Here is a 62,016-nt window from a genome sequence, read left to right as displayed (position 1 = left end):
GAAAAGGGCTTCAAATTGAGCATTATTTTAAAATAACGTCAAGCGGAGTAATACGTTTTTGACGTAACTAGTTGTGACGTAGGCAGGTTATGTTATACGAAATGGATAAAACCGTTTAACCAATCAAATGACGTGTTACAACTTAACTTAAATTATATATAAATATATCTATTTGCATAAAACATAGATTATAATATAATAAATATTAGCTGTGGTTGAGTGAAATATTAGCCCAAGGTGCAGCAGAGGTTGAAATTTTTTTTTGTTTTTGAAATTATCTCCTAAAGATTGAAAAGATATGAATATAATAAATATGAAAAAATAACATTGTGGTAATTTATATATTTTTCAAAAGAAAAAAGTAACTTGAGAACAAAGATCATTAACTCTTACAACTGATATAACTCCCTCATTACTTGGAAAGTTATGTCCCCCTTAGTAAAACATCTTATACTAGTGTATGAATTTAAAGGATAAATGATAGGTTTGAGATTCTTTTTCAGACACTTATCCTACCTACCTAACTTCTGTTAAAGAATCGGATCAATATCAAACAAAATATGATTGATTGATTGTATGCTGTTTTACATCCAAATCAAGAATTTTTCACCCATGCATGTAGAGACGTCACCATACTCTTATAATGCTGAAGGGCTTTAATTTAGACCTATGCTTGGCACTCAGGGCCATTAAGCAGTGAGGGATCTTTATCATGCCAATGCCTACCATGACAGGAGACACCAGTCTTTAAGGTCTCATCAGAAGGACCTGCATACTTCAAGTGCCGATCGCAAAGGATCAAACAGTTGCTACCCATTTTTTATGTACTTAGGTCAATTGCAGCTGAGATTCCAACTCAAGACCTCCAGGCCTGGGGCCATAAAACTTGGACAAGCTCACTATTGATCTCAGTCTTACTTTTACTAAAGGAATATATAGTGGATTAGTGAGACTGAGATTAAAAGTGAGCTCGTCTAAGTTTTATGTCCCCCTGGGCCTGATCATTAAGCAAAGGCTCTACCAACTTGTCAAACAAAATATGAAGGTATTAATGTGTAACTCTATCTAAAATAATGAGCATGTTTGGTCTTTATGAGTTCTTCCTTTGCTGCAAATCTCAAGAACTGTTTTGGTAGTATCCACATATGGTACACACAGTACTCACTACAATGTTACATAGTACTCACCAATGATACACTGTACAATGTTAGGTCCTGCATATCTCTTTACATCTTCAATCCACCGCGGCACACTCTCAAATGAAGCCTTCTTTGTGATGTCATAAGCTATAATTACACCATTGGCACTGCGGTAGTAACTCTGAGTGATGGTTCGAAACCTCTCCTGTCCTGCTGTATCCCAAATTTGGAGCTAAAATTATGGAATTGTATATTCAGACCCTGTCTGTTATACACTACACCACATGTTTACATTTACTCTCCCATCGTGTTCCCTTTAGCTATTGATCACATTTAGGCTTCCGTAACCTCCCCATCCATCCTACACTGAATTGAATATGCTCAACATGTTCGAGGTATTGGCAGTTCAGTGAGAAAAATATAACAGTCAGATAAGTCTGACTTCTTCTATTTCAGATCTAGAGGAGGGGCCCCTGGAATTGAAGTTTTATAATGGACTTTAGATGGAACACCCCCCCCCCCCCTCCCAAACCCCTTGAGATATAGGTTTTGCACATTTGGAAGATAAGTTTCCATTTTTTTCCCCAGAAATTTCTGGGTTGAATTTTTTTTAATGGGGTTGACCCACCCCCTAAAAAACCCCTCAGATCTCCTTTGAATGATAATTGGGGTACGTGTTCCAAGTATCAACATGGCAGAATAGTTTTAAGCAGTCAAAAAACTCTCGTATAGTGAGTTCATCTTTGTCTTGTATGGATACATTCTTAAGGTGGAAGGTATTATTCAATCCAAAACAATTTGTTCTTATTAACTAGTGGTCATTTTCAGTGCTACTTTGAGCACTTTCCCTATTTTTTTTATATTACTTGAAGTGTTTTAAAACTTTTCTGCTAAGTATAAGATATATCTATATGGTAGCCATTGAGGATCTTTCCAAAGAAAGGTAATTTGCTATAATAGCTAAGTTATATTAAATGTAACTATATGCTTTTACATGTAATCACAAATTTCTGTGTGGGTTCAATTTTCGAGGTATGAAGAGACCCATGAATTTATGTCCACCACAAAATGTAAAATGTTAAATACAGAATGAACTACTTAACGATTCTTCATCCACAAAATAAAACCTTCAAAAACCATGAGTCTTTCATTAAGCTATGAAAATTTCACCCACGAAAATATGTGATTTTACAGTATCAAGGGACTACACATGTACTAGTGTGTACATATATTCATGTAGGTCCATGCCTGTACTCATGTCCAGCACAATACCCTGATAAAGGTATATAGCTTTATCAAGGTATTACAAATACATGTACCTTATTTTATGTAACGAAAATACAAAAAAAAATGTTAAAAAATTAAATTTAAAAGTCGAATTATGAGTTGTCGTCAGTGTGTTCACTCGTGCATGAAAAGTACTCAGGTATCAAAACGACAGCATAAAGGAATGTCTCCTCACACGACATGCTTTTACAGATTTCTTTGTCTTTGAGTACTTTATTTGCATGAGTGAATTTACTGAAAACAACCCAGACCTCAACTTTCAGTCTTTGTTTTGTTTTTTTTTTTTTTTTTTTTTTTTTTGCATATTCATTACAAAAAATACCTTGATCAAGGTATTTGTTATACCTTGATCAAGCTATATAGCTTTATCAAACCATATACCTTTATCAGGGTATTGTCCTGGACCTGGTACTAGAATATTCTGGGGATTTTCGACCAGGGTACAAACTTTATTTTCCAATCACCCTGTATGTTATGAAAAAACAACTCCCTCAAAGACAAACTTGTATGAACATTCAGTTTAGTCAGCAGGTAGATGAGGAAGACGTAAGTGATACTGTAGACATTACAGCCAGCTGACAGATAAAGGACCCAAAATAATGCTACTGATGATGTCTGATTTTTTTTTCTGTGACCATTATGTTCAACACAGATTCTTAAAGAAAACAAGTAAAAAGCAGATATATACAATATGTATGTTGTTTCATGTTTGTTCCGATACCTTTATCAGCTTTCCGTCTATCTGTAAAGTTTTCATGGTGAAGTCGACCCCAATCGTCGAGCCATGTTTCTCCACGTATGTCCCTGATTTGAACCTCTGGACCACGCACGTCTTCCCGACCCCCGCATCCCCTATCAACACAATCTTGAATAAATAGTCAAACGTGTCGTCTGAATCTGCTCCTGGATACGGTCCCATTTGGTCAGCTGACGGCACTCAATGAGATCATCTGTGTCGTGTTTTTGTTGTGAAAAGAAAAGCGGAAGTGCACACTCACAGTGCCCCCGATCGGATTGCCTCTACACATTCCTGCACAAGCAACGGCAATATGCGAGGCAATCCGATAGCGAGTGTCATTTGATATCCTGCAGACAAACTTTCGAATTTTATTTGTCGTGTCTTGCATTATAAGTTTAACATTCATATATAAATTTAATAGCTAGATAATTTATGACAGAATAATATTGGATTCAATAAATAAAAATTATCGCTCAGTTTCGTAAATGGTTTAAGCAATTATGTGGCGGATCCAACCGCTGACAGATAAGTCGGACCATAACAGAGTCGGACTATAACAAACTCGGACTATAACAAACTCGGACTATCGTATATATATATATATATATATATATATATATATATATATATATATATATATATATATATATATATATATATATGTGTGTGTGTAGTAATAACAGATCCCTGTGTTGAATATGAAATTAATTTGTATTTTGTTAGATATATTAAGTTGAAGACTATAGATATGTATGTTTTACCAATTAAAACAATTTTAAAAGACTTTTTTTCTTATTTTTTATCCATTTTACAATTTAAAGTATAAGTTGTAGACTACGCCTGCTGAGAAAATGTATGTACCTGTCATGTTATTTTCCTAATTTTTTTTATTAAATATATTAGTAGATAAATTACTTTAAAAGAATATTTGGATGCAAAAAAGTAACTTAATTTACCCCCCCCCCCCTTCCCCCCAACCAACCAACAATCAATCTTACGTCTCGGTAAATATTAAATTATTTATCATCATTGTATTTTTCTTTACATTTACTTACTGGTTTAGTAAATTTAAAATCGAAAATGAAATCAATTATTCATTATATTTTTTAACTTAAAAACATTAACTACATCATCTATGAAAATAATAGTCCAAATCTTCTTACAGAGGAAAGGTATAGTCTAGTAAGAGTAATGATCTCTTTTAATATTACTGCAGACTTATAAGATAAGATTAATAGATGCGTTAAATAATATTTTTTCTCATTTTTTATTATTTATTTGTCTACTAAATACTATATAAAAATAAATATATTAAATAAAATCAATATAATTTAAAAAAAATAACCAGGCGTTTAAATTTTCTCGACAGGCATTCTCAACGACATAGGAAATCTGTAAAAGCAATACACACTAAAAATTGTGCTCTCAAAATTGCTTTCGTCTGGTTATACGTATCTAAATGGCCTATATAAAACTCATGTATCTCTGTAACGAAAGAAATTTATTTGGTGTTTAAAAATAGTAAATAGCAAGGCGGGCGTGTAGATTTTCTCTGCAGGTGTTTATAACTGTTAACCATAGAAAGTGCAAAATATTTTTTTTGGTTCAAATATTTGAAAAATATATAACTTAATTAATTAGTAAACATAATTATATTAAATATAGTAAATTTAATCTATGGTCCGAGTTTGTTATGGTCCGGCTTTGTGTAGTCCGAGTTTGTTATAGTCCGAGTTTGTTATAGTCCGACATTGTTTTGGTCCGACCTATCAGTAAATCGATCCAACGAGTATCTTTTGGGCAGAAGGATAAAACGTACGCTCAACTAGGACCTCAGGTCCCCCGCAAATAGTTCGCCATTTTGCGTAGTAATAAAACATTTAAGGAACTCTTCAGGCATTAAAGGCACAAAAGTAAAATCATCGATATCAATACGGAGACCTCAGGTCACCTTATATATTAATTGAATTTTATATGGTAGACAGTTTTCTTTGTCTTACTCCAAAATAATAATATTATTTTATAACTTCATACAGATCTTCTTCTAATATATTAGCAGAAACGTTTAGTAATTAGGGGGACCAGAGGTAACTTTATATTATACTGTCCATCAGAAGGGAGACCAGTGGTCACCTTACCCTATTGTTATATTGTACATCATTAGAGGGATCATAGGTCATCTTTCATTTTAATTTAATAGGGGGCCAAAGGTAACCTATAATTTCACTTCATAAGGGGGACCTGAGGTGACCTTATATTGTACATCAGTAGGGGGACCAGAGGTCACCTTATATTGTACATAAGTAGGGGGACCAGAGGACACCTTATATTGTACATCAGTAGGGGGGCCAGAGGTCACCTTATATTGAACATCAATAAGGAGACCAGAGGTCACCTTATACATGCATTGTACATCAGTACGGGGACTAGAAGACACCTTATATTGAACATCAAATAGGAGACCAGAAGTCACCTTATACATGTATTTTACATCAGTAGGGGGACCAGAGGACACCTTATATTGTACATCAGTAAGGGGACCAGGGGTCACCTTTTACTGTACATCAGTAAGGGAACCAGAGGAAACCTTATATTGTTCATCATTAGGGTAACCAGAGGAAACCTTATATTGTACATCAATAAAGAGAACAGAGATCACTTTATATTGTACATCGGTAGGGGGACTAGAGGTCACCTTATATTTTACATCAGTAGGGGGACCACAGGACACCTTATATTGTGCATCAGTACGGGGACCAGTGGTCACCTTATATTTTAAAGTACATCAATAAGGAGACCAGAAGTCACCTTATATTGTACATCAGTAGGTGGACCAGATGTCATCTTATATTGTAAATCAATAGGGGGACCAGGGGACATCTTATATTGAACATCAATAAGGAGACCAGAAGTCACCTATATTGTACATCAGTAGGGGGACCAGAGGACACCTTACATTGAACATCAGTAGGGGGACTAGAGGTCACCATATATTGTACATCAGTAGGGGACTAGAGGTTACCTTATATTGTATATCATTTTGGGGACGAGAGGACACCTTATATTGTACATCAGTAGGGGGACCAGAGGTCACCTTGCATTGTACATCAGTAGGGGGACCAGAGGAAACCTTATATTATACATCAATAAAGAGAACAGAGATCACTTTATATTGTACATCGGTAGGGGGACGAGAGGTCACCTTATATTTTACATCAGTAGGGGGACCAGAGGACACCTTATATTGAACATCAGTAGGGGACTAGAGGTCACCTTATATTGAACATCAATAAGGAGACCACAGGTTACCTTATACATGTATTGTGCATCAGTAGGGGGACCAGAGGTAACCTTATATTGTACATCAGAAGGGACATTAGAGGACACCTTATATTGAACATCAATAAGAAGACCAGAGAACAACTTACATTGTACATTAGAAGGGGGTCAAAGATAACCTTTAATTGCACATCATAAGGGGGACCTGACTGCACCTTATATTGTACATCAGTAGGGGGACCAGAGGTCACCTTATATTGAACATCAATTAGGAGACCAGAGGTCACCTTATACGAGGGCTGTTCAATAAATAATGTCCTCGGGTCTTGGAAAAAAACAAAAGACGCTTTTCAATAATTTAGTCATAATGATTTAACCTAATATTATCTTTTAATTAAAACACATGTCCGTTACATTTTTTATCCAATTAATTTCTGATTGTTTTTAGAACTCATTTTGGGTATGACCTTTTGTATCTGTATTATGGCAGATCCTATGACTTCCTGGACTTGTTCATTTTTTTCTGAAAGGTTTTTTCAAGTTTGGAAAACGAAACAAGTCAAAGGTGAAAGATCTAGAGAATATTGTTAATGTGAAAGAACATTAACTTTCTGTTTATCCCCAAGCCTATTTTTACTCCTCAGGGCGTGCGGTTTTGGACGCTGTCATGAAAAAATCTAATATACCGGTAGTGGATTTTTGATTCTCATCAACCTTTTCATTTTTTTTTGCAAAAAATTACTTTCTAGATTCCTCCAGCATTTAAACTGCCTCCTCGAATACGAATATAAACAACAAGACAACTAATATTTAAGAAAATTGCATATACATCTGTCTTTGTGCTCTTGCAATTCTCTGCTCTTCTCAGACCTTTGCTGTTTTTGTCAAGTACATTTACGTCTTATTGTAAATTTTGTTTTGAGGGTTTTAAGCAATAGATTCAAGGTTTTATCATCTGTTTGAAATTCAAACAAAAGTGAATAACTACAGTTACTCATATTTTAAATAATTGTTTAGATATTCTTACACGCATTCGTTTTCACTCATTTTAAAAAAAAAAATTAGGTGACTTTTGAGTACTAAGCTTTTTTTAACTGTCAAACTTTTCTTTAAAACAGTGTGAACTACTCCCGAAATGATGTCTATCAAATTTGCTTTGTGTCGTATAGTCAATCATACACCATCAGTGATTATTTGTTGAAACTTGGCAAACAGTACATTAGTTGTTAAATTTTTTGTTTGCAAGGACGGTTTCCATTTTTTGATGCCATTATATAATTTTTATCATTGAAATCCACCTGCTCAATTGTCTATAAACTATAAAACAGACATTGATTGCTGTAAATTTTACATATTTCAGTGAGTATTTCTTTGGGATTCTTAACAAGTTTTACAGCAGCTATAATGAACGGTTTAATTTCACTCTAGTTTACTGATTCTTTACCATTCATTTTTAATGCAGTGTCTCGAATACCCTTGTTTTCCAGCTTCTCACAATGAAACTATGTGATGAAAAGTGGTCACATAAACTGTTTTAAATTCATTAAAGTTCAATAATAAGAGAAAGTCAAGCTTAATGCCATATGATATCAATATTGTATGTCATAGAGTTCAGGACATTATTTATTGTTATATATTTATTATTAACAGTAGGGGGACAAGAGGTCACTTTATATTGTACATCAATAAAACTAATGATCACACTATTTTGAACAACAATGAAGAAACCGGAAGACACGTTATATTTTACATCAATAAGAAGACCTGAGGTCACCTTATATTGTAAGTCAACAGGGAGACCAGAAGGCACCTTATATTTTACATAAATATTGAGTCCATTGGACTCCTTATTTGGTCACCTGAATCAACTCTTGTGACTTATTGCTCTCTGTTTTTTTTTTCTTGCGTTGTGCGCTGTGCATTGTGCGTTAGCATTCGAACATTTTCAGCTTTTCTCTGCAATCCCTCAACCATTTACTACCAATTTTGGCATAAAGCATCTATGGATGAAGGGAATTTTTTTTAAATCATGGTGCCTGTCCTCCACTTCCTAAGGCAAGAAACTGCTACAATTGATGAAATCTTTAAAAAATCTTCTTTACTCATTGACATCAAGCCGTCTAACTGTTGGCATAATTATTATAAGCATTGACTCCTCTACCAAAATTGTGATATTCATTGTCCCAGGGTCAGGGGCCCTGGGAATAGGACAGGGCTATAAAAATTTATATCGTGAAATGCATTTATTCTTTGAAAATCTTTTCCTTTGCCCCTGGATATTAAACAAACTAACTACATGCATAGATATGATGAGGAAATATATTCTCTCCAAAGTTTTGAAATTCGTGACCCAAAGGTCAGAGGTTCTGGTGTTACGGTGGGGCTATGTATATTGTAATGTTAAAATCCAGTAATTCTTTAAAAAATCTTCCTCTCTGCACCTGGATATCAATTAAACAACTACATATAGTTATGATAAGCAAGCGCGCCTCTTCCAGAATTATAAATTTCAAGGCCCCTTGCTCAAGGGTACCATTGAGGGTGGGGGCTCTAATTAAATACTGTAATTGAATTACTGCTTTGAAATTTGTTCTTTGGTATAAACCAATTTTTTATGAACAAGTGTGCCTCTTCAAAAATTGTGAAATGTATGACCGCAGGATGTTTTTGTGATCAATGGCACTCATTATTGCTGATTATTAGTCATTATTTGAAATGCTCTTTTTGTTCCCCAACGCTCTATTTAGGTATTAAGTAGCCAAACTAAGCATGCTAAATATATTATTATGATGAGCAATGGTGCTTTTTTTTTCAAAATTGCGAATGTCATGGCTTCTGGTTCAAAGCGCGAACCACATTCAATTGTTTTAAAGTTTTTACATGATGTTCAGATGACCTATAAGAGAACCTCTAGTATCCCGTTAATATGCATTTTATCTGTAACCTCTGGTCAACCCTTATTTTCTTTTTAGATGTCTCTTGGTTAATACGGGTCTAGAATCGTTGATGCCTTATCTCTGCATTCATATAAATTTTATTTTATGTCTGGTTTCCTTGAAAATGTACAACAAAGGGAACCACTAGTCTCATATTTATGTACAATACAAGGTGACTTCTGCTCCCCTTTGTGCTGTAAAATGTAAGGTGACCTTAGGTCCCCATAATGATCTACAACATAGGGTGACCTCTACGCCCTAATTGATGTATAAGGTGACCTCTGTTCCCCTTTTGATGTACAATACAATCTGACGTCTGGTCTTATACAATATAAGGTGACCTCTGGTCCCCTTTCTTTTGTACAGTATAAAGTTGCCCTTAATTCTCATTTATGAAATAAAATATAACGTGATCTTTGATCAACATATGGATGTACAATATTAGTTTACCTCTGGTCCATCTAGTGACGAACGTAAAACTGACCTGAAGGCTATGTCCCCCTACTGATGTACAATATAAGTGACCTCTGGTCCTCCTAATGATGTACAATATAAGATAACCTCTAGCCCCCTACTTATGTAAAGCTCAATATAGGTGTCCTCTGGTCCCCCTCTGGTCTCCCTACGGATGTAAAAAAATAAGGTGCCCCTGGTCCCCCTACTGATGTACAATATAAGGTTCCTCTGGTCCCCCCACTGATTTGAAGTGCAATATAAGGTTTCCTCTGGTCCCCCCTACTGATGTTCAACATAAAATGACCTCTGGTCCCCCTAATTATGTACAATATAAGGTGACCTCTGGTCCCCCTACTGATGTCCCCTACTGATGTACGATATAAGGTGACCCCCGGGCCCCCTATTAATGTACAATATTAGGTGACTACTGGTCCCCCTACTGATGTACAATATAAGGTGTACTCTGGTTCCCCTACTGATGTACAATATAAGGTGACCACTGGTCCCCCTATGTACAATATAAGGGACCCCTGGTCCCCTTACTGATGTACAATACAAGGTGACATCTGGTCCCCCTACTGCTATCCCATAAAATATGGCCTCAGGTACCCCTACTGATGTACAATATAAGGTTACCTCTGGTCCCCCTATTGATTTACAATATAAGGTGACCTCTAGTCCCCCTACTGATGTACAATGCAAGGTGACCTCTGGTCCCCCTACTGATGTACAATATAAGGTGACCTCTGGTCCCCCAACTGATGTACGATGTGATCCCTGGTCCCCCTACTGATGTACAATATAAGGTATCCTCTGGTCCCCCTACTGATGTACAATACAATGGGACCCCTGGTACCCCTACTGATGTACAATATAAGGTGACAATAGAAGGTGATCTCTGGTCCCCCTACTGATATACAATATAAGGTGTCCTCTGACTCCTACTGAAGTACAATATAAGATGACCTCTGGTCCCCCTACTGATGTACAATATAAGGTGTCCTCTGGTCTCCCTACTGATGTACATTATAAGGTGACCCCTGGTCCCCCTACTGATGTACAATATAAGGTGTCCTCTGGTCTCCCTACTGATGTCCCTTACTGATGTACAAAATAAGATGACCCCTGGTCTCCCTACTGATGTACGATAGAAGGTGTGCTCTGGTCCCACTACTGATGTACAATACAAGATGACCACTGGTCCCCCTACTGATGTATAATACTAGTATAAAATAACCTCTTGTTCACCTTCTGATGTAAAGTGCAATATAAGGTGTCCTTTGGTCCCCCTACTGATGTACAATATAAGGTGACACACTGGTTCCCCTACTAATGTACAATATAAGATAATCTCTAGTTCGCCTACTGATGAAATGTGCAATATAAGGTGCCCTGGTTCCTCTACTGATGTGCAATATAAGATGACCTCTGGTCCTCCTAATTATGTACAATATAAGGTGACCTCTGCTCCCCCTACAAGTGTACAACATAGGGTGAACTCTGGTCCCCCTACTGATGTTCAATGTAAGGTGACCTCTGGTAAACTTATGGTCTATAATATAAGGTGACCTCTGGTAAACCTATGATGTATAATATAAGGTGACATCTGGACCCTCTATTGATTTAAATATAAGATGAACTCTGGTCCCCCTATTGATGCACAATATAAGGTGTCCTTTGGTGCTCCTACTAAAGTACAATTTAAAATGACTTCTGGTCCCCCTACAGATGTACAATATAAGGTGTCCTCTGGTCCTCCTACTGAAGTACAATATAAGATGACCTCTGGTCCCCCTACTGATACAATGTAAGATGACCTCTGGACCCCCTACTGATTTAAATATAAGATGAACTCTGGTCCCCCTATTGATGTACAATAAAAGGTGTCCTCTGGTGCTCCTACTAAAGTACAATTTAAAATGACCTCTGGTCCCCCTACTGATGTACAATATAGGTGTCCTCTGATCCTCCTACTGAAGTACAATATAAGATGACCTCTGGTCGCCCTACTGATGTCCCCTACTGATGTACAATACAATGTGACCTCTGGTCCCGCTACTGATGTACAATTTAAGGTTACCTCTGGTCCCCCTACTGATGTACAATATAAGGTGACCTCTGGTCCCCCTACTTATGTATATTATAAGATGACCCCTGGTTCCCCTACTGATGTACAATTTAAGGTGACCTCTGGTCCCCCTGCTGATGTACAATATAAGGTGACCCCTGGTCCCCTTACTGATGTACAATTTAATATGACTACTTATGTACAATATAAGATGACCACTGGTTCCCCTACTGATGTTCAATTTAAGGTGACCTCTTGTCCCCCTACTGATGTACAATATAAGGTGACCCCTGGTCCACTTACTGATGTACAATTTAAGGTACCCTCTGGTCCCCCTACTGATATACAATATAAGGTGACCTCTGGTCTCCCTACTGAAAACCTCTGGTCCTCCTACTGATGTTCAATTTATGGTGACCTATGGTCAACTTATGATGTATAATATAAGGTTACCTCTCGTTCCCCTACATGTGCAATATAAGATGACATCTGGTCCCCCTATTGATGTACATTATAATGTGACACACTGGTCCACCTGCTGATGTACAATATAAGATAATATCTGGTTTGCCTACTGATGAAAAGTGCAATATACGGTGTCCCCTGGTCCCTCTACTGATGTACCTCTGGTCCCCCTACTGATATGAATTGTTGTTCTCCTTCAGATTGTTCCAAAGTCAAGTAATCTATACATTCAAGCTCTAATGGGTGAAGACGTTAGGATGTTTATTAGTAGTACTCTCTAATTTGGAAGTTTTGTTTCGTACCCATCTTCCATAGTGTGAATATCATTCTTCTTAATCTTTTCCATTCCAGTCCAGTAAAATCTGTCTCTAAGCAATGATAAGGTTTTATCTTTCCCTTGATGTCCTATGCCATTGTTGTTAAGCTTGTAGAATAGTTGGAATCAAAGTGCTTGGAAAAACTATTTGCCATTTAACGTCTTCTTTATTTTTTTTAACTCTGCACTGTATATCAAGTATCATCTGTAAATGGTGAAATTATCTGTTCAAAAGTGTGTCTCCTTTTTCAGGCTTCTACTGTTTAGGACCATAGGTATATCCATCCAGTAACATAAGGGCTCATCTTGAAGTTGTGCTTTCTTCTAGCCTATCAAGTCTGTTTTCATTTTAAAAGATCGGTTTCGTCCACATCCTGGGTAATATATAGTGCAATAGTTACGGATTCAGAATATGGCACTGCAGTGGTGCTGCAAATGGCAAGAACTATATCACTATTGACTGAGGATTTCTTAGACTGTGAGGGTAATCTAGTTTGTTTAAAGCGGAAAATTCATCTTAATTGGTGCGTAAATTTCTCGCCTTTCGTCAATCCACTACTAGCTTAGCTGATAACTCTCTTTACCCCTTGCTGATGTTGACCAGACCAAATCCTGAAACATCCGTAAGGAGTTCATAGCTAATATGGGTGATTGAAAAGTCCTGTATACTTTTTTTAATCGTCAAAATCTTATTTATTTTTCTAAGCCTACATGCAGCTGCGTTGTCATGCAAAAGAAAAATACTTTGGTCACCGAATTTTGGACTTCCTTTGCAGGAAATCTGTTCAACTCTCCTTTGTGCAATTTGAAGATAAAACTTATTATTGCTAGTCCAGATAAGGTGTCCTTCTGTCCCCCTAATGATGTACAATATAGGGTGACCTCTGGTTAACCTAATGATGTATATTATAAAGTTGCCTTTGGTCCCCCTACTGATGTAAAATATGAGATGACCTCTGGCCCCCTTACTTATGTACAATATAAGATGACCTCTGCTACCCCTACTGATGTCCCCTACTGATGTACAATATAAGGTGACCTCTGGTCCCCCTACTATAGCTAATGTACAATATAAGGTTGCCTCTGCTCCCCCAACTGATGTACAATATAAGGTGACTCCTGGTCCCCCTATTGATGTACAGTATAAGGTGACCTCTGGTCCCCCTACTGATGTACAATATTAGGTGTTCTCTGGTCCCCTTACTGTTGTCCCTACTGATGTACAATATAAGGTGTCTTCTGGCCCCCCTACATATGTAGAATTAAAGGTGCCCTCTGGTCCCCCTACTGATGTAGAGTATAAGGTGACCTCTGGTCCCCCTACTGATGTCCCCTACTAATGTACAATATAAAGTGACCTCAGGTCCCCCTACTGATGTACAGTATAAGGTGACCCCTGGTCTTCCTACTAATGTACAATATAAGGTGTCCTCTGGTCCCCTACTGATATACAATTTAGGTGTCCTCTGGTCCCCCTACTGATGTACAATATAAGGTGACCTCTGGTCCCCCTATTTATGTACAAAATAAGGTGACCTCTGCTCCCCCTTCTGATGTCCCTTACTGATGTACAATATAAGGTGACCTCTGGTCCCCCTACTGATGTACAATATCAGGTGACCTCGGGTCCCCTTACTGTTGTCCACTACTGATGTACAATATAAGGTGTCTTCTGGTCACCCTACATATGTAGAATTCAAGGTGCTCTCTGGTCCCCCTACTGATGTACAGTACAAGGTGCCCTCTGGTCCCCCTACTGATGTAGAGTATAAGGGGACCTCTGGTCCCCCTACTGATGTCCCCTTCTAATGTACAGTATAAGGTGATATCGGGTCAACCTAATGATGTATTATATAATGTGACACACTGGTCCCCTACTGATGTGCAATATTAGGTTTCCTCTGGTCCTCCTACTGATGTACAATATAAGGTGTCCTCTGGTCCCCCTACTGATGTACAAATTAAGGTGTCCTCTGGTCCCCCTACTTATGTACAATATAAGGTGGCCTCTGTATCCCCATTTGATGTAGAACAGAAGATGACACCTGGCCTTATTAACTTTTTGTTACCTCTGGTATCAGCATAAAGATTATGGGAACAAGCGGAAGTCTTATATTGTACATCAATAAGGATTTCATACTTCACAAGTTATAGTATATGAATGAGACAAAGGTAATCTTATGTTGTACATTGTTACGATGTGGCTGAAAGTTGTAAGTAGGTAATAATTTAAAATTATGGTATGTGTAGAATTATTTTTTAAATCCTCTCCAAAAAACAGTTGCGACACTAATTTTTTGAAAATTGGAGAAAAAAAGTGCACAATTTCTCCGAGTTCTCTGAATGTATGTAATTGGAATTTGGAGGATTGGTCAACTTCCTTGTCTTTAAATACAGTATATGTATCCCAAAAAGAAATAACAATTGGTGTATTTTTAAATTTTTATTTCTTTTTTTTTAATGTAGTTCATGAATTTTAATTTGATGTGTTAATTCCAGGGAAAGGGGATGAGAACTCGATGCAGCCCAAAACTTCGAAATACAGGGGGTACATCTTCTTTGTAAAATAAATAAAATCAGAGGTTTACTAAAAATGTTAAAGTGATGAGGTCGCCCATTTAATCATAAGGAAGAAGAAGGAGACATTAAATAATTTAACAAATAATTATTCCATTATGTTAAAGGATCGGTGAAAAGTCCGAGTGAAATTAAAAGGTAAGGGTGGTAAGGGAAAACATCTTCCCCCTCCCCATACTTGTTAGAGATCAGAGGTTGGGCACTGTGTTATATAGATACTATAACCTTACATGGAATAAAATCATAGGGGAGACTACAGGTCACCTAACGTAATCCATAAATGTTAAACGCTTATATATCATATATCGTACAAAATTGCAGTTAATGTTGCTCAGCACCCACCCTCCATGCTCAGCACCCACCCTCCACCCCCTCTGTCTTTCTAATACCCATCAGATGGTTATTCCTTTTAAAAAGTTGTTTGTTTTACACTGTAAAGGCTTCACAGTATTACTATTTATTCTAATTTCACTTTACGTATGCAACGCACTACATTTTGTAGCGGAGTAAACAGGCCCGATAGTCGTGAACTGAGCAGGGGACCTAAGGTCCTAGTTCAGCGTACATTTTATCCTTCTGCATCTTTTGGTCCATAAAAGACATACCTTTGCATGCTTATTTTCATGATTATAACATGTTTTAGAGTACATACCGTTAAAAATTCAACAACCAATATTTAACATAGATACGTACAATCTTATATTTTATTTAGTTGTGCACAAAAAAAAAAAAAAAAAAAAAAAAAACGTCAGATTTAGATTAAAATTCGTAACGAAAATAAAAAAAATATTAAAGTTTTATAAGATTATTTTTGACAATTTTCTCGGGAAAATCATAAACAAAATGATGTAAAATATGCCTACGTCTTTCAGAAAAAAATCACAAAATACCGTAAAGTCTTAATATCAATTCTCAAAATCTAAAGATTGGAATTTTATCTATAAGGTTAACAAAAACACATACTTTATTATGGCTGACGAAATAAATTTTACATAACAGCCTTTTAATTGAACATGTATTCCCCCATTTTGGGGATATCATTTTTTAACTTTCATGATTTGCAAAATTTAGCCACATAATTTATATAATCCTTTAAAAGCTTACCCAAGGCTTTGGCTAAAAGTTCAAGTCCATATGAATACTGGGATTGCTTTAAATATAGATGCTTTAAAAATAAAAATGGAACTCGTAAATTAACTTACCTTGTTCGTGGTCATTTGCAAAATTATCTTGTTGAAAACATTTAGATTTAACACACAAGTACTCTGAAGATGTCATAAAAATGATTGACAGTATCTATGTGGTTCTTGCAGAACAGATCTTCCAACAGTCTACTGGAATTCCCATGGGTACCAATTGTGCACCTTAATTAGCAGACATATTTTTGTATTCATATGAAGCAGAATTTGTCCAAAATCTTATGCGTGATAAGAAGAAAACATTAGCTGAAGAACTATAGCTCTCCGAAAAAATATATTGACAGACCGGAGAGCTACAGTGCCACCCATTGTTAAAAACAGTATATATTTTGCGCACAAATATTTGCGCTTGGTTCTGGATTAATTCTTCCAAATTCTGAAATCAATTAATTGCAAAAAAGCTAAATTTAAAAAATACTTACTTTTATATCAAGTACTCTCGGAGTTGACATCTGCAGAAAGCGCGTAAGACCGAATTATCTTGCAAACAAAAATGGCAGGAGAAATGGACTAAACTTTTTATTATCTCAATTTAAGGGCCAGGAGGGCTATTACCAAAAATATAAGGAATGTTTTGTTGTGGAAACAGTGAAAGAATATGTTAAGATCACACGGTTAGTAATATCACAGGAGTCTGAAGTTTTTATTGTAAAAAAAAAAATAATAAAAAAAAAAATAAAAAAAATAACAATCCTTAAAAAAATTCCTACCTTTAACTAATTTTTTTTTTTACAATAAAAACTTCAGACTCCTGTGGTAATATATTGAGATAACAATTTGAAAACCAGGGAGAAATAAATAGAGAAACAGCGCACTTATTGTGCACAATAAATATACAGTTTTTTTTTCAATGGGTGGCACTGTAGCTACAAAATATTATGAAAAGAAAAATAAAACTTAATTTGGCCTTCAACTCGACATTTAGATATATCGACGACGTATTGTCAAGAAACAATGGTTATTCCCATTCTTATGTCGATACGACTTATCCCGGTGAGCTTGAGATAAAAGATACCACAGAATCTGACACATCTGTTTTTATATTAGGATATTTTACTTAAAAAGACGTTAATGGAAATCTAACAACCAAACTATGATAAACGTGGTTACTTGACCTTTTCAATCGTCAACTCCGCTTACTTATGCAGCAATATACCTTCATCACCTGCATACGTGGTACTAGTATATATCTCTCAGTTGATTCGATACACAAGGGAATGCTCTACATATGTACAAACAAGGTAAAGTATTGACAAATAAGTTGATGAAACTAGAACTGTCCAATAGGGACAAATACCTGGTATCAACGCTGTGTTTTTCAGAGAAGGTGCCAATTCACAAATATTTTATGGATGAAAGAGGTGTTAACAACTTTATCAAAATAAAAAAAATTAGAGTGGAAATATAATTGCTCATTATATTTTTTAATGAATGAATCTAATTAAGATGAAACTATATCAAATCTATAGCTAATACACTGTAATTCCAATGTAACAGTTTTATTATTTCAATGAATAAAATGAATTGCAACTAATTGTCATGACACTCTGCAAATTCATTGCTGAAAAAAAATCATATTACACAAAATCTAATTAATCTTTATATCTTAATTTATATAACAATTTTTTAAAATAAAAAGCTGGACATCCAGTAATGAAGTGCTTTGACAGACAATAAATTACAGTGAAAAGAATTAGAGAAAAGAGATCTCTATTATAATTCTTTTTTTCTCAAATTCCCAGGAGATATACTAGTAGGTAACACATGCACATGCTTGATCAGAGATGCCTTCACAACTTCCCACATCAACCTCATTAATTTATTTTTAACTGGATGCATGTCCACTTATTACTCCTAAAGGACAAATGGATTCATACTATATCTTCTGTGTAATGTTGAAAACTGTTTTTAACACTTGATGGTGTTTCTTTTTCTTTTTAGTTTTAATGATTAGTTTTAAGCCGTAGTTCACATTTTTGTACATATGTACAAATTCACAAAAATGAACTAAACCTAGTTTCACAATTGATAAACTAGGTTTATCGACTGTAAACTATAGTTTACAAACCGTAAATTATAGTTAACGATTCGTTAAGTATAGTTTTCATCTGTAAAACTATATTTAACGCTTGTTAACTATAGTTTACGAATGCTAATCTAAGTTTATCTGTCTGTAATAAAACGTTAACAATAGATTTTGTTGATAAACATAGATTCACGTCTGTAAACTATAATTTACGATCGTTAACTATAGTTAAGAGTTGTAAACCATAGTTTACAAATCGTGAAACTATATTTATCAGATAATCTATGTTTTGCGATCGCAAATGATTGTTTTTGGTGTTAAGTATAGTTTACAGTTGTGAAACATAGATTATCGCGTTAACTATGGTTTACAAATAGTCTGGTCCTGATTTTTAAAAAGAAGGCTGGAAATAAGTTCTAACGGCAAATAATTATTATTTGGTCCAGCATAGTTTTTTAACCTAATTCGAGTATGCTAAATCCGAAAAAATATGCTGGCCTTCATGAAATTGGCGTTAAAGAGGTCAAAATGGCGATTCAAAATGGCGGACATCAAATTTTTCTAATTTTCTCTAATTGTCGTTAAAAATGGAGAAGTAATGAGTGAATATCTTACTGAGTGTAATAAAACTATAAAAAATATAGTAAAATGCTAACATTATTAGTTTAACTCAGAAAAAATTAGCCGTTTTTAACTTAATTCGAATTTTCTCTGATTTATTTGTCTATTGTTTTTTATTCTTCTTTGTTCCGGATTTTACATTTGCAAACATCCATACACTGCAGATTTGTATTTTTTCCTCTACATCTCACAGTTCTACAATTGAATAATGGTGCAGCTGTAAGTTTAAAGTCAAAATGGCGATTCAAAATGGCGGATATTCCTTTTTTTCAAATTATTTCTTAATGTCTTTTACATAGGAGAAATGATTTGTGAATATTTTATTGAGCGATGTACAACTAGGTAAAATTCCAATAGAACACTAGTATGATCACTTTAAATCGGAAAATTTAGTCGTTTAAATTTAAAATGTGTTATTTAGCTCAAAATGGCAATTCGAATGACGTGTTATACACTCGATTTTGTAAAATACCCAAATGCTTAATTCTGATTTGTTTTGCAGAAAATAAATAACAGGGTTTTTTTATTCATGAAATAATGTTCAAATATGTGATGGAAGTTAATGGATATTTTCATTAATGACTTAGGATTTTTAAAAACGGATTTTTGTTTAAATACTTCTATTATTAAGATAAATATTTGAGGACAATTCCAAAGACAATTCACCTATTATCCATCATACATGTATCATGCTTCGTCATATAAAAAGTTAATAATATCATACAATAATTGCTGTTATGAGGACAGTATGAAAATTAAGCTACCCCAAGAGCAGTATTCACCGAGCATTAAGGCGAGTGAACATTGTAGTTCGAGGGTTGCTAAATCATATCAGTTGTTGGAAATTCTTGATCTAATTTTAGTCCAGTGTAGAAAAAAATATTTATGTTCATGTGGAAGATCTAGTGCAACATAACTTAGTATGATTTTTAAAATGATGAACCACGAGCAATTAGATTGCTAGTAATTGTTACATCATATAAATCTGAATATATTATAATATCCAAACATAAACATATTTATTAAGAATTATCGGTATAATATACGTAAACCATAATTTTTTTTGATTGTCCAGCTCTGATTCTGTGTCCCTACATTTGCATTTTGTTATTCTCAGTCAAAAATTCAACTGCATTCTCAAATATTTCATGGTGTGAACGGTCCTCCTCCACCAATTTTGTATTGAACAGTGTATATAAATTAAAAAAAAATTAAATTTACAAAATCTGAAAGAAGGAAATGTTTGTGTTCAATCCTTCCTCGATTCTTGATACAACTTTACACTATCCTAACGAAGAAGTGTGGATCAAGTTGCCTTGTAAAGTTCTTGGAGTGTTCAAGAAAATTTTGTTGTCAAGAGAAGTGTTGACTAGATCGAAGTCAAGAATGGCTTATGCCTATTGTACGAAAGCTTGTAAGTGATAGGAATCACGAGGAATCTGCAGGCACTATTAAATTGCATAATTTTACAACTTTTCTCACCAAAATATGCACACAATGTGATTCCAGATGATGAAGTTTGAGAATTTTCTTGCTAATAGAATGACCTTTCTACCCAAAAAGAAAACAAATCTATACGCGGTCACTAAATAAAGAGCTACAAGTCTTGAATATCAGAGATTTTTTTATACCCCCTCCCCCCCACTCCCCGATTGAAAAGCGGGAGGGTATAGAGTAGTCGGTATGTCCGTCCGTCTTTTACGCTTTTGGGTACTCGTCTCTTATCCGCAACTCGTCTCATACCACTGAATGAAATTTGATAAACTTTCACAGAACCTTTATTACATATTGCCATTGTTCACCTCCTCTTTTACTTTTTGATCCAACACATATTTTGGGCTTCACATAGCAAAACATGGACACTGTGTATTCATAGGTATTCATATGGGTGACGGGGGTATCATTTAGTGAGCTAATTGCTCACAGTACCTCTTCTTCATTTTGCATAAGGTTTTGGAAAACAAAATAGACTTTTAACATTTGAACATAAATGTATTTTTCCTTGAGTGTTGTTTGATTGTATATTGTTTAACGCCGAGTCGGCTATTTTTCAGCCATGTTTCGGCGGACTATCAGTTTAAATAATCGGTTTTTGGAGGATTTTGGTTTCTCTGGTGGTCCCCTGTGAGCTTACTCTTTTTCGAATTCCAGAGAAAAGATCTTTTACGTGCCAAGTGGGTTGTCATCCTTGACACAGGGCACCGTTTTACTTGACTGTTGAAAATACCAAAATTCCGAAGACAGAGTGAAACATATAAAATAAAGCTGGAATAGAAGATGTTAGGGGATAATACTAAGTTCTTATAAGTGCTAAAAAGCTAGAACAAAGTAGTCGATGAAATCGGAAATGAATTTCCCCAGTTATATTTGATGGTGTGCTGAGGGATGTTGAGGTAGAAATGCGAGTTGATAAAGACTGGATTCAGGAGTGATTTTAGGTGGACGGGGGCTCAAAGGCTTTGGAACACGGTCAAATACGAGGGGGAAAATTTGGAAACTCTTAAGTCGAGTTTGTTTTAACTATTTCCAGAAAAACATGAATCTTTTCTGATATTTTTTGTTTGTTCATATCTAATGGAATATTCAATATACTATCATTATATATAAAAAACAAACTGTAATTTATTTTCAAAATTAAGCAGTTTGAGTATTTTCGAGAATTCGAAATTCGAGTGAATATGACGTCATTTTGAGTTTTGAGCTAATAAACACATTTAAATTTAAACGACTAAATTTTCCATTTTAAAGTGTTCATAATAGTGTTCTATTGGAATTTTACATTAGTTAATTATACTCGCTCAATAAGATATTCACAAATCATTTCTCCTATGTAAAAGACATTAAGAAATAATTTGAAAAAAAGGAATATCCGTAATTTGAATCGCCATTTTGACTTTAAACTTACAGCTGCACCATCATTCAATTGTAGAACTGTGAGATGTAGAGGAAAAAATACAAATCTGCAGTGTATGGATATTTGCAAATGTAAAATCCTGAACAAAGAAAAATAAAGAAACAAATAGGCAAATAAATCAGAGAAAATTCGAATTAAGTGTAAAAACGGCTAAATTTTCTGAGTTAAACTAATAATGTTAGCATTTTATTATATTTCTTATAGTTTTATTACTCTCAGTAAGATAATAACTCATTACTTCTCCATTTTTAACGACATTAAGAGAAAATTAAAAAAATTTGGATGTCCGCCATTTTGACCTCTTTAACGCCATTTTCATGAAGGCCAGCATATTTTTTCGGATTCAGCATACTCGAATTAGGTTAAAAAACTATGCTGGACCAAATAATAATTACTTGCCGTTAGAAGTATTTTTTTCTATAAATCGGACCAGACTAAAACGTAAAATATAGATTAACGTTGTTAACTATAGTTAACAGTCCGTAAACTATATAGTTTACAACCGATAAACCTAGTTTATCGATTGTGAAACTATGATTAGCTCATTTTTGTGAATTTGGCGTGTTAAACATACATGTACTAGTAGTTTCACAATTGATAAACTAGGATTATCGACTGTAAACTATAGTTTACAAATCGTGAACTATAGTTTACAATTCATTAAGTATAGTTTTCATCTGTAAAACTATATTTAACAGTTGTTAACTATAGTTTACGAATGCTAATCTAAGTTTATCTGTCTGTAATAAAACGTTAACAATAGATTTTGTTGATAAACATAGATTCACGTCTGTAAACTATAATTTACGATCGTTAAATATAGTTAAGAGTTGTAAACCATAGTTTACAATCGTGAAACTGTATTTATCAGATAATCTATGTTTTGCAATCGCAAATGATTATTTTCGGTGTGAAGTATAGTTTACGATTGTTTACAGATGTAAAATATAGATTAGCGTTGTTAACTATAGTTTACAGTCCGTAAACTATAGTTTACAACCGATAAACCTAATTTATCGACTGTGAAATTATGTTTGGCGTGCCATACATATGTTCTAGATTCTATGTCTCAAACCTTGTACATAAACCAAAAATGACCAAGTCAATAAAAATTGAAAATAACACCTGTAAAATACAGACAAATTATCAAATAAAGTTGAAAATACCAGGTGCACACCTTCATAATAACTTCATATGCTGTGCACCTGGTCTCTTTAATTTAGTCATCATTTCGTAAGTTCAATGGTCGATACAATGCAATTTATTACTGAGTCAAATGCTGACTGCTGATGCCTTTCAGTTAGCCCATAATCATGATAATTTACATGTATACAGAATTGAAGACTGATTTTTCCGTTATTTCCCGACCATGAAAAGGAGCACACGGCGGGTATGACCGGTTGTCGGGGGATGTTCACTCCTCCCAGTGGCGGATTTAAGGGCGGGCGCACCCGGCGCGCGCCCCCCCTAAAATTGTCAAAGTTAACGTAAATCACAGTTTCGTCTACAAAATGTTAATATGTATACTCGGTAGACCTCATTTTTACCCTACAAAATCTCTAGAATCCAGGAGCTTCCGGGGGCTTCGCCCCCTGGGCCCCCACCAGGGCTTTGCCCTGGACCCACTGGGGGCCTCAAGGCGGCCCCCAGACCCCTTGCCTACTTTTGGCGCCCCCCCTAACTTCAAACCCTGGATCCGCGCCTGCCTCCATTGCACCTTTTCCCACCTGTGATATGTTGCAGGTCCGTGTTTGCTCTGCTCCAATTTTGTATTGTTTTATGGAATTTTGTGCTTGAATACTGATCATTATCTACTTATATTTCATACATTCTGAAGTCTAAACCTTCAACAAATAACGCAAGATTGTCAGACATGTATATATACTGTACTTTCAAAATCATTTATTCAAAATTCTTATGAAATGAAAACGTAATGATGTACATGTCATGAGTATGTGTAATACGCTGCCTGGCTAATTGAGTTATACAATGAATTTCAATACACACAAAAAAGATGCTGACATCAAACTTTTACAATGTCCGCACAGGTCATTATATGGCACTTTAAATATAGGATCCCTGCTTTAAAACTGTTAAGAAAAACAAAAGACGTCATCTTCTTTGGAATCTACAGAAACATATGCATGTTATTTCATATACGTGTGGTAAAGATCGGAATGAAAGGGCATTTTCAACCAATGGTTGCGATGCAGACGCAGATCAAAATGATCATGCACGTGTCGTAGGCGCGGTCAATTACAAATCCCGCCAATGAGCGTGCAGAAAACAGGCAATGTGATATGTCAATCAAGATTATCACCATGGAGATTAAGATGCCCCTCACAACGGCATCCAGGCAAGATCCAGATCTCAATAATGGACTGCAACAGAAAGTTATCTAATTATAGTCAGTCATCTTAGTATGCAAACTCATCTGAATATCATTGTAAATAGTGCAAAATTACAGATGAAAAAATGGGTTTCAGAGAACTTGGGTCCAACTCGACTCATCAGACTAAGCTTAAAGCGGTGTTATCAACCACCCGGAATCACGAATACTTCAAATACCGTCTTCTAAGTACAAGTGTATAAACGTTTTCCTTTAACTGCAGTGCAAATTCTGATTTTTTTTAATTTGCTCCCATGTTATATACAGATTGGAAAGTTTATCTTAACCAATGTCTTATTCATTTTTTTTTAATTTGCATTTTTTAAAAGAATAAATATAAAAATAAATACTAATATCTTCTTATATCATATCTTCTTATGTGAAAACATACATGCATATGATTGCTAAAAGTCCAGACTATTTATAGAACTGATTTTTTTTACTCGATTACTGTAATAAATATATTATGTTTATTTTTAATTCAACTGAATAGATAATTTTAATTCCTCAGTACCTCTGCGTCGTACTTATTTAATTGATAATATATATTACAAGCACTCTTTAAACTAGTGCTAATTGTAACGGGGACCGTTACAGATGTTCCCCAAACGCTCCCCAACTCCCTTTTATAGTCATATTCCCTGTAAGCGTAATTAAATAAGACAAACTCTATGCAATTGAGACTTTAACAACGTTTACCAAAAAGTGTACTATGTTCATTCAAATTTTATCATTGCACACTTACACATGTTAATGCATGTGCGTAATGACCATATCATATTGTCTACACGATCTATATATTTTGATATGCTAAATATCAAAGTATTTAATCCAAAAGTATAAAAAAAAAAAAACGCTCACTCAAGTGTATTTTTTATTTTACCCATTTCACATGCACGCACATGCATACATGAGTATGGTGACCATACCTTCTTGTAGAAGTCCATTACATCTATCTATGTTCTAAATCTCACCCCATTTGGTTGAAAACCAAGGGAGTTATAGCTATTTAAAGTTTCAGCCAATCAGAATGCTGCGCATGTACACGCACATGTATGCATGTGCATGGTAACCATACCTTCTTGTAGAAGTACATTATATATATCTATGCTCCAAATCCCATCTTGTTTGGTTGAAAATCAAGGGAGTTATAGCTGTTTTAAGTTTCAGCCAATCAGATTGCAGCGCAAGTACACGCACGTGTATGCATGTGCATGGTGACCATACCCTCTTGTAGAAGTCCATTATATGAATCTATGTTCCAAAACCCATCCTGTTTTGTTGAAAACCAAGTGAGTTATAACTATTTGAAGTTTCAGCCAATCAGATTGCAGCGCACGTGCATACACGTTTTCATGATAATTGCTATATATCATGTTGTAGGATATCGTAATGCATGGCTATGTTGAAAATTTCAAAGGATTTCGTCAAAAAACAAGAAAGATATTGAGACTTTAGTTTCAGCCAATCAGAGCAAAGCGCACGTGCATGCGCGTGAGATCTTGCTATTTTGACCATGTCATCTTGTCTATACTACTAATATATCCTTACATTATGAGTTTCAAAGCATTTCATCAAAAAATAGAAAAGTTAAGTCAATATACCTTATATTGGCCATTTAACGTGTTGCACGTGCTCGCTCTTGCAAGCACGTGCGCGCAAAATGACCTTCGTTCGGCAAATCTACATAACATCCCTAGTGACCCTAAAAAGGTTTTACCTAAGTCGGATGTGTAGTTTACAAGATCACTCAAAGACAAAATTTTCCCAGGAATAATAATAATAATAATAATAATAATAATAAGAAACAGAGTAAAAACAATATGTTCCCCAACTTCGTTTGGGGAACATAATAAAGGAGATAGATTTAGCTCCTAGGGCCTGTAAAGTTTGAATTCTTACCCAAGGGCAAAATTAATGAGGAAGCACAGGAGGCCATTGGTGAGAACGACGAGATACATGGCCCTGTTGGCGCCCACGTTGGCTTGGATCTCCGGCTCTGTCTTACCAGGGTAGGCGGTCTTCATCCAGGCATTGCCGAAAACCCGGGGGTGGTACCACACGGCCCCCAGGATTTCAGAGCAAATCATCCCCACAATAGCTCCGTACACCATGGTCTTCAGAAAAATCCAGGCACTGATATTCAAGCTGTTAAAAGGTTATGGGTCTAAAATATTTAGCATCAAACCTGTGTTTATATTTTATATATTCATTACATAATTGGAACATTGTGTATAGATTATACCAGTAATAATGTCAAACTTTAGGACTTATGTAAAAAAAAAATTGACAAAAAATTCTAGGCTTATCAGTTAACTGGAAGAGCTACACCATGTACATGCCAATTGGATCATATCAGGACTTTCCTTTCTTGACACAGCTTCTTCTTAATGTATAAAAAATGTCAGATTTTTCACATGATTTTCGCAAAAAGTTCATTCCTTGCACAGGGGCTTGCTCCCGGCGTATAATAATTATTTATTAAAAAATCATATACCCTAATAATAAAGGGGCTTGCTCCCGGCGTATAATAATTATTTATTAAAAAATCATATACCGTAATAATAAAACTACAGTGTAGTTTTATTATTACGGTATACATATGATTTTGTAGTTTTATTATTACGGTATATGATTTTTTAATAAATAATTATTATACGCCGGGAGCAAGCCCCTGTGATTTCTTGAAAGAGAGAAATTGCAAACGTGAACCCCTCCCTCCTCCCACATAATTAAATCTTTTTGTATCCCTTTTTTACTTTCAAATACTATCAAGTAGAGTACATGTACGTTCCGCTGTGCCATAATTTTCAAGCGGTATACGTAGAGTGTATACTAGTACTGATCTGATATGTGCGTGGCCTATTGATAAAATGTTATAAACTGCATGCTTGACCGAGATATTGCTACCAAGGAAAACTTTATGTAGTAAGTTCAGCGAAGAACCTGGCTACTTTAGGTAGAGCTTCTGTTTCCTTGCTTTGTAAAAATATCACATGCTTTTGTAACATACAGCATTATTATTATTAATATATATACACAGTACATCCTTTGTCCTGCATTCGACTTGTATAAAGCAAGTGACATACTTATATAATTTTCCCGCGCTTTTAAAACCAATGTTCTGAAACATGTGAAACTTGACTAAAAATCGCGATACCAAAGAATATTAAATATACAATTTATGTCGGAGTTTTAAAACCTATTTCTTGTGTAGATATTATAGGAAGACTTAAATTAATTGTTACCTGTTATCGGTGAGAATCTGAGCCCGTGACAGACTGGTGTGTACACCCCTCAACCGTCGTCACTGGAATGTAAACATTGACGCGCGGAGGGAAATTCCTCTCTAGCCCACGGCTGTTACGAGGCGGATCATAAGACTTGTATACAATACGGGCGCGGAACAGGCGCATCCATGGATCGTTTGACTGATTTATAAAACAGTATAATTCACATACCTTTGTTGACAATGACAAATGTAATAAATTTAATAAAACAATACAAATGAAAATCATATTTATAAATTAAAATCATAAACATTCCCCAACGAAATGAACTTCAGAATATGCATAATGAAGATTAATGAAGTAAAATCGGTCTGTAGCACTAAAAACTTGTTTGAATGATGTGTTTGCATACCATGTTTATTTCCATTCTATATCATTCTATTGTTTTAAATAAAGGGACAAAACGTAAATTCCCTATCAATTGTCCTCGCTGAAAATCGGAGATTTAATTTCGTCTGTGGATCCGTCCGTCTATCTAACTGTCTGTAGTTATGTCTGTCTGTATAACGTTCAAATTCGTTTCCACACGATATTTCAAGAAGGCTTCGAGCTTTTGCAATGAAATTTACCCAATTACTCCCTATATATTTCCATTTCTAATTTTTCTCTCTGTGATAACTCTTTGAAAGTTAGCGGAGTTAATTTCTTGATAATTCTACCAGAATGTAAATTAGGCAGGTCAATAGGTCAGGAGCTAAGGAGGCCTAATATGCATGCAAATCTCGTGCGCATCTGTCTCTGAGTCTGACGCTAAGGAGGCCAAATATGCATGTAAATCTCGTGCGGCTGCTGTTGTGTTTGACGTCAGTGGGCGAGGACTATTGAAATTGGGATGGGAATCCTCGTGTAATTTAAATCTATGTCTGCATTTTTAAAGTCTAAATCTACAATTTTATTTCACAATGAAATGGAAATATAAGGAATCACTGTCTAGTTAGTATAGTATGCCAGGGACATGAACGATACTGGGAAACATGGGATAATTTATGCATAACGGGCATTTCCAATGTTTCTTTGTGCCCTGGATAAAATTACCAATTGTAAATATATGGCATTGATTTCCTCATTTTGAATGTTCACAGGTCAAGCGTCATAATCTCAAAGATCTTGACTGTTTTTACAATTTTGGTTCAGGGCGGTGATGACATTTTCTAACAACTCACACGTAGTAGTCAGTATACGCATGTACCAGTAGTCAGTACACAAATGTACCAGTAGTCAGTATACACATGTACCAGTAGTCAGTACACAAATGTACCATAAACAGTCAAATATGTACCAGTAGACAGTATACACATGTACAAGTAGACAGTATACACATGTACCAGTAGTCAATATACACATGTACAAGTAGACAGTATACACATGTACCAGTAGACAGTATACACATGTACCAGTAGATAATACACATGTACCAGTAGTCAGCATACACATGTACAAGTAGACAGTATACACACATACCAGTAGTCAGTTACACAGGTACCAGTAGACAATATGTACCAGTAGTCACATACACATGTACCAAGACAGTCCATTACCAGTAGTCAGTATACATGTACAAGTAGACAGTATACACACATACCAGTAGTCAGTATACACATGTAAAAGACAGTATGCATATGTACCAGGACAGTATAATTGTACCAGTAGACAGTATACACATGTACCAGTAGTCAGCATACACATGTACCAGTAGTCAGCATACACATGTACCAGTAGTCAGCATACACATGTACCAGTAATCAATATACACATGTACCAGTAGTCAGTACACAAATGTACCAGTAGTCAGTATACACATGTAAAATATATACACATGTACCAGTAGTCAATATACACATGTACAAGTAGTCAGCATTACAAGTATTTTGAGTATACACATGTACCAGTAGTCAGGTCACATGTACAAGTAGACAGTATACACATGTACAGTAGTTTTTATACACATGTACAAGTAGTCAGTATACACATGTACCAGTAGTCAGCATACACATGTACAAGTAGACAGTATACACACGTACCAGTAGTCAATATACACATGTACCAGTAGACAGTATACACATGTACCAGTAGACAGTATACACATGTACCAGTAGACAGTATACACATGTACCAGTAGACAGTATACACATGTACCAGTAGACAGTATACACATGTACCAGTAGTCAGCATACACATGTACAAGTAGACAGTATACACACGTACCAGTAGTCAATATACACATGTACCAGTAGACAGTATAAACATGTACCAGTAGTCAGTACACACCTGTAACAGTAGTCAGTATACACATTTATCAGTAGTCAGCATACACATGTACCAGTAGTCAGCATACACATGTACCAGTAGACAGTATACACATGTACCAGTAGTCAGCATACACATGTACCAGTAGTCAGTATACACATGTACCAGTAGTCAATATACACATGTTCCAGTAGTCAATATACACATGTACCAGTAGTCAATATACACATGTACAAGTAGTCAGCATACACATGTACAAGTAGTCAGTATACACATGTACAAGTAGTCAGTATACACATGTACCAGTAGTCAGTACACACATGTAACAGTAGTCAGTACACACATGTACAAGTAGTCAGTATACACATGTTCTAGTAGTCAGTATACACATGTACCAGTAGTCAGTATACACATGTACCAGTAGTCAGTATACACATGTACCAGTAGACAGTATACACATGTACCAGTAGTCAGTATACACATGTACCAGTAGTCAGTATACACATGTACCAGTAGACAGTATACACATGTACCAGTAGACAGTATACACATGTACCAGTAGACAGTATACACATGTACCAGTAGACAGTATACACATGTACCAGTAGTCAGCATACACATGTACCAGTAGTCAGCATACACATGTACCAGTAGTCAGTATACACATGTACCAGTAGACAATATACACATGTACCAGTAGTCAATATACACATGTACCAGTAGACAGTATACACATGTACCAGTAGTCAGTATACACATGTACCAATAGACAGTATACACATGTACCAGTAGTCAATATACACATGTACCAGTAGTCAGTATACACATGTACCAGTAGTCAGTATACAAATGTACCAGTAGACAGTATACACATGTACCAGTAGTCAGCATACACATGTACCAGTAGTTAATACACATGTACATGTGTATACACATGTAATTATACACACATGTACCAGTAGTCAGTATACACATATACCAATAGTCAGCAGACACAAGTACCAGTATTAGCACACATATACCAGTAGTTAGCACATATGTCCCAGTGTTTAGCATACATATTACTGAAATTATCAATAATTTTTCTATTGGTTACCCAGGTGTTGTTATCTTACAAGATCTCTACAGAAATAAAAGAAATGAAATTATATTAATTAATATACATTTATTATTTATGTTATAAAAAAGTCAAAAAGCAGGTTTGGCACACATTGAAAAATTAATTTTCTACACATGATAGATCAGATAAGTTACAAAAAACACTGACAACAAAAAATCTGTCAACTTCTTAACTATAAATGTATGACAAATTAGTACTGCATATCTAACAATTTGAAAACTATGAAAAATGTTATGGTCCCTGTATATTCCTTTTTTCAGGGTTTACAAATATGTCTCTTATTATAGGATTCAACTAAATAATACAAATACTAATAAATGGTTTGTTTATGGAAAATGTGGAACAAACTGTAGAAATTTGGAAATTTTGGAAGGGTTTACTGTGAACCAACTTTTAATTGTGTTGTTATTTATTCGCGATTGTTCAGTTTGAAAGCCATCTCTGACCATTAATTTTCTAGACTGAGGAAAGATTCTTTACAATGTAAAAGCAAAATAGAAAAATTGTATTCACAGGGTAAAATAGGTCACAAAACCTGCAGATATTTCATGCAATCAAATAAAAGTTGGTCTACAGTATCTAAATAAGTCTAAATAACTATCCATAGCAAATATTTATAAATAATTGACAATAAAACAATTTCCATTCTTTGAAAGAGGTAGACTTATGTTTGCATAAAAAACACATTTAAGATACAGATACAAAAATATTCTCTACCATTTCAATTCTGATCAGACAAAATTGACAGAGACTGGACTGTACCTCTCTATACAGATGTATTGAAATGGATATCTCCTCGCTCTTTTTATTTCTGACCTAGATAGAATATTAACAATTCTATCATTAATTCTTTGGACATGACTGCTAGTTGTGAATTTTAGATATTTAAAAAGTCAATACACATGTACAATGGATATTGATTGTGGAAGGAAGTAAAACAAAAAGTCTTTATTAATAAATACAGGTATTAAGCTCATGTAAATTGAGAATGTATCAATATACATGTTCATGCATGGTTATAATTATCATCCTTTTATATTCTACAAATACTTTTAAACAAAACCTCTACAACCTTAACAGTAAAACAAACAAAAACAGGGGATCTGCTAAAAATATATATAAAGTGACTCGATCAATAAAAAAAGTAAAGAAAACAAACCCGTAGATAAATATCTATATATAAATAGTCCTACATGTATCACATATGTAATATGTTACATACATTCTACATGTAGTTAACTTAAAGCATGTATCTCCAATTCAAAAAAAACAAAAAAACAAAATGGATATAAACAGTAAACTGTCAAGGTATCCTTGTTATTTAATTTTTTCATACAGTGAATTTGAACATTGTGTTGTCCTCCAAACAACCAATATTAAAAACAAAAATATTAATAAAAAGTACTACTATAATATTGTATGTATCACAATCATAAATTCACAATACTTATTCATGCATATACAACAGTAATGTATATTCATTAAGGGCAGTTAGTAAGGATAACATTTTTTTATTTAAAAAGATTGTAAAATTCAGAATGAAATTAGAAGTACAACAGTATTAGCACCATGCCAAGCTTTTCTAATGAGGATCAATATATGAATGAACACATTGGATTTTATTGCATATTCAAACTTTTCGATTCGAATTTGAATGAAATTTGATGCAAAAATTAAATTTAAATTGAATGTTTAACAATGCCTGTAGAACTGGCCGATTAATAATGTGATAGCTATAGTCCTTTCAAGTTCATTGAGATCGTGTTTTAACATAACTGGATCTTTAACATTTTATATGCATGAAAAATACATGTAAACCCCTCTTCCTGAGTAAGACTCTCTATCTCTAATAACTAGTGACTACCTTTCAGTCTTAATTATAATTAAATCAATATCTTGATTAATTTTGCTAATCTTGAACAATTAAAAAAATACATTGTACCTATATCAACTAAAGCATATCAATAACATAAAACTGTTTGATAAGGGATGTTCTAAATTTGGACACAAAATAAGTCAATGGATATAATGTATATTTGATGCTTACTGTAGAGTATTCTTTACATAGAAATTGTTATTCGGTAGATCTTTGTATATATGATAAAATGCAAGATGTGATAAAAATATAACTTAAAATGGCTTTGTTATTAAAATAAACATTAAATCACTATATGTAATACTGCTTTGATTGCGGCTGTTCTGTATTTGGACGGGGAGGGAGCGGGGGTGGTCCATGGAATGGCATTCCCAGGTCATGTGATCTCTCGCTGACCTCGAAGGTCAGTCTGTAGGTGGGAGGCTGTTCCCTGATCGGGGCCAGGGGGTTGTACGGCTCTCCCTGGGAAAACTGTCGTAAGTGGAAGCCTGGAGTTATCCCCCTTTGTGGAGAGTAGGAGGTCCCGGGAAGCTCTGTGTATCTGATAGTGGAAATTACATCAATTTAAAATTTGATAGACAAAATATTCTTACATCTTTTAGATTTGCCATTCCAGTTTTCACCCAGAATGGTCAAATCTAAAACAGGTTTAGTTTTACAATAAGCTGAATATTCTAAAGTACAAGTGGAAAAATAGATTTGGGAAAAAATAAAAATCTGCATGAGCAAAATAAGAAAAACAAATTCCCAGTCATAAGTTTCTAAAAAATTACAACCCTAATTTCCACAAAGTGGTGGCCAGCAGATGAGTACAAGTAAACCAGCCTTGTCTGGCATAACAGTTCATCAGGAATATACAGAGCTAAACATTACATTGAGCATGTATCTACAGAGACTAATAGGAACACGGTTTTAAGATATGTTACACAACATTGAAGTTCTTCAGGAATATAGAGAGCTAAACATTACACTGAGCATGTGTCTAGCAGGAATGAGGTTTTAAGACTACTCAAAGATGGGCCAAATAAAGATATGATTACATAACATGTAGGCGTCAAGATTATGTTTCATGAAAAGAAAAAATTCTTCCATTATCTGGTGATTAGTTACCTGGCATTGGCCTGTGCATCCCACCCCTGAGGTCTGTACACTGGGGGCTGGTATTTGGGGGGAGATCTCGTGGTCATGGGGTACCAGTTTTTGCCGTCTGCTCGGTCACTGTTTGAAGAATGCGAGGTTCCTGGTCCCTTTCTTCCTAAAGTGGGAATAAACTATGCTACATGTATATTACTTCTCCTAATACCTGGTATACACTGGTATCAAACATTTAGTCACATTTTTAAGTTTACTCCGTTTAGCATGCAAATTTATAATCTTTAAGAAAAAATCAAAGAAAAAGTCATTGCTGATTGGAATAATGAAAATCTATATATCAAGCAAAAAATTTCATAAAACTCTGAACTCTCAAGTCTTTTGAAGACTGAATTACAACCTTTGTACATGTAACAAAACTAACATGAGAATACCATATTCCTGCAATGATTTTATGAAAGATTTGTAGCATTGCCAACCCTGTCCACTTTACATGAGAGTTGACCTTGACCCTGATTACCTGACCCTGAAGACTTGAAGCTGTTGCTATGGGAGACAGGAGTTGCGGGCCTTTGGTGACTCTCCTGTGGGGCTTCCCTCTTCCAGCAGCAATAGACTAGCCAGAAAATCACGAACAGGAAACAGATGGTGCTGACCAGGGAGCCCGCGATAATGATGGTGTCTCGGTCTCGCTTCTCCTTACGAAGATAGTGGTCCAGATAGGCATCACCTGGCACTGAAAAAAATAAATACCATCCTCTGAAATATTCATATTCTAACATCAACTTAACCTACTTGTTTTAGAACATTTCTGTTTAAAAAGTTGGTAAGCAGAATTCTAGATGGAGGGTGAAAGTGGCTAGACAACTCTAGTTTAAAATGTCAATACTCACTGGCTGATGAAAAAATAATTTGGACCCTCAATATAATCATATCTGCTTCCACTTAGTGACTTTAAACACTATAATTCTCATGAGATAGTGGGGTATTATGAGGGGTTAACATTATATGGAAAAAAAGTTTTTTGTAAGTCCCCACCTCCCAGAAACTCTACATAGTTTCGGGGCGGTGGGGGGGTGGGGAGGGGGTGTTACTTTAAATTTGTACTTATAACCTGTGCTAGCAGGCTGCTGACAGTACGGTTTGATCTCTAGCATGATGTTATATGTTATACGTGGTCTGTGATGTTATATATCATACCTGTGCTAGCTGGCTGCTGACAGTACGGTTTGATCTCCAGTGTTAGGTCGTACCCCTCTCCGCTGCGTCTGTCGTACGTCTCCGTCTCGCGGAATTCCACTGTCATCTCCGTGTAACTTGAGCACCACAAAGAAGGGGGAGAACTCTTACAATTAAAGCTCTACAAAAAAAGATAAAAAATACAGACATTGACAACTACGACTAACAATTCTTTAAACTGTTTAAAACTCAGTGCATGACATCCTGTCTTTTTTAAATACAGTGTATTAAATTGCTTACCTTTAACTGCAATTGTAATGAAGTAAAAAAACTTATCTAACTGAGCATGCTGAGAGTGATACTGTAAACCATTTTTTCATTTGTATCATATTTTAAATGCAATTTGTAAGTTTGAAATCAATCCACAATAATGATTAATTTTCATGACTGTGGAGACTTTCTCTATAAATACAAAGAAAAATAAATGGTTTTTGGCAACTAGTATTCCCGCGTTTAAGTAGATCAAGAAACTCGCAGCTATTTCTCAATCAAATATAATTGGTTTAAAGTACATGTAAAATTTAAGGTACATGTAAAATATAAAGTATTGAGTTGTTGGCGTATTTATCATAATGAATTAGCTCTACACACAAACATGCCATTAATTGCATTCTTTATAATGATCTATTAGCCATATTCATGAATAAGCACATTCTTGTCCGCCAAAGCCACTAAAATATGAAGCCCTCTATTTTAGTACACATACAACAGTAAAAGATAACATAAATCTATATATAACATTCTGAAACACACCCTTGGATTACGGTCATCAATTCCATCATGATACGTGATTCTGAAATCACAGCTTCTCATGGAGGCGTTGACAATTCTTACACAGAGGGAGAAGCACTGATGATCGGGGGACGTCCAGCCCACGTCCGACTCCAGGAAGGTCATGTTACAGTGTCGCCCCGGGAGATGACCCTTGGCCCGGATCAAGTAGTGACTCTCAGCATGGTAGTAGTGAGGTCTTCTACAGCTCCGCCTGTGGGTGAATACTGAAAGAAAAAAGAAGATATACTGTAAAAATTACAGATTTTTTTATTGAGTAAAATTTTCATGGGTGGAGGAAAATATTTTGAGGTTTATAGGGATCTAGTTTAGTGGACCGAGGATTGTTTAGTAGCAAGAGCTGCCAAAAATTACATTTCATGGTGGACATAAATTTGTGGATCTCTTCATACCTATAAAAATTCACACAAAATTCAAAAACATTCCTAAAATTAATTTTGAAAATTGAGTTTAATAAATGCATTGCAGCAATAGCTCTTTTATTTAGCTTCTATTGTAACAAAAATTTAAATTCCTTTAGTAACCAGCTGACTGCTATAACAACTATACTCACTAATCTGCTGTGTTTGAGCAAAACAGTCAGATGAGCAGAGGGCCAAAACCATCAGCCGAGCCAGCCACATTCTTTATCAGTCGGTGGTGACTCAAACTTTGTCTACAGGCACAACACACATAACCCAGGTCCCTGCTCACCGCTCACTGAAAATACATCAATTTATATAATAATAAATAAATAAATAAAATAATGAATAAGGTAACCCTCTTGTATGACATATTGGACATTTTGGTCCGGTGTAAAAAATGACAAAGCGGACCAGAGGCACTGCACATCCGTCAGGTCTTTTCCATAGACTGTTTGGCCCTTTCATAATTGTGGGTTTTTGGAAGTTTAGGCCTAGAAAAAAAATATGTTTGTTTCTGCTTTCAGGCTGAAAAAATATAGGGTAGGTAGGTAGGCAATTTTTTTTTTTTAGAAAAAAATATTTTGGCTTCTTTAATCAATACGTGTATAGAAGTAACATTAATGACAAAAGAAATGGTGTTTTCAAGCATTACTGTGACTTAACTTATAATAAAAAGGTGACCCAAACTTCTTTCTGTCTTGAAAAGCTTGCAAAGTTGGAGGCTATAATTCCCTGGTTGAAATCTTGCACATCATGGGACAAAAGCATTAAAAAAATATTTAGGGTCGGCACTATAAATTAGGGTCGGTCGGGAAAGCGGAAACAAACATATTTTTTTCTAGGCCTTATAAAAAGGATTTCAGACTACACAATTAACTTAAGTAATACATGTATTGATTAAATGTAAAGTTCAATCGCAGAAAAACAATATGGAGAAGTGGCAGAAAAGCAGACAGGTTGTGAAAATGAAAGTGCGGAGAAACAGGTTGAACAGGAAAACACAATTAACTAAAAATACACCATCCAGCATCCTCATGATCTTGAATCTGCATGGGTGTCTTCAATTTAGCTCGTGCAATGTGAAAATGCAATCAGTGACCGATCCAGGAATCTTAAAAAGGATAGGGACAGTAAGGGTATGAAAAGTTGGGGGTTGGGGTAAGGGCTCACCACCACTGTGACCCAAAAATTGGACACAAAAGTTCTCTTATCAAGTTCTCTTATTTTCAAGGTATGTGCAAACGTTCTCATGAAAATCTATTTTTCTGTAAACTCATCAGGAATAACGCCCAAACATCTTAAAAGGTAGGGTATTGTTTGGGCTCAATGACTCACAAAACACAATCAGATAGCCTGCTGTGCTGCTTTAAAATAACCCAAGAAATACTGCTACAAACCAAACTAAATATAGTTCTTATTCAGTTATTGCAACATTGCTAAGAATTGAAGTTTTACCTTGTTCATAACATCACAGTATTTTCTAACTTTCAATTTCAATCTGCCAAAAGTTATTTGATCAACTTGTGATACTTTCTCCATTTGCTCACTAGCTGCATCATCAACAGATTAAAGCGCCCCCTGTTTTTTCTTTTTTAAGGGAGAGTTATCGCCCTTTTCAGATTATCTCAAAAATCAAAATTAAGCATATAACTTTTTTCAAAAACAAAAACGAATTAGATAAAATATAAAATAAAGTAAAATAATATTTTTTAAAAAGAACTTTAAAAGACGTTATCATGTATCGCACCAACCTGGATCCGCCCCTATAAAAAGCAAAAAAAAAAAAAAAAAAAAAAAAATCTGATAAACTGGTTCCCGATTAATAAAATAAACACATGATTCAGAGTCGAGTGTGAGTGTGAGATGAGATGGTCCGTATAATATTGTCAAGATCATTGTTGTTGATTCAAGGTGCCTTGCGCAGGAAGATCTTTGAAGAGAGGTAAGGCAGCATATTTTATGGGTTGTAGGCCTATTTGTCATGCTTTCACAAAAGTCAAAATAACACGTGTGATGAAATTAGTTCGAATTTTCTCATTTGTCATAATAATAACATCACAATTACCAGAGACGTATTACATTATAACTTTATCCATTTATTCCTTAATCACCAACAGATCAAAAGACCCAGACTCTTGGCTTTTGTAGGCCTATAGTGCAGTGCAAATTGGACCCCCTCCCCCCAATAATAAGTTCCACACAAGCAGATAAGCCACAATATAATACCAACTCTTCCATATCATGTTTATATTATAATGCACCAGTGCTGCATAACTGTAGCTCTCTGAAAAAAAAAATTGACAGACCGGAGGGCTTTACCGTGCTACCCATTTAAAAAAATGTATATTTATTGCTCACAAAGAACATAGGTAATCAAAGATTACTAAGCTCACCTCAACGAATATGTGCAAATCTTACATATTTTCTTAACAGTTAGTATTTATCCTGACAACAGTATTCAAGTAAGTTCTGTTTTAATAGTTCCAAAAACTTTAACCTCAGGGCATTCCTTTTGAAAATGATGGGGTTAGAGTCAGAGGAATCTCGGATTAGGTCAGATCCAGCATCCAAAGCAAGTTTCGATTGTCCATCCCTAGATGCATCATCCATGCAAGTTTGGTCCAGGTAGGGCTTATAGTTATTTGGGAATGGACTTGCTCCAAAAACTCTAACCTGGTCATCATGGTCACTCATCTGGAAAATGTAGGTCAGATTCAGCATCCGAAGCAAGTCTGGTAGTGTCCATCCCTAGATGCATCATCCATGCAAGTTTGGTTTGGGTAGGGCTTTTAATTACTTGGGAATGGACCTGCTCCTAAAACTTGAACCGGGATGCTGACACTTATGCCAACGCTTGGGGTATAGCATTAGCTCATCTTGACTTCTTCAAGGTGAGCTAAAAATCACGTACTGTTTGTCGATTTATTTCTCCATGTATCTCTATGTTTTTAAAACTTTCAGCTAACTGTGTCAGGCGTGTGTTTTTCTAACATATATTTTTACTGTTTCCACAACAAAACTTTAAGCTAACCATGTATTTCTATAGCTTATATTTTCACTGTTTCAACAACAAATCTTTACTTATAATTGTTGTTAAGGTAAGTCACTCCTCAAATTTCTTATATAAAGGATTTTTTGAGAAGTATATTTTGGATAAGTACTCATAAAGTGTGACTCAAAACCGCAGAGAAAATAGGGGGTCAGTGTGCATCTTACTGATCTAAGGTACAATTAATTTGACCTTTTTGCACTTAAATTTTAACCCTTTAATTTAATACTTTTATACAATTATCTCTTATTATATTTTATCAGCTGTAACCATGGCAATAAATTTATTCTTACTTTACGTAAAATAGTTTGAATAATATTTATCATTGATCAAATCTTGCAAATTAATGCACGTAAATAATTATGTGACCTTTTTGCACTAAAACATAACATATTTTGGGTATTAGAAAAATAAATAGGCAATATAATATTTTCTTATATCAAGCTTTGTATGAATTAAGTGCTGATCAGTCATAAATATCGAGTAGTTTAAAATAATGAAAGAAAAGGTTGGGGTCAGTGATGTTAATTTTGAAATATTGGACAAAATATATGATTTTCAGGCAAAAAATGGTGTAAATTTTATCTTGACTTCTTTGATATATCTCAAGTTTTTGGCAAAGTTTGTTGAAGGAAGATGTAAAACTTGTTCTAAAAATATAAATTAAGACCTGTATCAAATATTCCTATCAATATCATAAAGGAAAATATTCTCCGAGTAAAAGTATGTGAGGCTTAAGTTTCTAGACATTAAATTTGATAAATGTGCAGATTTGCAGAAATTTCTGCTAAATATCCTTCCACCACAAAAAATAGTCCCTAATAAATCTTGATTCTTTGAAGATTTTTGAGCAGTTTTTTCTTTGATTGTTAAAAAATATACATCGTTGAATATAATTATTTTATAAAAATTGAATTCTAATAAATATTTTTGAAGTTAGAGGTTCTGCGTGAACTTTTCTAAAAAGCTGACGAGTGACTTACCTTAATAGCCCTCCTGGCCCTGAAATTCAGGCCATCAGAAATATTGCCTATATTTACTGCTGTTTTAGATGCTTCAGATGTCAAGTACAAGAGTACTTTACAGAGGAGTAAGGAATTATTTTAACGATATCTATATACGATATCTATATTTTTTGGCAATAGAGGTAAGAATTTGGATAAATTAATTCAGAGCCAAGTGCAATTTTTTGTGTGCAATAAAGATGGTACTTACAGTTTTTGCTATGGGTGGCACTGTACATTGCTGTAGCTCTCTGGTCGTCCATCACAATTTTTTTCAGACAGAGATGAGCTACAGATCTGCAGCTAATGCACCAGTGTGTAAGATAGAACCAAGTCAGATTAACTAGCTATAAGATATGTCGGATCCTTTTGGCTTTCCAGTATTCATGGTATTGTACCGATTGAGCTCAAAATTAAGGATTAACACACCAGCCCGCTTTAGTAGAATGTATCTTATACAACCAGAGGTTATATTACTGTAGAAGTACTTTTTTCTGCATGGTATTAATTTACGCTATGTGCACGGTCACAAATTTTCCATGTAAATTTGTCAAAGTGTACTTAATATATTAATGCAAGTCATATAGTGACAGTATGAGAAATCAAACAGAAATTGAGATTCCGCGGAATTATTACCCTGTGGAAAAAAGTACATCTACAGTATCACTGTATGTGATGATGACTTAAATTCATTTGTTTCTTTTTAATGCAGATTTGACTCGGTAAGAGGTTTGATGGTCATTCCAAAGGTGCATTTTTACTCCTCGCCAGGAAATTTAACAGGACTTGATTTAAAAGATGTAGAGCGTAAGCTGCCGGTGTACTTTAAAAACAGTATCAATCAGGAATGTTTATCTGTGAAAACTAATATACCTTCATGCAATGAACATTTGGTTGTGTACTTAATGAAGGGTATACCAGCTCTGACTCTGCAGACCGGCTGTGGATTCCGATTGGTCAGGTCAGAGGACACTTTAAGTGTGACCGTACACTCCAAAGATAAAGAGAAGGCTAGAGAGGCCCTGACACTTCTCAAGACTTGGCTGGAGAATACAGTAGAAACGGGCATACAGAAACATGCTTGTAATAAAAGACTGCACCTCCCCTTCACAAGAGAAACACCAGCACTGATTCTAATCCGGGCCTTAACACACAGAGGACATGACAACATTAAGGCTATTGGAGCAGCAACGGGTACAAGGATTACATATTCCCCCCGAGGTGCCAAGCAACCCTACGTGATGGTCCATGCAGATTCATTGGAAAAAATGTGGGAAGCAGTTAGTCTTACTAAAAAACTGTTTGACCAAACTGTGAATTATTTAAAGAACTGTTCAGTTGGAAAGTTGATGATTCCTGATAATTTACCATCAGACTTTGATGTTTATTGTTTTACAGAGCTCTTAAAAGAAGTCTTAATGGAGAAGTATGGGGAGAGTCAACCCATTGTGACGCTGTGTTGGAATGAACATAAAACGAAAGATGAAGAAATCTACGCGTACTACGACATCAGAGCAGGAACATCGGAGGAGGTGGAAGAAGTAAAGAGTCTGATCCTAAGGATGTTAGAAAGGGAGGTGGAGCGGTTTAAATACCAGTCCCACATCACAGTGTATTACCCACCAGAGGGGGAGTACAGGAAGTTCACAAAGCTCATGAACAATGAAGGCCTCCATTTACTCAATGACTGGAGAACCAGGGAGGGATCTCTACTGAATATAAGGCTTCACTTCAAAGGGGATCAGCAGCGGAGAGAGGAGGCGAAAGTGACGGGAAACCCCCAACGGCATCGGAAAATCCACATCAGGGGAGATCATCCAGAGGACGTTCAAAAGGTGGCCCAGAAGATTAATACAATGATTAAAAACTATACAGATGTTTATATTCATTAAATGTCTATACTGATGTTTATATTTATGTTCCCCAAACGAAGTTGGGGAACATATTGTTTTTACTCTGTTTCTTATTAAGGTCTTCCGTCTTCAGCGGAAGACCTTCTTGTTATTCGTTTGTTTCTTTTCCACTGTTTTTCTTATTATTTTTTTTCTTACCGATTTTGTGCACGCGATTTCTCGAAAACGGCTCGTTAGATTTTTATGAAACTTTCAGGTCTGATAGAACATTAAAAATTCTCGATACCCTTTTTTTTATTTTGATGACGTCACTTCCGGTTCGGAGATTTTCGCAGTTTTGTGATTTTTAAGGGTCAGTTTGTCCGTCGCTCTTCTTAAAAACTGCTCATCACAGGAAGATGAAACCTTTACAGGAAGATAGAGCAACATATGTAGATTTGCATTGTGTTGTTAACTTTCACCGGAAGTACTGCACGTTAACGCTCGGTATGGACTGAAAAAAGTCATATTGAACGTTTCAAAATTTCTAACACTTTTTCTATTATATCATTTTAATTGTAAATATTTTGTTAAAGCATATAGAACAAAAGTTGTGAAGAATTTTAAGATCTTTCAATTGATATCTCGAAAAAAGGTCTGACCCCTAAAATAAGGGATCTAGAGGGGCCAAATATTTTTAATTGATATCTCAAAAAGTATTGAGAATTTGTAATACGTCAAAGAAGCAAAGTTATTCAAAATGTCAAGCTTAATCCATTTGTGTCGTCAAAATACGTCCGGCGTCGTCACTTCCGGTCAAACCGGAAGTAGTCAAAAACGCGTATTTTCGCCGTTCTTGTCAAGTTTTTGGGTAACATATGTCTCTGGGAGCATACAAATTAATTTTCCGTCCGTCGTCCTCACTTCCGGTTAAACCGGAAGTAGCAAGAATTCTTATACTTTTGCACTAATTAACATAGCTTAAGAGGATTCAAACCATTTTTAGGCGTTATTTCTCATTTTTGTTAAAAACGAAAGCTACTTCCGGTCAAACAGGACGGAAGACCTACTCGTTGCTTTGCAACGAGCTCGGCTCTAGTTATTATTATTTTTCTTCTTCTTCCTGGGTACTTTTTTGTCCGGGAATGATCTTGTAAACTGTTCATCCGATGTAGGTAAAACCTTTTTAGGGTTAGTAGACATGTTATGTAGATTTGCCTAGTCAAGGTCATTTTGCGCGCACGTGCTTGCAAGAGTGCGCACGTGCAATACGTTAAATGACCAATATAATGGATATTGCTGTAACTTTTCTTTTTTTTGATAAATTTTTTTTAAACTCATAATGTAAGGATACATTAGTAGTATAGACAAGATGGCATGGTCAAAAAAGCAAGATCTCACGCGCATGCACGTGTGCTTCGCTCTGATTGGATGAAACTAAAGTCTCAATATCTTTCTTGTTTCGTGTCATAATCTTTTGAAATTTTGAACATAGACCTACATTATGAAGATCTACAGCATGATATATAAAAATGTTCATGAAAGCATGCGCATGCGCACGTGCTGCAATCTGGTTGGCTGAAACTTTAAATGGCTATATCTCCTTTGTTTTTTGACGTAATGCTTTGAAATTTAAAACATTGTCATGCATTAGGATATCCTAAAATATGATATAGACAAAATTCATGAAATCACGTGCATGCACGTGTGCTGCAATCTGATTGGCTGAAACTTTATATGGCTATATCTCCTTTGTTTTTTGACGAAATGTTTGGAATTTTAAAATATAGTCATTCATTTAGATATCCTTCAATACGATAAAAATAAAAATATATGAAATCACGCGCATGCATGTGTGCTGCAATCTGATTGGCTGAAACTTCAAATGGCTATAACTCCCTTGTTTTTCAACCAAGCAGGATGGGATTTAGAACATAGATAAATATAAGGGACTCCTACAAGAAGTTGTAGTCATTATGCACGTGCTTGCACGTGCGTGCACGTGAAATCAGTAAAATTAAAAATACACTCGAATGAGTGTATTTTTTTAATACTTTTGGATTAAATGCTTTGATATTAAGTATATTAAAATTTTAGATAGTGTAGACAAGATTATATGGTCGTTACGCACAAGAACACGCGTGCAATGCCTATTTTTAAATATATTTTGAATTTTTCTGGGAAGACCTTGATTAAGTCTAAATTCCATAAAGTATTTCTTATTTAATAGAAATTACAGGGAATATGGCACCAAAAGGGAGTTGGGGAGCATTTGGGGAACATCTGTAACGGTCCCCGTTACAATTAGCACTAGTTATTAAATGTTTTTATTGTCTTGATTATTTGGTCTGTGTGCTTTTCTTCTTTTTGCATTGAGTTACACATGTACCGGTACATCAAATGTAAACACATCAAAACTTGATCTATTTATATTTATGCCTTGCGATCTTCCACTCAAGGGGTACAAAATGGAATTTCCACCATTCAGGTTTCTTTTGACAATTCTAGATCATTTAAAAATAAATTTGAATTACTTTTTGAAGTAAACCAATAAGTATATACTTTGAAATTGATCAGATGTTTTTAGTATCCCTTATGTATATATAGGAATTTAAAAAAAAATTCAGAAAAAAAAATCAAATGGAAAACAATTAAAACAGTGACCGTTTTCATAAATAATCTTGAATTGGACTAAATTTCCCCTAGTCTACAATGAATATCTAACTTGAAAAATCTTATAATTAGGGCCCCGCAAGGATTTGCGGGTGCCCTATAGTAATCACTCTGTCCGTCCGTCCGTCCGTCTGTCTGTCTGTCTGTCTGTCTGTCCGTCTGTCACTCTTCCGTCCACAAATTTTCTGTTTTTTTCTAATAACTTTTTTTATATGGTTGCCCAATCATGTTCAAATTTGGTATGGTAGTTCAGTAGGCAGAAATACATATTTTGATGCTAAGTTTGGTTCTCTATGTCTTCTGGTTTGGAGCTGGGGTGGTTGGGTAGATTCCTTAACTATGCATAAGAATGAATGGGCAACTTTTTTTATGGCTGCCCTATCAAGTACAAATTTGGTATGATAGTTCAGTAGGCAGAAATACATATTTTGATGCTAAGTTTGGTTCTCTATGTCCCCTGGTTTGGAGCTGGGGTGGTGGGGTAGATTCCTTAACTTTATATACAAAAGCATTGACAAAGAGAGATAACTGCTGAAGATGTTCCTATTGTAAAACTGAATGCTGCTATGAGTCCCTTGGGATTAATTAGCTTTCCTCCTGAAGAAAATCCAGAGCATTATCTTTATCTGTCAAATTGAGATGAATTACCACCTCTGTCTGCAAATGAAGTTTGTTTTGAAGTTAAGTCAATTTGGAATGCTATGAACACTCTGAAATGTGGATTTAAATATTTAAATTATAATTTTTTATAATTTATATTTGTTAAATAGTTATGATTTCATTGAATTCTAATAACAAGAAATAGATTAAAGAAGATTTTTTGAACCATTTTTTGATTTACTTTTTTCACTTTATGTTAATTCAAGCATATTATTAATTTTTAGAATAGTTGTATAAAAACCCCATTCTATCATTAATACTGAAAAAGTTCTTATTGTACTTTAGAAGAAAATGATGAGAGAGGTACAATTAATCCCTTGGATTAATTATCTAGCCAGCTGCAGAAAATTTAGTAGGCTTTTCTTTATTCTGTCACTTTAAGATTAATGAAAACCTTTGTCTGCAACTGCTGTTTGTTTGAAGTTAAGGTCAAGCCTTCATGATATTTGCATTCATTCAAGGCTGGTATTTTATATAATACAAATTCTTCATAATTGTTTAAATATACATTAAGTTGTTCTTTACTGCCTAATGTAAGTACAAGCCTAGGATATTATTTTCAGGTTTTTGAATATTCAGGAATTATCTTGAAATTTTAAGAATACAGTTGCTGTTGCTTATTCTTCGTACATTTTTTAATCATTCCATAAGCTGCACCCTATTAATTCTACCCCATGGCGGGCCCTTGCTGACTGGTCAGTTTTCTAGTTTTTCTAGCTATTCAAGGAATGAAGCTTGTTTTAACCTATATTTTATTTTAAATAACATAAATTATTTGATTATAATGATTGGGGTAGTTTGTAAACACTTTATAGACTGCCCCAAGTTATGTTATATTATTTTATGTATGATAAAGCAAGGAGTTTTTCTTTTTAGAAATCCGGATACAATTGCTTCCTCGAATATTCTTCGTACGTCTTATCTATTAACTGGTTCACTGCACAAAAACTGGTGCCCTTGGTTTGTTGAATCGTGGCAGGATATTTTAAACCACAAGTTTTTTTACTTATGCAAATTTTCTCATTGTTATGGTGTACAGGAGAAACAAGATGGAGTCGTTCTTTTCAAAGTCGGTAAAAATAGCGTCTGTCGTTGCTGCGTACTGGTGAGTTGGTTTGTTTGACGCTTCTAAACATGTTCAATAGTCAATAATTAGATAACTTGAATTTCCTCCTGAAAACTGAATTAATGGAAATAAATATGGCAAATTACATTGTTATTTTGGTGAAACTTTTTGAAAGTTTTTCATCGTGTAGAAGTTAAATAAGAATTTGAACATTGAATTGCAGGGTCATTTCCATTTCCATGGTTTTTCTCAACAAATATTTACTGAGCAGCAAAGATTTAAAGGTAAGGCAAGGAAAAATTATTTAGTAGCCACAAACTCACATATAGTGATGTACAGTACAACCTCACAAATATAGTGATATACAGTACAAACTCGCAAATATAGTGATATACAGTACAAACTCACATATACAGTACAAACTCACATATACCTGTATACTGTGTACAAACTCACATAAACAGCACGAACTCACATATACAGTACAAACTCACATAAACAGTACAAATTCGCATATACAGTAAAAACTCGCATATACAGTACAAACTCACATATACAGCACAAACTCACATATACAGTACAAACTCACATATACAGTGTATATGCTGATGTAAAGCAAATTAAAATTCATGTCCCGACAAGACAGTTTTTATGTTTAATGTATTAATGTAGTAAACTTTAATTTCAGTTGAATGCGCCTCTGTTCATCACATGGTACCAGTGTGTAGTGACTGTAGGACTCTGTTGCCTGCTGAGTGGACTCTCCAAAGCTTTCCCAAATCACATAGCCTTCCCATCCATTCAGATTGACACACAAGTCCTGAAGGGGGTAGGTCTGGAAGAGACTGATTAGAAATTTTCAAACTTTATAATGATTTTAAACACAATAAACATGATAAAACATATTTTGACTCATTCAGGAAAGGAGGAAAGTTCTTGATTTCAGTATTAATTATTTTTATAAAATGACATGTTCTAGAATTTAGCAAATTTTGTTTTGTTCAGGAAGGAAAAGCTCTGCATGTCATCGCAAAAGCAAGTGAAATGTAAACATGGTTAATTAAAAAATAATCATAAAACCTGTAACAATAAACTTACGAAGGTTCACCAAACCTTCCTGTGTTTTTTTTTTTGTGTTGAGTTGCAGATTTTGAATTTATTTTGCAGGTGCTGCCGTTATCTATAGTTTTTTGCTGTATGATATCGTTTAACAACCTGTGTTTGAAGTACGTGGGAGTGGCATTCTACTATATAGGACGTTCCTTAACTACAGTATTCAATGTGGTATGTATCATTTACAAGTGTATTCAATGTGGTATGTATTATTACAAGCGTTTTCTATGATTAATTTAATTTTACCCGTTTATGTTTATATTAAAAATTAGGGATGTCAACGAGTACCCGGTTAACCGGGAACTCGATCGAACGTCCGAGTATCGAATACTAAAATCAGTACTCGGTTACTCGGAAGTATATTTTTGAATATTTCTTAACTTATTTATTAATGCATTAAACAATATGTTTTAAAACGTAAAATACTCATTGCACTTGTACATACAGTAATTATGGTTTCCTACTCCTCTAAATGACCGTTATCGCCCGTGGCAGTGTTTATACAGTAATTATCGTGACCAAGCACCTGTAACCTGGCTTTTCTCACCTTTGGTTGTCTTCTACCCTTATTTTTGATTAACTTTAATTATTTTTTTTCACTGAACATCGTTTAAGGTCTATTATGATTTAATAAATTTGACAATCTTGTTAATTCTGCGAGAAGTCTTTTAAAAATTCTCGGGAAAAGAGACAGATGATATTGCCCGCGCGATTGTTGATATGGTTGTGTTTGATTACCTGCCAATACAAATGGTTGAAGCCAAAGGCTTAAAAAAAAAAACTGATGTCCATCATTGCACCAAACTACAAAATACCGTCCCATAATACTAGAAAATCTATGTTCGAAAAGTGTACTAAAACCGTAAATCCGCTCTGTTAGGCGAACTTGATCAAGTTCAAGTTAAACTGTACGACTGATACCTGGACGTCAAACGCAACAAAGAGTTACATTACAATATACGGAGCAGATTAATTTTTGAAACAAAAAATCTGTGAACTACTTATGATTTTATTTCTTGTGTTTATCTGATGAATAAATTGAACATAAATGATGTTATATTAAATTTCATCGGGCATGAAGTGCTCATCGTTGTTACAACAGAAATACACTAACGGGTAAACCTTCTATCAAAGCATGTGGTTTTATTTCTACAAGAGTTTACAATGTTTACTTGTTCATATTTATTTACACTTTTACCGAGTACCCGGGTACTCGATTGGAAAAACGTCCGAGTAACCGAGTATTAAAAATTGACCGATTTGACATCCCTATTAAAAATGTTTCAGTTCTACGTTACTAACCTATAATAACCGAAGAAGGTAAAACATATGTCATTTACTTAAACTAAGTCAGTAAATGGTTCCGTTTTAAAAGGACACATACTTACAGCCCAAATTAATGCTAAATTTTGGCAACATTGTTTTTGCTAGTTTTATTTCTGTTTTTAAACTGTAGTCAAATTATATAACTACAAAGTAGAACACTTTAAATTCATCTAGCTGTTAAAATTTTATTAGATATTTATATATTAGTAGATGATTGTAAACCCTGTGTTGTAGAATTTTTATGCGCCCGAATTTTTTCGGGGCGCATATTGTTTTTGTCCTGTCTGTTTGTCTGTTTATCTGTTTATCTGTTTGTCTGTTTGTCTGTCTGTCTGTTGTCAACTTTAACCTTTGCCAAAACTTTTGAACCGTAAGAGATAGAGACTTCATATTTGGTATGCATACTCCTCTAATAAAGTTCTTTCAAATGACATCAAGGTCAATGACCTTGTGACCTTGACTGTGACCTATATGCTAAAAATAGCTTTTTCCACTGTTTGCCATAACTTTTGAACCATAGGAGATAGGGACTTCATATTTAGTATGTATACTCCTCTAATGAAGTTCTTTCAAATGACATCAAGGTCAATGACCTTGTGACCTTGACTGTGACCTACGGTATATGCTAAAAATAGCTTTTTCCACTTTTCGCCATAACTTTTGAACCATATGAGATAGGGACTTCTTATTTAGTATGCATTCTCCACTAATGAAGTTCTTTTAATCAACACCAAGGTTAATGACCATGTGACCTTGACTGTGACCTATATGCTAAAAATAGCTTTTTCCACTTTTTGCCATAACTTTTGAACAATAGGAGATAGGAACTTCATATTTAGTATGCATACCCCACTAATTAAGTTCTTACAAACAACACCAAGGTCAATGACCTTGTGACCTTGACTGTGACCTATATACTAAAAATAGCTTTTTCGAACTTTGTTGACGCCGGGCGCATAGTGTTTCACAAACACATCTTGTTCTGTCTTCCAATACACTTCATGTTGTCTTTAATGCAGTTCTCATCTGCAATCTAACAATTTTTCAACAGACCTCAAGGGTATTCGAGGCCATTGTGTGCTGTCTTAGAAATATGTGCCTAGTCAGTAGTAGTTCAGTTCTTATATTACTTTAATTTTAACACAGGTGTTTTCCTACACGATGCTACAACAGACGACCTCTGTCAAGGCCATTGTATGCTGTCTGATCATCATTGGAGGCTTTTTCATGGGAGTGGATCAAGAAGGAGTGGCAGGTAAACCTACTGTAGATGTACAAACTTTAAGGGGGATAAAATGTCAGTGAATTGTCAGGTAAAAAAAGTGTCTGTAGGCATTAAATTTTGTTGTTTCGAAAGCACCACGATGTTCAGTATCTCACCATATAAAAATTTTGTGTAGGATTTTATTTTGTTGCTAATTTTAAACAACAAAATAAATGAAATTGAAGTCCCAATGAAACTGATTTTACAGTGATTGTAATGTTAAGGACTCTCTATTACAATCAAAAATATATTTGTTGGACACTTGAGAAAGTAATTTTGTAAAAGGTATGAATATTGCAGATATTTAAAATGAGAAAATGTACAAAGACAATTGAGAATTGAGAGCAAAAATAAATTATTGTTGATTATTGAAATGAGGAAACCACATAGAAATAAAGTGTCAAGTTAATTTACCTGGAGTAATGAAAGATTAAGAATGCTTTAATTGATTGTAGCCAAATTAGATTTTGATTTTTACAATCTAAATGTAAGGGCAGATCACTCAATCTGCACAAAAATACCACAGAATTATAACTCTTCAGTATGCAGTGCAATGAGCATGTTTAAATTAAAAATATTTCTAATGAAATGTTTATGACTTTGAATGTATCTTTGTAAAAAAAAGATTTTGAAAAAAAGACTCACAAATGTTATCTGTTAAACAGTGTACCCATGAAAAGAGTGTAACATCTAAAAAGTAGGCATATGCCTATATCTCTTCATGAAATTTTTATACTTGAGCTCTAGTAATCATTATGCTTTCTATTTCAGTGTCATTTATACTTCAGCCCTATCAGTGGTTATCCGTTGTTATTTCAGGGTCCCTGTCTGTGATGGGGGTGGTGTTTGGGGTCTTGGCGAGCGCCAGTGTGGCCTTGAACTCTATTTACACAAAGAAAGTCCTGCCCGTGGTGGACAACAACATCTGGAGACTGACCTTCTACAACAACGTCAACGCCTGCTTCCTCTTCCTCCCACTCATGCTGGTGTTCGGCGAAATCGGAGAAGTCTGGAATTTCCCAAAACTGGGGAACACAACGTTCTGGACCTACATGACGATAGGAGGAGTGTTCGGATTCGCTATCGGATACATAACTGGATTACAGATCCAGGTGACCTCTCCTCTCACCCACAACATATCGGGGACAGCTAAAGCCTGCGCTCAGACCGTGATAGCGTGTATATACTACCAGGATCACAAATCAACGCTTTGGTGGACCAGTAACTTTGTCGTGTTATTCGGGTCCGGGGCGTACACCGAAGTACGGAGGCAGGAAATGAAGGTTAAACATAAAATGGACATGGCTCAGATATCAGAAAAAATGGAGGAGGGTGAGGACTCCTCGGAGAAGGAACTCATATCCAAGTGATTAACTTAGAACTTAACAAATAGGAATCAATTTTTATCTTTTTTGTTTCTTTCACGCAGAGGGAAGTAAGTTTAGTGTGTCACAAGGATTCTCATTATATATTCATTTTGAAATACATGTACATGGATTTATTTTGAAGGTAAACACTTTTTAGATATGACATGCTAAAATATAAACCTGTTAAAAAAAACCGAATGTTTTTTTTTTAATAGAATTAGATATCTGTTTACAGGCAAAAATATAAACCTGTTAATGAAACCAAATTTTTTTTATAGAATTAAATATTATCTGAGTTTCTGTTATTGTTTGCTGGGGTATAATGTTGTTTTCCGAGTTAAGTTAGAGAGCTCAATTTGTGATGGTCAGTGTAATTGACAAATTCAGTTTTGTTTTATAACTTAAGTCCTGGATAAAATTTGATAAATTAGCATTTTATCTTTAATCAGAATTGGAATATCAGTTACAACCAGGACCTAGTTTTTGATAAGAATTTGTTACATACATTTGTTTCAAATGTACTCCTTTTCGTTATGAAATCCATTTTCCTTTCTCTGTAAAAAGCTTAATTAGTCCCCATTACATTCCACGAAGGGCTTTCATTAATTAACTGCCAAGCAGGTATCCCAGGTGTATGTTTCTCATTACACATTTTACTATGATATTCAGTTTCACACAAAGAAATCAAACATTTTGGATTTGTTTACACTCAGATTTTGTTGACTGTAGTTAACCCTAAACAGCTTAACAGACTCTTCCTACTTCTTTCAATCATTAGAAAGTAAGCTATGTCACTAAATATTCCATTTTGATTCAAATAAATTCAGTTTGACTGTGTGAAGAGAATTCTGAGAATAGAATTAAAATTACATATCATTTGTCAGTAAGAAATAAAAACAAATTGTACATGTTGTCTGACACAATATTTCTATATTATGTATAATCTGACATGTATATATTTCTATGTTATTATTTTTATTATGCATATTACTTCTAAAGTTCATATGAAGTATTAAATATTTGTATTTTCATGTGATATGTGAGAATATGTGACTTACATAAGAATATTTTAGAATCTCCCCTATAATGGCATAGGGTAAGAATTTTTTTAATGTGATTTGTTCTGAGGATTATCATGATGTGCCATGCATTGAAAATTGAATTTTTGAGAAAAAAATGATTTTAAGTACTTGTAAACATATATATTAACAAATCATGGATATACAGTTGTAGGTAAACGTAAATGTCATGTACATTTTAATGGAAGGACCTCAGGTACTCAACTGAGACATTAGCTGGACAATCGCATCAGTCTTTCTATCTCCTGAACAATGATGAAAACAGTTAACATCCTTTTCTTACTCATATTCATTGTCCAAAAAATTGTGTTCTGCTTTGACCCTTTTTCTCATAAGGCGTGTGGTTGAAAACTCATAAGGCGTGTGGTTGAAAATTCATAAGGCGTGTGTGGTTGAAAGTTTTGTAAATATCTGAAACACATGAAAAAGTACTAATAGCTGTGGTAATGAAGTAAACATACATTTTTGAGAGAAGTTTTTTTTTTCCTGTGAAATTGAATGTAAAATAACTCATGGTATCACTATACGTGCATTTGTGAAGAAAATGTGTAAGACCATGCAACGTATCAAAGTTTATTTTCTTTGTTTTCTAAAGTATGACATGCTTAGTTAACATTATAATTATGCAGTGTTAATTCAGTATTTAACTATGTCACTATGTATGTGTTTATTTTTAGAAAAAAAATACCCCTTTTTTGCTTTTCAATCTAAAACAGAATGTATTGTCTGCTACTATATTAAATATTATTAAATATTGTAGAATCCCAGTTTGTCTGAGAGAAAATTAAGAACTGTTTGTTTGTATTATTGCTCATTAATGTCACCATTTTTTATAGCTAGTTAACTTATGTATGTTAAATACATATTTATACATTATGTAAATTTTATCACTATTATTATATTATGAATGATGTGCTTATTTAACTGTGGTATTCTTTGTGTCCGTACAAAGACTATTTACTTTTAATATTAAATGTGGGTTTTTAAACTGATCATTTCTCCTGTGTTCTATGGCATAGATTATTAAACTTATTTCCCCCTTCTGTTATACAGTGCTGAATGACATTTTTAAAGTTTTTATATCAAATGATTGTTCTATCAAAATATACAAAAGTATCCTGAAATTTAGGGCCAGTGCAGAGATGGTCCATATCTAAAACATAATACTCCGTCGTGTTCTTGTTCTTCTTCACCTGATGATTATCATCCTGCTGGATACGTTATCACAGGTGACATCAATATAGTTCATAATAAGGACATTAGATCAATAATAAATAAACCTAACTATGGGGAACAACTATCCTTCAACTGGCGTCAGAATTTCATAAATATTATGGATTCTGTAGAAGATTACGCTAGGCGATCGATGGTCTAGATACATGTAGGAAAAAGAGATGCATGTTGACATTTTGTCAGAATGAATTAAATGTATCAGATCTATGTTACAATCGCGTATTGAAACATTCAGGGGCTGAATGAAAACCGTCAATCCTCCTTATCCAACAATCCAGAAGTGAAAAAAGAATTAGATAGATTACATGATCTGTAGGTACAGCACTGGTCTCTGCTGACAAAGCAGATAACAACATTGGCTTTGTATGTAAGGCTAATTATATAAATTGTATTTTAAAAGAACTTGCAATTGGATTTAATTCTACAAGTTATAATTCACTTTATACTCATAGTTCTGTTTCTAAGGAAGAAATTTTTCAAAATAATATGTCAGTTTTGAATATTTTTATGATCTCAAGGAACCAAAATAAACTTGGACTACCATATTTATATTGGATTCCGAAACTTTATAAAAAATCTTACAAAGATACAAAGCGCTTTCCAGTAAATGCTCAACAAAGCCTTATTCTGTACTCCTCACTTAGATATTAACAGTTGTGAAGCATAAACGTCAAGAGTACTGTGCAACAATATATTTAAGAAGTGTAAATCAGATTCTGATACTAGTACTTAAAAAGTCCAAGGAACATTTGGACAAGATGAAATCAAAAGATTTTTGCCAAAACCTACAGCTTAAACCGTACGACTTTCCAACCTTATACATAACCAGTTTAGGATTTATTTGATATCATTCACTGCTGTTTTTTCCATAAAACTGGAACTCATTAATTTATTTACCTTGTCATTAGTCATTTGCAAAACTATTTTGTTATAAACATTCTGATTGAACACATACGTACTTTGAAGTTGACATCACACAGATGCTTGAGTTTCTGATTGACAATATCTATGTGGTTTTTGGAGACAAGATCTTCCAGCAATCTATTGGAAATCCCATGCATATGGGTACCAATTGCGCGTCATATTAGCCCACTTTTTTTTATATTCATATGAAAAGAAGAAAATACTTGATATGGCCTTCAACTCAATATTTTTGTATATCGACGACGTATTGTCGACAAAAAATGATTTCCGTTCTTAGGTCGATACGATATATCATGGTGAGCTTGAGATAAAAGATACCACAGACTCTGACACATCTGTTTTATATTTGGATATTTTACTTGAAAAAGACTTTAATAGTAATCAAACATCTAATTAAGCTTTATGATAATTGTTGATGATTTTAACTTTTCTATTGTCAACTTCCCTTACTTATGCAGCAATGTACCTTCATCACCTGTGTACGGAGTTTATACATCTTAAGTGATCGAATCGATACGCAAGAGCATGTTTTATGTATGAACAATTTTAAAGCAACTTTTGATGATATGGAGGTCCTTGTTTGCTCTGTTCTTATTTTGCATTGTTTAATGGACTTTTGATCTTGAATACAGTTCGTTATTTCCATATTTTTCCTTTAAAAATCATACTCTGTTCCTCATAATTCTACAATTGTTTTTTTTTTAAAATGGTGGTCATATTTAATGAAATCTAGTAGGAGCTACATGTATAATTTAAACAATTGATAATAATCAAAAATTGTTAAAAGTATTGATGAATATTAGTTGTAAAAAGGTTCTTAAAATATTATCATCATTTTTATGTCAAATATCTGATATAAGAAAAAATACTTAAGTCATAAATGAGTAACTACATTGTACTGAATCATGTATGTATTTAGTATCTGATAAGTACAATACATAATTTGCTACACCAATTGTTTGTATCCTAGTTGTGTTCTACTGTATTTTCATACTTATCACTATGTTTTCTATGGGCCTTTACCAATTACTAATAAAATATTTGTATTTGTATTTGTATACATTTTAATGAACATGGAAATATCTCGTTTAGTTTCTGCTTCTTAAAATTATTCAGATTAATGTCTTTTTATAAATTGTTAAATTAACAGTCAAAGACTTTAAGAAATAATCTGAAGTAAGTGAAATAAATATCTAAGTACATACGTTATAAATTATATCAAATAAAGATGATTTTCAACAAACTGCAATCTTAACATGCTTAATTTTTTTCATAAAATAGCTACTCCAGCATTTACGAAAAAAAAATTCAAGCGTAGATATAACTTGAATACGGAAGACCATTTAGGAACCATTAAAAAATATTTTTTAATCCGATATTACGAATTGTCCAAATTGTTATTACGAATTTAATTCGTTATAACAATTTCTTTGAATTCGTTATAAAGAATTAAATCTGTTATAACAAATTTGTTGATTTCGTTATAACGAATTCAAAAATTGGTTAATACGAATTAAACTCGTTTTAACAGATTCTAAAACTTGTAATAACGAATTAACTTCAATTAAATGAATTCCATAATTTGTTATAACGAATTAAATTCGGTAAAACGAATTCGACAAATAGTAATATCGAATTCATATATATTTTTCTATATAGACCCTGATAATTGAATTCGATCAAACGAATTTAATTCGTTATAACAAACTTTGGAATTTGTTTTAAAGAATTTCATTTGTTATAACAAACTTAAGAATTTGTTTAAACGAATTTAATTTGTTATAACAAATTTTTTAATTCGTGTTAACAAATTTAATTCGTTGTAACAAATGAAAGAATTTTCTATAATGAATTCAACAAATTTGTTATAACAGCTTAAAATCGTTATAACAAAATCATAGAAATTGTTATAACGAAATAAATTCGTTTTAAAAAATTCGACAATTCGTTATATATCGGATTCAATAATATTTTTCGATAGGTCCTAAATGGGCTTCCGCACTAATCAGAATTTCCCCTATATATTTTTTTTAAAAGGAAATAAATGTTCAAGTACGGAAGCCCATTTAAGACCTATCGAAAAATATTTTTAATATATTTTTAAATTCGTTATGACAATTTCTTTGAATTCGTTTAAAAGAATTTAATCTGTTATAACAAATTTGTTGATTTCGTTATAACGAATTCAAATCCACACATACAGTATTTTATTTTATTCTTTAGGTTCATCGATACTCTGATAAGAGAGATAACTCTTAATGACAGAAATTCCTTTATAGATTTGTCAAGTTGAAATGTCTTTTTTGTCCACTTTTGCCCCGCAAGCTATATGCTATAATTGTTTGCATTTTACTTAAAAAATACATTTCTTTTTGAAAATCATTGAGGTTAAAGCAACATTTTATATGAGTGAGCAGAGGGTTTATGAACTTTAATGACAAGGGAAAATCTAATTAATAAACTTGATTTGACATTGATCATGCAAGATTATTGGATACCATCACCAAATGATATTGGTTTCTTAAAACCTTTTATAAATACAAATGTAAAACAAGATATTGTTATGAGAATACTCATAAAGGATAAACAGTGATTTATAATATGCAGTTAGTATTAAACAGGTCGTGGAAACTACCTTATATGGATATTGTTGCGATTGCGCACAAAGGTGCTCACAGCAAGCAATGGTCCAATCCAGTGAATGAGCCGAAAAGCATGATGGTCTACTACATGTTTATTTTTACTACAAACACGTGGGTCAGGGAATTTTAGGACGCGATTTCAAACGACTGCAGGGAAGTCAGCTAACGATCTTCTTGAAATTTATCATGAAAAATACGAAGATTGGGTACTAATTAAGATTCCCCATGCTCACATTAACAAATAAAGTAACTTTTCCTTGTTAAATAGTACTTTGAAATACCGCTCACAAAGTCTTCACTAGTAAATAAGACTTAATTTTTTAACTCGATGTTCGATAATTTGCCATGTTACTGGTTAAATTTAAGTAGTTGTTGCTCAGTTATTTGTTACCAAAAATTAAAAGTTGCATTTTATAAAAAAAAAAAAAAAAGGGATTCTGAAGTTGCATTTTTGAAAAAAATTATTTACCTGTCATATAAACCCTCATGCCCATTGATCATAGAACATGAGTAGCATATATTTCGAAGTTGTGTACGTAGCAAACATTAACAATACGTGAGCACACCTCAGAGTTGATTGTTTTTGGACCAAGGAATAGTCACATGAAATTGACTTTTCACTGACCGTACATCTATACAGCACGGGGAAAGCTGTCAACAAACGGACTTGTACAATGGAGTGGAGATTTAACCCTAATTTTTATCATTGTAAATCATTTGTATATAAATGTGAGCATGGAATCAGTAGATAATGATGTTCATATTGTATTAAGTGTGTAAAATGCTTGGAAAAATGCATCACGTTTTTCCGGGAGCGATTTTAAAAATTGGCCTTTTAGAAAAACATGTGTAGTATTTTTGTAGTAGACCATAATGCAACTCATTGAGCTGATTGGTCGATTTGTCAGTCACGTTGGTTCCTCACTTAACATGTTATTTTATTCTGACGTCACAGAAAATAGTTTCCTCGACCTGTTAAAGTTTTTATCAGAGGGATCTTAAATAGCTAAAATACTTATGCATCGCATAATTCCAACAATTAGAAAAATCCTACATTGTACATCGATTTCATTTGATAAAATTTGATAAAATATCAAAATAAAAAAATACAAAATCAGATCCTTGTTTAAGTAAAAATTCTTATCTACATAACAACATAATGCTGGCTTTATTGACATATACTTCGGAATGTTTGTACCATGACGTTTGTGTTTTTATTTCCTTTGTGTAAATTTTCCATTTAGTTGGTATTTCCTTCAGTTATAATTTCACATATAGAAAGGAAAACAGAACCATTACTTTTGCCTCACAAACTCCTCTGATACTGTATCCCTGACCAGATCGCTGAGTGATTTACCTGTATGAGGCGTTTATCAGTCCCTTTGTGTCGAGATAAAAATTTATTGAAGTTAAGACTGCACAGATATCAACTTACTGCAATATCATCTGACAGAATTTGGGTGTAATGTTCTTCAATGGGAACCACGTGTTGTGGATGGGAAATGAATAATGCGGAAATTATCAAAATATCTCCTAAGTAAGTAGAAGAATAGAATTCAATTTGTTATAATATACTCTCTGTGTCCACAAATCATCTTCTCTCTAGATAATACAAGACAATTTTATTGTAAGCAATTTAGTCGAATATATAATAAGTAGATTTTCTTTCGAATACCTTTAAAGTTTGAGGTACGTGTAATTACCGGTATTGACTTATGTTAATTATAATAATTAAGATGACGTCAATACATTTTAGCTCGCCTGAGTGTTTCGTACAATAGAAATAGTGTTTGATGTACATCAGAATCTATTGTTTGCAGTGAGAAAAAACTCAAAGATATAATTTTTTCCATTTGGATTACAAATATCTCGTGTACTTAAGATAAAGGCTTTTGTAAATTATGTAAACCGTCATTGAACTTTTCCCTCGCTTAAATTTATATTAAGGAATTACCGCGAAAGCAAAATATGTTTAAAGTGAACATTTAGCAGTCATTTTTGCTGTAGATAATTCCAATATAATGATTAACCACTCCCCTTGAGTTCCATAAAAGGAAGAGTCATTTAAATTAAATGAGGTCAACAGAAGTCGCAAGAATCTCTGTATACAAATTGATCACCAAAGTCTGATGTAAAATATACACATTTTCTTTTTTTTACCCTTATCTTGCTATTGAAATGGGTAAAAAAAACATTTCGACTTTTTATAGTCTGACTGTTTTTGGATAATTTTCTTACCTATAGAGTGATAACAAACACACTTATCATTAATGCGTTTCGACATAACTTACACATTTACAAAAGACTTTGTTGTGACTTTAAACTTTTTTTCTAGCTATTCATTATGCTTGATATCAGTTCTAATTTCATAGTCTAATAATTTTGTTCTCAATGTTTTATTTGCTTTCAATTTTGAAGAAAATGGAACAATGAAACAAAATAACACCGAAAAAATTTCAGGGTCATAGATTGTCAATCTAACTTTATTATACCCCCGCTTGAGAAGTGGGAGGGTATATAGTAATCAGTATGTCCATCCGTCCGTCTGTTATGCTTTAGAGTACCCATCTCCTATCCGCAACTTCTCTCATACCACTGAATGAAATTTAACGAAACGTTCACAGAATCTTTGATACATATTGCCATTGTGCACCTCTTATTTTATTTTTTGATCTGACATATATTTTGGATTTTCCAGAGCAAAACATGGATACTGTCATTATATTGTCATTATATTTATATGGGAGGCGGGGGGGGGGTTACTATAAAGTGAGCTCATTGCTCACAGTACTTCTAGTTTTGATCTGTATTTATTTATCTCAAGAATGTTTGACATTCAGTCAAATCTGCACGAGAGATCAAGAGCAGCGATAACCTAATCTTATTCATTCAGATAAATAGGAGATTTAGTGCATTTAATTTTTATTACGCATTACTTCTTATTGCAGAAATAGGATTGTTTACGCTAGCTGCTTTGGTGGTCATTTCCAAATTACTGTCCATAAATAGAATACCACATCAAGGTTTGCCGAAAGCTTGTATAGGATTCCGTGGAAGACTCGGAAACCTGATGTTTCAGTATGCCTTTCTATACAGTATTTCTAAATCTAAAGGACTGTATCCTGTAATCCCCGAAAACTTTGAACTCGGCAATGTTTTCAAAATTAATAAAACGACTTTGAAACAAATTGGTGAAGAAAACAAAGCTTGTGATAGCATTCCAACCTTTTCTGAGAAATGGGCTTGTTCATTCGATGAACAACTTATAAATGTGCCAATATTTCAGAGTGCTAAATTTAATGGATATTTGCAGTCCTGGAAATACTGGATCCAGCGTGAAAACGGTCTTCGTCAGACATTTAAATTCCAAGACAGAATAACAGAGAGAGCCAGGAAGCAGCTAGCAGATATCATAGGAACATCCGGGTTTACTTGTTGTTCCAAAAATTCCACGCTAGTGGGAGTGCATGTAAGACGTGGGGACTACACCTCTAAACCTGTGAATGACTACGGTCAAATAACTCCTAATGCTAGCTATTATGAAAACTCATTGGATTACTTTGAAAATTTGTATCCAAGCGTTTTATTCATAGTTGCGTCGGATGACCTCAAATGGACCAAGGACGCCTTTAAGAACAAAACAAATGTGCACATATCATTAGGTAATTCTGGACCGGAGGATATGGCGCTATTGTCCTTAACAAACCACACGATTATGTCCGTGGGGACCTTCGGATGGTGGGTGGCGTGGTTGACAGGGGGGACAACCCTGTATTATAAACCCGTATTTGCCCCGGGTTCAAGGTTCGCAAAAGACTTTAATAATGACGTCAGTAGTTTTATCTATCCGGGATGGATACCAATGGAGTGAACTTCGTGAAACTTTAGCGACAAATGTACATGTTATTAAAATTGCATAATATATAATTTTGTATGTTCGACATGTATTTTTAAGCTACTCTAGACAGCGTGCAATTTTTGCAAATAAATTTATTATTTCATCCCCCCCCCCTAAAGTTGTGTTTTCATAAAAACTGTTTGTAAAACAAGAAAAGAAAACTGCTGAATCAATTGTTATGAGGCCAGGTCTTCCAACAATCTATTGGAATTCCCATGGATACGAATTGCGCTCCGTTATTAGTGGACATATTTTTGTATTCATATGAAGCAGAATTTGTGCAAAAAAGGGATGCGTACTCCTTTACGGCATCTAATCCCATTTTTGATGTTTTGGAGGTCCGTGTTTGTTCTGCTCCTATATTGTATTGTTTTATGGACTTTTGATCTTGAATACAGTTCGTTATCTCCATATG

General features: G+C 34.3%; 6 protein-coding genes across 9 annotated transcripts; 3 read left to right on the top strand and 3 right to left on the bottom strand.

The window, feature by feature from the left end:
* Positions 1 to 1,149: 1,149 nt before the first annotated feature.
* LOC134274152 (ras-related protein Rab-43-like) lies at positions 1,150 to 3,440 on the bottom strand. The gene is made up of 2 exons (XM_062756407.1): positions 3,148 to 3,440; positions 1,150 to 1,371 (listed from the first exon to the last, which is right to left on the bottom strand). The coding sequence occupies exons 1-2, from the start codon at positions 3,343 to 3,345 to the stop codon at positions 1,165 to 1,167; spliced, it is 405 nt and encodes a 134-aa protein (XP_062612391.1). The 5' UTR covers positions 3,346 to 3,440; the 3' UTR covers positions 1,150 to 1,164.
* Positions 3,441 to 23,886: 20,446 nt separating this feature from the next.
* Positions 23,887 to 27,753, bottom strand: LOC134274151 (uncharacterized). Of its 2 annotated transcripts, none has more exons than XM_062756406.1 (3): positions 27,660 to 27,753; positions 26,314 to 26,559; positions 23,887 to 24,403 (listed from the first exon to the last, which is right to left on the bottom strand). In XM_062756406.1, the coding sequence occupies exons 2-3, from the start codon at positions 26,523 to 26,525 to the stop codon at positions 24,214 to 24,216; spliced, it is 402 nt and encodes a 133-aa protein (XP_062612390.1). In that variant the 5' UTR covers positions 26,526 to 26,559; positions 27,660 to 27,753; the 3' UTR covers positions 23,887 to 24,213. The 2 variants fall into 2 exon arrangements, with proteins under 2 accessions (XP_062612390.1, XP_062612389.1); XM_062756405.1 differs by having other exon boundaries at positions 26,314 to 26,547.
* Positions 27,754 to 31,998: 4,245 nt separating this feature from the next.
* On the bottom strand, positions 31,999 to 38,163 carry LOC134274164 (uncharacterized). 3 transcript variants are annotated; one of them, XM_062756420.1, is made up of 7 exons: positions 37,927 to 38,163; positions 36,621 to 36,766; positions 36,029 to 36,273; positions 35,237 to 35,396; positions 34,557 to 34,772; positions 34,055 to 34,199; positions 31,999 to 33,485 (listed from the first exon to the last, which is right to left on the bottom strand). In XM_062756420.1, the coding sequence occupies exons 2-7, from the start codon at positions 36,688 to 36,690 to the stop codon at positions 33,236 to 33,238; spliced, it is 1,086 nt and encodes a 361-aa protein (XP_062612404.1). In that variant the 5' UTR covers positions 36,691 to 36,766; positions 37,927 to 38,163; the 3' UTR covers positions 31,999 to 33,235. The 3 variants fall into 3 exon arrangements, with proteins under 3 accessions (XP_062612404.1, XP_062612403.1, XP_062612405.1); XM_062756419.1 differs by having other exon boundaries at positions 37,939 to 38,163; XM_062756421.1 differs by having other exon boundaries at positions 37,957 to 38,163.
* Positions 38,164 to 38,257: 94 nt separating this feature from the next.
* LOC134274163 (uncharacterized) lies at positions 38,258 to 42,424 on the top strand. The gene is made up of 2 exons (XM_062756418.1): positions 38,258 to 38,413; positions 41,237 to 42,424. Exons 1-2 carry the CDS (start codon positions 38,340 to 38,342, stop codon positions 42,414 to 42,416), a joined length of 1,254 nt encoding a protein of 417 aa, XP_062612402.1. The 5' UTR covers positions 38,258 to 38,339; the 3' UTR covers positions 42,417 to 42,424.
* Positions 42,425 to 46,612: 4,188 nt separating this feature from the next.
* LOC134274162 (GDP-fucose transporter 1-like) lies at positions 46,613 to 52,634 on the top strand. The gene is made up of 6 exons (XM_062756417.1): positions 46,613 to 46,794; positions 46,979 to 47,039; positions 47,444 to 47,584; positions 47,923 to 48,039; positions 50,341 to 50,449; positions 51,278 to 52,634. Exons 1-6 carry the CDS (start codon positions 46,718 to 46,720, stop codon positions 51,826 to 51,828), a joined length of 1,056 nt encoding a protein of 351 aa, XP_062612401.1. The 5' UTR covers positions 46,613 to 46,717; the 3' UTR covers positions 51,829 to 52,634.
* A 6,474-nt stretch (positions 52,635 to 59,108) lies between these two features.
* LOC134274150 (galactoside alpha-(1,2)-fucosyltransferase 2-like) lies at positions 59,109 to 61,705 on the top strand. The gene is made up of 2 exons (XM_062756403.1): positions 59,109 to 59,240; positions 60,652 to 61,705. The coding sequence occupies exons 1-2, from the start codon at positions 59,213 to 59,215 to the stop codon at positions 61,572 to 61,574; spliced, it is 951 nt and encodes a 316-aa protein (XP_062612387.1). The 5' UTR covers positions 59,109 to 59,212; the 3' UTR covers positions 61,575 to 61,705.
* Positions 61,706 to 62,016: the final 311 nt, after the last annotated feature.

Source organism: Saccostrea cucullata, unplaced genomic scaffold (assembly GCF_032062105.1).
Source record: "Saccostrea cucullata isolate Sc308-1 unplaced genomic scaffold, CSIRO_AGI_Scuc_v1 ctg1281, whole genome shotgun sequence".
Taxonomy (NCBI): domain Eukaryota; kingdom Metazoa; phylum Mollusca; class Bivalvia; order Ostreida; family Ostreidae; genus Saccostrea; species Saccostrea cuccullata.
The sequence above is the reverse complement of the archived record's forward strand: the minus strand, read 5'-3'. Positions and strand labels throughout refer to the sequence as shown.

Bases quoted from the DNA above. Each gene is read 5' to 3' on its own strand.
- LOC134274152 (XM_062756407.1), bottom strand. From the start codon at position 3,345: ATGGGACCGTATCCAGGAGCAGATTCAGACGACACGTTTGACTATTTA. The intron at 1,372-3,147 runs GTATCGGAACAA...CCATAATTTTAG, and splicing joins TAGACGGAAAGCTGATAAAG to CTCCAAATTTGGGATACAGC.
- LOC134274151 (XM_062756406.1), bottom strand. From the start codon at position 26,525: ATGGTGTACGGAGCTATTGTGGGGATGATTTGCTCTGAAATCCTGGGG. The intron at 24,404-26,313 runs GTAAGAATTCAA...TTTCTGTTGCAG, and splicing joins CTCATTAATTTTGCCCTTGG to TCCATTATTGAGATCTGGAT.
- LOC134274164 (XM_062756420.1), bottom strand. From the start codon at position 36,690: ATGTGGCTGGCTCGGCTGATGGTTTTGGCCCTCTGCTCATCTGACTGT. The intron at 35,397-36,028 runs GTGTGTTTCAGA...CTTTTTTTGTAG, and splicing joins TTGATGACCGTAATCCAAGG to AGCTTTAATTGTAAGAGTTC. The intron at 34,773-35,236 runs GTATGATATATA...TATTTTTTTCAG, and splicing joins TCAGCAGCCAGCTAGCACAG to TGCCAGGTGATGCCTATCTG.
- LOC134274163 (XM_062756418.1), top strand. From the start codon at position 38,340: ATGGTCCGTATAATATTGTCAAGATCATTGTTGTTGATTCAAGGTGCC. The intron at 38,414-41,236 runs GTAAGGCAGCAT...TTTTTAATGCAG, and splicing joins AGGAAGATCTTTGAAGAGAG to ATTTGACTCGGTAAGAGGTT.
- LOC134274162 (XM_062756417.1), top strand. From the start codon at position 46,718: ATGGTGTACAGGAGAAACAAGATGGAGTCGTTCTTTTCAAAGTCGGTA. The intron at 47,040-47,443 runs GTAAGGCAAGGA...CTTTAATTTCAG, and splicing joins TGAGCAGCAAAGATTTAAAG to TTGAATGCGCCTCTGTTCAT. The intron at 50,450-51,277 runs GTAAACCTACTG...TTGTTATTTCAG, and splicing joins GGATCAAGAAGGAGTGGCAG to GGTCCCTGTCTGTGATGGGG.
- LOC134274150 (XM_062756403.1), top strand. From the start codon at position 59,213: ATGCGGAAATTATCAAAATATCTCCTAA. The intron at 59,241-60,651 runs GTAAGTAGAAGA...TTCTTATTGCAG, and splicing joins ATTATCAAAATATCTCCTAA to AAATAGGATTGTTTACGCTA.